Here is a 64,773-nt window from a genome sequence, read left to right on the forward strand (position 1 = left end):
CATGCCTCTTTAAGTTCTTTTTTGTTTTTTGGCTTTAGAACCATTTCTGTAATGGGAAACTCTTGGCCAATGAGTCTGGCTGATTGGGCTAGATCATATGGACCAAAGAGCATTTATATGTACTCTCTGGATGCTATTATGTATTTTTTAATATAAATATATCTATGAAGATTTTATCCAAAAAAAATAAAAGTTGTAGATTGTACACAGCCACACAGGTTTATCTTACAACGAAACTATCCTTCGCAACTACTCGGTTGTTTCCATTCTACTACTATGTTATCCCAAATATCTCTTGCACAATCAACAGAACATAGCCAAACTATATAATGGTGAGAATTGAGAAGTACATAGATAAAAGCTAGCCTTAGACACAGGTGTTTGAAGTGTCATTATGTTAACACACATGGATAGTTCTATTAAACTTGAGGGACTTAGATAACCCTCTTTATTAACTAGCAAAGCCGATAACTTAATATACTAGGTACTACCAACACCCAAACATCACTGAATTTCTTCTTTCTGTGAGACAGTGTCTGGGATGTACTTCCTTAGCATATTTCCTCACTGCAAAAATCCATACAACCAACAAGAATATGAAATAAGTATAATAAACATAACATACAAGATATGAGCTGTGGTGGGTATTGGTGAAAATGTCTAAGCCCAGTATGAACCCTAGCCTAAGACGACATAATTAATCAACACTATTAAACATAATTCGGCAGACATGCATATCAGCAGTACTCACAGCATTATTATTTTGGTGGAAGTGACTAGCATCCATGATGGGAAAATGTAGTCCATTAGATTGTCCAAATTGGCTTCCACCTCCATTCGCTTCTTCCCCCTAAGATGTTGATGAGTGCACATATATATATTTAGTTCAAAGAAGTCGTAGGATTTTATCTAGGAAGATAGCTTAACAACCTTTGCGCAGTGGAAACAAACTTCAATTAGAACTTACAACACCCCAGCTGTGCAAAGTTTGTTACAGTTTTTGCTTCTCAGCGCCATAGTTTTGCGGCTGGGACATTGTACAAAAATTTATCTTGAGAAACTCAAGGTGCCATACTGCCATGTACAGCTTTTGCTCAGCAGTACTTTGCTTAAGGAAAGCCGTGATTTATTTTTTTTTTTTTTTTTTTTTTTTATTATTAATGATATAAGTTGAAACGATTCAAGTATGGAACATAAATCAAAGAAGAGCTATTCTACATTACTCACAAAATAATTATTTTGGTCGAAGTTATTAAGACCCAACAAAGGAAAATGCATCCCAGTAAACTGTTGAGATTGGCCTCCTCCCAAGTTTGCTCCTATCATCTCCTCCTCCTAAGAATTGAATACATATCAATCCAAATAAGAAACGCAAGTTATCGACTTCAAGTTGGAACAATATCGGTGATTGGTTGGTAAAACCTTTGGGTGATGATATCAAAGGTCTGGGATTCGAACCCCGCTACACACTATTGAGTTACTGATCTCTTTAAAAACAGGCTTGCCCACACATTAGCCTTCAAAAAAAAAAAAATCGGTGATTGGGTGCTATAGAGATCCATTGGCCTACAAAAATCAGACTTGTGGAGTTGTAGTCATGAGAGTTTTAAGTCACTGAGATAACCTTCGTATGACCGGGCAAACTTCTATCAATTTTCGACAGACTAGGCATAACTTGATAGAGGTTTGCATCTCAATGCAATAACTATGCATTAAAAGAGTATCGCCACAAGTAGCAATAATCTTTTGCATTACACACAAGCTGGATCTCTAGGTTCTTTTTAGGTGAATTACAAAGATCAAAATATAGAACACCAGGTGTTAGGATAATTTCACTCACATAGTTACAATGTTGGTGCAAGTGATTAAGGCCCACTGCAGGAAAATGCACCCCATTGAACCATAAAGACAGGTCTTCTCCCCTGTTTCCTCCTGTAACCTCTTCACCCTAAGGATTGGATACATGTCAATCTAAGTAAAAATAGTTAATGAGGGAATTCGTCATGAAAACACCTAAATCACCTATGCATTATCAAAGCAGGCATCTAACAAATTTACTTTGCGGACTACAAAACCGATGAAACGTTTCAACAGAATTTTGCTTCTTAATGCTGTCTTTGGTGCTTGGCTTGTGATTCACTGGAAAGATCGTTCCCAGAAATTTTGAGTCTCAGCTCATAGCATCATACATGGATGGTAGGTTTATAAGTAGGAATTACGAAAAATAAAAGATTAACTATTAATTAAACGTCGTCTTTGCATAGGTAAGAGTTATGTCAGCGAATTTTGCAACAAGTAGTGGCACTGTGTGAAGCCTATAGGTTATTAGTAACTTTCCACAGAAGTAGCAAAATCAACTGGTTATTACAGAATGTCGATCATAAATTATCAACCAAAGTATTTGTACTACTCACAGTTTGATAGTTTTGGTGGACCTGATTAGCTCCCATAACTGGAAAATGAATCCCAGTAGCCAGTCTAGGCATGGTTCGTCTTCCATTTCTGCAAGTCACGTCCTCATCCTAAAATATTGAACACATCAATTCAACATGAACACCTAAATTTCCAATTAGTTTGACCACATTATTGTAATGTTAAAGTAACTTACTCCTTCCTCCTTTGGAACAATGTCAAGCAAGAAATCAAGAACCTGTGCGTCACTGATGGCATTGGCAATATCAGCCCTTTGCAGGGTTCGCCTGTTACCATCTTCAGTATGCATCCACGAGCGAAGTGTGAGCTCTAATATGAAAAGCTCACACGCTTTTGAGAACAGTATTGGGGCATCGGCGCTTATCATCTGTTCGTGTATAATTTAAACAGACCAACAAATTAAGAAAGAGAATTCGTTGTTCATTAAATATAATTGGTGAAGAAATCAAACATTGCACTCCAAACTCCAAAGAGCGTAGCAACACTATTCTTCGTCTAAATTTAATGTCCATAGCATTGAGCAAACTTTTTCACCCATAGCCCATAGGCAGATGAATTGAATATTAAAATGATATTCCAGTCCTACTTAGTAGAGGTGATATGTTCGTATCTTGAAACATTAATGCTTCAAAATACAAATTATGAAAAAATAGTACTCACTACACTTGCTTATTTACCTACTAAAAACTTGAGAACAATTTAGGATAAAATTTCATGCATGATTTAAAATTTAAGAATCAAAGTGTAGCAAACCTTAACGTCCTCGTCTGATTTCATTATCTTTTTAATCCTCGCGAGGGGAAGATTGTGTGCTTTATGGTCTGGAAAAGAACAAAAGATATTACAATTCAAGCTCTTACTACAATTAGAAACGATAAGTACAAACCTATTCTTATTAAAGAAATAAAGTGAGCAAATCTAAGGAATGACATAAATGAGAATGGTTATATACAAACTCCTCCTTAAAGTGATTTCAAATGAACTCCACCACCAAAAGTGGATTTATAGAATGGATTGAGAGCTGATCTTTGGTGAAATTTTTTTTTAGGTAACGGAGAAGGACACACAAAAAAGTAGCTCACTTGAATATGTTTTATATTGTCAAAAGTTGTTTTAAATTAAAAAATTAGACTTTTATATAAATTCATAACAATCCGACTTAACTTTGGACTACATCTTCAAATGAGATTATTTTTTTGTGAGGATTGATCTTTTCTATGGGGCGATAATCTCCAAAAAAAAATCAGCCTCCAAATCAATGTTCTTCACAGTGGAGTACGTACAGATAAGTGGTGTACGTTATATATAACACCCATCCCTTCATAAATTCAACCTCACATTTATAATCCATAATATAGCCCGCAAATATAGTTAGGGAGTAACAATAATCTATCAAAAACTATTATGGGCCAAAAAAGAACAAAATTGGCATCCTTAATACCCAAAACGTACAAAGCCATATTTTATCCAATAAGTTGAATTAATAGCTGATATTTTGTAGATATGATCTCTCCACCATGAATAACATGCCCACCAAATTTTTGTTCGTTTAAATATGTCTAACCTAATCAAATGTTATTATGAAATCGGAAAATTTTGGACCAGATAAATGTTCAAAATTGAACACTAGTTTTTATAAGGCATATCCAAATAGGATGAAATTTTGTGGGCATGCTATCCATTGTGAGAATATCATATCTACTAAAAATGGGGTCTTAATTCAATTTGTAAGTCGATGGAGTGACTCGGGATTTGAATTACACATTGCATTAAGACCCGATTTTTTGCGATATGATTTTCTCACAATGGATAGCATGCCCACAAAATTTTATCCTATTTGGATATGTCTAATCTTGTGAAAACTAGTGTTCAATTTTGATTGTTTATCTAATTAACCAAAATTTTCCAATTTCATAATAACATTTGATTATGTTAGACATATTTGAATTAGCCAAAATTTGGTGGGCATGTTATTCATAGTGGGGAGATCATATCTACAAAATATAAGCCTTTAATTCAACTAGTAGGATGAGATATGGTTTTGTACATTTTGAGAATGGCTCGGGATATACTTATTTATTTTAAGTTAAAATAAGTATGTATGTAAAACTTCACATTAAAAATGAATTTAAACTTAATTTTTTGTGGATATGATGTACTCACTCAACTCTTAAAAGGTAAGTTTGATGATTTTTTTTTTTAAGGTTCATATTTCCTAATTTCACTTTCACGTACTTTAAATTTGATCTTAAACAGTTTCTATTTTCCTACGTGATTTTATGTGTTCTTATTTTGTTTTTCCCGTTTTGCAATGTTTCATACGTTGGTTGATCTTTGATTGCAACAAATTGGCTACCCAATTTTTCTCAGCCATGCGATAATTTAATCAATGTCGTCATTCCTTTGTTTGCTTTTCTGTTTTTACTTGTTACCATTTTAGTATTTGGTGCGGCGTCACTGTCTATGGATTTTTTAAACCGCGCGTTTTAGTATTTGTTACTGTAATCGTTGTCTGTGTAGTTGTTATTATTCTATTATTACGAAAACCTGAAGAAGTTGTTTTCTGAATGGTGTATGGTAATATCCTGGATTTTATAGTCCCTTTGTTTATTAGATGTGGAGAAGTATGTAACCACTCTATTCTTTTTTTGTTCAGTGATGTTTGTTCATCATGAGGAGAATAGTGTCCATCATTTTGTTCCATTTCAACCGCTCATGATGTTGCTAGTCTGCTACAGCGGTATATTGTTCTTAACCGATTACTAGCCTCTTTGTACGTGTCTCCGCCACGTTAACAATCTCTCATTTTATTATATTTTTCATTAATTTATGGACATGAAACTACCACTTTATCCTGCAAAAAGACAAAATAAAAAAATAAAACAAAAAATGGCATGAGTTGTAATATTCGTGTTTAGAAAGGGGTAAAATTGGGAAAAAAAAATTAATGACGTGATGAAATTCACTGTTGAAGCCCTCGTTTTCTTTAAAGAAGTTAGATGTATGCTCACACACATGTTTACGGCGTGTAAGCACTTTCTTTACCCAATTACCCGAACTCAAACCGAAACTATTTATAGCAGGTCTGGGTCTTAAAATGTTAGACCCATTTAAAGTGGGTATTCAAAAACCGACCCGATAAAAAACTGAAACTGCTAGAACCGAATAGTAAAAAACCGATGGATATCCGAACCGAAACCGAAACCGATTAGTTTGATTTTGATATATAGAATTTAGTATTATATTACACTAAATAAAAACAAACCCAAACATTATTATTATATATAGTATTATATATAGTCTATATTTGTTAGGTGTAAAATTATACTAAATATATATAACATTTAGCATAATAGTGAATGTGTGTTATTAAATGTATCTTTTATAATATTACATTAAATATGTGTATTATAAATATTAATAATAATGTTTACGTGTCTACGTCTATACGTATAGTCGTATACTATGAATTAACTTATGCACTGTCTATATTAACTAATGCATGAACGTGTACGTGCTTGATATATTACATGTATATATATTAGATAACGAATACGTGTAATACTAACTAACAATTGTGGTGCATGTGGTATTTATTCTATATATGACGCATTACGTATAGTATAATATACATATGTTCGATTTAAAATATACACATACATATAATGTATGAGAATGTATTTAAAATTTTTAAATAATTTTTAAATATTATTATTGAATTTAGGACCATTACTTCTTATGAGAGGACAAAAATATCGATGACAAGTGTTATAGTCGCCGTAAACCAACTTTTATATCGGTTATAGAACTAAAAAAAAATAATTTTAGCAATAAAAATGTATAACTTGATAAGGAACCGAAACCGAAACCGGAACCGACTTAATTAATAGGTATGGGTCTAGGGTTTCAAAATATAAGAAAAAACCCGAAAGAACCGAACCCAATAAGAACCGCTAAAAATAGACCCAGAATCGAAACCGGTAAGAACTGACCCATGAACACCCCTACGTCGGATCTATAGATTTTTTTTTTTTTTTAAATTTATAAACGTTAAAATACTATTTTACCCCTCAAAAAGTTAAAATATTAATAAAAAAAATATAATTACCAAAATGTCCCTATGTCCACACACTTTCACTATTCACTCGACTCCTCGTTTTTCTATATATTAAAGATAAATGAATGAAATGAATGGAATGATGATTGGGCGGAAATCCCTCTTTACAAGTTGTTGATTCCCAGCATATCATAGAGAAGAAAGGGAGGTCTTGCTAGAGGTAGGAAACTTTGAATTAGTTGTTACATTTTTATTTCATATCATTTACTTATGATGTTATTTATTTTTCCTCCCTTTGTTAGTCCAACAGTGACTGTTATACAACGATTTCGATTTATGTCTGCCCATATATTTTTGGTAAAGTGTGTGTGTGTGTGTTTAAATAATGTATATGAATCACGTCACTTTTATACATTTTATATGGAGTTCTTAGGATTGCCAACCAAGGAGCTATCAACTTCTAGAAATTAGTAGCAGCCGACTTCATGGAGAACATCAGTCTTATCTTGGATTCTGACAACTTTTGTGGATTATCATATTTTACTACATGCTCATAGCCAAAACTTTTCATTTTGTATTCATATATAAAGCTGACATCAGGGAGAACATCAATCTTATCTGGGATTCTAACAACTTTTGTAGATTATCACCTTTTACTACATGCACATAGCCAAACTTTTCATTTTGTATTCATATATATAGCAATTCTGCAAGAACCTGATTGGCTTCTTCATTTTAAGGCTGATCAAGAAAATCATTATAGTTTCATTTTAAGGACTCCCGCCAGAACTTGCTTGAGCATACTCGATTTCAATATAATTTTAAATTTTTTTTAGAATTTTTTTAAAGCAACATATTATTTGATTACACTCAAAACTTTTCAGAGCATACTTTATTTTAACTAGCCTCTTTGTACGTGTCTCCGCCACGTTAACAATCTATGATTTTATTTTATTTTTCATTAATTTCTAGATATGAAACTACCATTTTATCCCTGCAAAAGACAAATAAAAAAATAAAACAAAAAAATAGCATGAGTTGTAATATTTGTGTTTGGAAAGGGGTAAAATTGGAAAAAAAATTTAATGGCGTGATGAATTCACTGTTGAAGCCCTCGTTTTCTTTAAAGAAGTTAGATGTAACTGGCCAGATGAGTTAGCAGCAAACATGTTCCAATGTTACTCCCACAATAATTTGGTGCATCTTTTTTTAACAGTCGCTAACCTCCATTGTGATTCTTTAATCCCCTTCTTCCCAAATAAAATTATCTGTCTTTGTAATACGTGCATCGCACATGCCCGTTTACTAATATATATAATATGAAAATATTAATGACGACCTACTTTATTTATGTAGCAATAAAGTCGGATTGAGAGATGTTCTTACAAAATCCTAAAATCCCAATCATCCAATGAGTTAAATAATTTAGAGTTAATTGTGTTTAATTTACTAATTATCATCAATATGTAAAAGAAATAGCTTAGGGATATAACGGTACAATGCAAGAGTAAGTATATACTAGCTTTCGAACCCGTCCTACGAATGGGTGTCCTATTCTAAAAAAAATTAGCAACTATGCATATATGCATAATTAATTAGCTATGCATATATGAGATATGAAAATTATATTAATCACTCATTCAAATTTCTTGCACCACTCTCTATAAAAAGGAAGCATCATACCTTGATAAAATCTATCGACTTCTTTTTGTTGTTAGGTTTAATAATAGAAGTTTCATTGAAGTTTTGTGAGAATGTCAAATGTGGCAAAAATAATATTGAAGCTATTTGAAGAGCAAGACATTCCCAATCATAATAAAAGAATTATGATAAACATTACTTATAATACAAAATTATATTTGTCGAGACATTCCCTCTACATGCAATACAAACATGTTTTAGGGTTATTAGTTCAATACATATGCATCAAGTTTCTTATTTTTCATTAATTATTCTTTACGGTTAGTTCAATGTAGTACGTTCCATCCAGTTTCCATTTTCTCATTAATTATTCTTTGAGGTTAGTTTAATCCAATAATTGCATCAAGTTTTCAATTTCCCGTTAATTATTATTTGAGGTTAGTTCAATGCAATTGCATCCACTTTATGATTTCCCATTTGTTATTTATTAAGGTAAATTCAGTATAGTTGCATCCAGTTTTCGATGTTTCGTTAATTAGTCTTTCAGATTAGTTCATTGCATTTGCATTCAGGTTCTAATCTTCTATTAATTACTCTTTGAGGTTAGTTCAATACATCTGCAACCAATTTCTGATTTCCCGTTAATTATTTTTCTAGGTTAGTTCGATAGTTTACAATTTCTAGTTATTTATACTTTGAGATCAGTGTGATACAGTTACATCCGGCTTCCGATTTCCACTTAACTATTCTTTAATGTTATTTTAATGCATTTGCATTCAATTTCTGATTTCCCGTTAGTTAATCTCTGATTTTAGTTTAATGCAGTTGCATCCAGTTTCTGATTTTCAGTTAATTATTTTTTGAGGTTAGTTCAATACAGTTGCATCCAATTTCCGTTTTTATGTTAATTGTTATTTGAGGTTAGTTCAATGTTTTTGCATCAAGTTTTCGATTTTCTATTAATTATTTTTTAAGGTTAGTTCATTTTTTAAGGTTAGTTCAATGCAGTTATATCAAATTTATAATTTTCCGTTAATTATTCATTTAGGTTAGTTCAGTGCAGTTTCATCCATTTTTCAATGTTTCGTTACTTAGTATTTGAGATTAGTTCATTGCATTTGCATCCAGTTTTTGATTTCCCATTAATAACTCTTTAAGATTAGTTCAATACATCTGCATCTAGTTTATGATTATTTATGTTTTGAGGTTAGTTCGCTGCAATTACATCCAATTATTATTTGAGGTTATTTCAATGCATTTGCATTTAGTTTCTGATTTCCCACCAATTATTCTATGGGGTTAGTTCAATACAGTTGCATTCGATTTTTGATTTTTTGTTAATTATTTTTTTAGTTTAGTTCAATGCATTTGCATCCAGTTTTCCATTAGCTATTATTTGAGATTTGTTTGATGTATTTGCATACTATTTCCAATTTCTCGTTAAATATTTTTCAAGGATTTGCATCCAATTTTTAATTTCCCGTTAGTTATTCTCTAACGTTAATTTAATGCAATTGCATTCAGTTTCCGATTTCTAGTTAATTACTTTTTGAGTTTAGTTTATTGCATTTGCATAAAGTTTTCAATTTACCGTTAATTACTCTTTGAGCTCAGTTATGTATTTGAATCCAGTTTTCGATTTTCTTTTAATTATCCAATGTAGTGTGTAATACCAACTTCTACTGATCCATCTGTAGTGTCATTGCAAACGTGACATAAAAATTAAATTATGCTTGATTTACTATGTGGGATCATCGAAGATTATCCAGTTTCCGATTTCCCGACAATTATTCTTTAAATTATATGCATGACTCACTATGTGGAATCTTCAAAGATTATCTACGAATGGGTGTTATTATATTAATTATTCTGAAAAATATTTGTAAATATACAGAACTATTATATATTAATATTATATTGATCACTCATTCAAATTTCTTATAGTGTGAAAACCCCACTCTCCATTAAAAAAAAACTCGCCTTTGATAAAACCATTCAATTCAACTTCATTTTGTTGTTTAATAATAGAAGTTTTGTGAGATTGTCTAATAAGGCGAAGTTCATATATATTGAAGCTACTTGAATAGCAAGGAGTTCTCAATCATATGGAAAGAGATAAGATAAACACCATTTTAAATGCAAAACTGTACTTATCGAAACATTCCCACAACATATAACCCAACTATGTTTTGAGGTTAGTTTAATGCATTTGCATCCAGTTTCTGATTTTTCGTTATTTATATTTTGAGGCTAGTTCAATGCAATTGCATCCGATTTCCGATTATCGTTATTTAGTTTTTGAGGTTAGTTCAATACAGCTGCATCCAGTTTCCAATTTTCTGTTAATTATTTCTTTGAAGTCAGTTCAGTGCATTTGCATCCAGTTTCTGATTCCCCGTTAATTATTATGTGAGATTAATTTAATGCATTTGCATCTAGTTTTCGATTTTCGATTTTCGATTTTCGTTTATTATTTGATAAGGTTGCATTTACATCTAGTTTTCGATTTTCTGTTAACTATTGTTTAAGGTTAGTTCAATGAATTTGCATCTAGTTTCCGATTTTTCATTAATTATTCTTGAGATTAGTTCAATGTATTTGCATCCAGTTTATTTTTTGAGATTAGTTCAGTGCAGTTGCATCCGGTTTTCGATTTCCCATTAATTATTCTTTAAGATTAGTTCTACGCATTTGCATCATGTTTCCAATTTACAATTAATTTTTCTTTGAGGTTAGTTCAATGCAGTTGCATCTAATTTCCGATTTCCCATTAATTAAATCTTTGAGGGTTAATTCAATGTATTTGCATCTAATTTCTGATTTTCCGACAATTATTTTTTTATGTTAGTTTGATGTATTTGCATCCAAGTTTTGATTTTCCGATAATTCTTTTTTGAGGTTAGTTTAATGCAGTTGTATCCATATTTTAATTTTCTATTAATTATTTTTTAAGATTAGTTTAATGCTTGTATTTGCATCCAGTTTCCGATTTCACGTTAAATATTATTTGAGGTTTAGTTCGATGGATTTGTATCCAATTTTCGGTTCCCCATCAATTGTTTTTTGACGTTATTTTCATTCAGTATTATATATATATTTTAAAATATTTGTCATTATTGTTTTGCCGTTATTTTTTTTCATTTCTATTATATATTTTGTGATGTTATTTTTTGTATAATTTAATTTTCCACACGTAATTTGTTTTGATTTGGTATATAATTTATTTAAATCCAATGTCCACTTTAACTTAATCTCGTTATTCCGCCGAATATATAACATTATAGAGTTGAAAAATTATATTATAGTATTGAAAAATTATAAATTCATAAATTTAATTGGAATATGTTAATTATTGTGGCCAGAATTGTGATTTTTGGAATTCTTAACTATGAATAAATGTCTAAATCCCACAGTGGATGTCGCATCAAATCAAAAGGCTTTTAGAAAAATCATTTTCGGTAGAAACTATTGTTTTTAGCAATTTAATTGTTTGTCTCATATTTTTTTTTTCGTAATTAGCTATATTGTTTACGAAAAATTGGAAACTCTGTGAAACTCTAGATGAGATTTTTTTTTTTTCGTATTTAGCTATAAGTATTTAGGAAAAGTTAGAGACTCTGTGAAACTCTAAATGTGATTGTTTCCTTATTTATATCATTTTTTTTTTTTATATAATTAGTAATAGAGTTAAGAAAAAATTGGAGTCTCTCCGAGTGCTCCAAAAAATAGATTGGTGAGGGTATGGATATAATATATATCTAAGGAATTAGAATATGTCATAATTATTGTGGTCAGAATTGTGATTTTTGGAATCCTTAACTATGAATAAATGTCTAAATCCCACAGTGGATGGCGCATCAAATCAAAAGGGTTTTAGAAAAATCGTATTCGGTGGAAACTATTGTTTTTAGCAATTTAGTTTTTTGTCTCATTTTTTTTTTCTTAATTAGCTATATTGTTTATGAAAAGTTGGAGACTCTGTGAAACTCTAGATGGGGTTGTTTTTTTCGTAATTAGCTAGTGTTTAGGAAAAGTTAGAGACTCTGTGAAACTCTTGGGATTGTTTCCTTATTTATATCCTACTTTTTTATAATTAATAATAGAGTTTAGAAAAAACTAGAGTTTTTGCGAGTGCTCCAAAAAATAGATCAGTGAAGATATAACTATAATATATATCTAAGGATAAAGATAAATATTTGTTTCCTTAGATATATATATATAAAAATATGTATGTAACTCATAGTAATTGAAGATCACCCTAGAAACGCTTCCTCAATTGAAGAGGATAGAGCTATAATATATATATATATAAATATGTATGTAACTCATAGTAATTGAACTAAGAGGTGCAGTAGTAGAATGTTGTAAATTATTGGGGGGTGGGAGTCCCTAATAAAGTTTGGACATTTTTTTAAGCTAACTACTAGTACAATGATGGATTTTTCCCAACTCTTTAATTAAGAGTCCGGTTCCTCTATAACCGGGAACAGAGATCAATCTCTATACCACACACACACACATCTCGAATCTCGACGCACACACACACATCTCGGAGCACACACACAGATATCGAGGCACACACACACATCTCGGATTTGAATCAACAGCGAGATAACACGGTTACAGAGATGATCTCTGTACCCGGTTGTAGAGATCTCGAGTCCTTAATTAAGGGTGCAATCGTACCCACCTGCACGGCTGCACCCCGGTTCCATTCCTAAAACTGTCACATATTAGCGTACTCATCCAGTTAAAATATTGGCGACAAAAGTGTGAAGATTTCATGCATTAAAGTTCCTCCATGAAGCAATTTGTTCTATAATGTGTGACATTTTGTACGACGCTCAATCCCGCCAACATCACTGGTTGTTAATTACTACCTCTCATTCAGTTGGCAGAAATCTCAACTAAACATTCCCACTACACCTCAAATAGAAAGAGAACAAATCGAGGTAGGAGAAGAGACAATGTTACTATGTTATTAGTTATGTTATTAGTTGACTAAGCCAAATTTGTATTCCATCACAATTTCCTATTCTCTTTGTATTTTTAGAAAGGATTGTGTTGAAAAAACATAAATTAAAATAGGCATATGAATGCTTTTTTTCTTAGATTATTAGATAAATAGCCATATAGGTGATATGCGCCTATTTTCAAAAGCCCAAGGCCCGAATTTTGAGCCAGCCCAAATTTAGTCCTTAAGCTACAACAAAGTATGGACTTCAGCCATTTAGGGTTACAAGGTCTAGAACCCGACACAGTATAATTACTATTGGGTGCCCACAACCCACTTATTTGGGCCTTGGTGAGAGGGCCTAAAAATCCTCGGATGTATACACTTGTTTATCATTTTTAACATAAAAAACAATATTGTTTTCACACATATACACGCGTCAACAATATTGTTTTCAAACATATACACGAGTCGTTTTAATAACATAATGGAAATGATTTGATTATAAAGTATGAATTAATTGTCCGATTTAGACGTATTAGGTTGGATTTGGTAAGTTGTTTTATCTATCCACGGGGAAGGCGAAATTCAGTTAATTTTGGACACGATATATGTGATTATTCTGTTTCATTTACTTTTTCATGTTGTATATATTTAATCTATTCCTATCAAAGGAAAAGAAGAAACTTGTCTTTATCGAATTTATTTGTGTCAGATTTATGTTCGTTCGATTTTTTATTTTAATTTTTTAATGAAATTTGTCACTTTTGACATCCCGCGCTTTTTTGAAAATAGTATTGAAAAAAAAAACAGAACAAAAAAAAAAAAAAAAAAATCTATTTGTGATTACAAAGGAACAAGACAATAATTTATTTATTGGATCTAGATGAGATCACCTCCGTTATATTTTTAGTTTTAATGTAGTATTCTCTGTCAATTTTTATGCCGAAACTTACATAGTTAATTGGATGTACTTATTAATTAATCCATGGAGCCATGGAGGCATTGCCAATAAGGGGAGAAATGAGGTTTCACTAGTTAAGCAGCTTTGGTACCTAATGAGATGCATACTGGCAGGTTATATTTCCATTCTTGGAAACATCATGCCCGAAAAATGTGAGGGTTTTGGTTTTGATGCTCAAACAATTCTAAAAAATTAATAAGAAAATAAAATAAAAGTCATACCTTTATCATTTTGTTTTCCATTATATATTTACTTTTTCTTCTTTTAATTTTTTAATGGGATTAGGGAGTGAAGTCATTTCGGAACTAGTTTTTGCAAAACAGGTTCACAAAATTTTAATTGTTCAATCCTAATTGAGATGAAAATTTTAAATGTTGCATATTTGGACACTCCTTCAGTGAGCCCATTGTTGTACACTACATACCACCGGCAAAATTAGGAAAGAAGAAAAAAAAAATTGGATTTTTAGTCTTGAACATGCACCATACAACATTGGATCTAAATAGAGAACAAAAATTGGCTGTGGCTAACCAGTCATTTGATCCATTTCCACAATCCTTTCACGCCAGAAAAGCTCTAGATTTTGGTTTTGAAGCTGCATAAAGCATGACTGTTGTACGCTTCCTTGTCCTACCTATAAGAAGCATATGGAACACGTACTAACATTTTAACCAAAACATATTAAAAGCAAAATTTAGGCAAATGTATGATTAATTAATTGGCATGCGCTTCACCTCAAAAGTTGGCTGCACTTGGTTATGAATCGTGGTGGGTGCGGGTACTTGCATGAAATTATGAAGACGAGATGATGAAGAAGAAGATTTGAATGTCATAGACTCATTCAAATCCATGGATGATCTTCTTGTGAAGATTGTGAAGTGAGTTCAATGCCTAAAAGGTTGTCCATATATAAAGAGAAAAAAAACAGGATGGCACAAAGAAAAGCCAAATGCATTTAATTGCATGTAATGACGTGGGGTTTAAAATGGGAAATGTCATTATTAATAAAAAGGTAATCTTGTTTAGATTTTAGTGGTGAAACTCCATATATGGTAAAACTAGATCATCTACCGGGCGTTGGGTCGGAATCTGACGCCCTCTACAATTTCAACAATGACGGGTGTTTTTTCATTAATTTCACTCGGGCAAATTAAATGAAAGCCATTCATGTTTAGTTTGCATATATGTTGGGTCTGAATCACCAAGGGGATGGGTTTTGGTAGCAGTGTTAGACAATATTTTCATTTATTTATGTGTGTTTTTTTGATCATATACTAAACATTAGATCCATGGGCAAATCTTTAGTTTATCGTTATGCAGATTCTTAGGGAGGATTGTTTTGGGCGTGGAGGCTTGCCTCAACCTCAAAAGTTATATGGAGCACTCTTTAAGAAAATGAAAGATAGTGGTGAGTAATCGAGGAGAAACTTAGGAGAGTTAAGATCTCAAGTCAGCCAATATGACACACCGACTGTACTAGATAGTTGGGTGTACCAGGTTCCTTGCCAACATAAGACGCCTGAGTAGAACCCGGGACAACAACAGCGACGAACAGAAAATGCATCATACAGCGGTGAAATAGGACTATTGGAGCACTGTGTTATTGGATGTAATTTTTTTTTTCTCCATTGACCAATTTTTTAAAGATAGATAAACTTTAAAATATTTTTATTTCGAAATAATCACCCTTCAAATTTCCAAAACACATCACGAGTTTATATCTATCATCTATGATGAAACAAGTTTTGAAACCAAATTTTCAAGTCTAAGGAAAAAAGACGAGCATTGAAAAGAGAATATACCGAAGAGTTGACTGAAAGAGTAAACAGAGGAATATGCCAGTTTGGGGGTATGACTTTTGAAAGAGCAATTAATGGGGATTGTTTGGGCGTCAATAAAATGTGAGTAAAATCTCAACAGATTCTGATTCTTTAAGACCGACTCCACCACTTTGTTTTGGTTTAGAGTTTTTTTCTTGACTCTTGTTTGTTTCTTACTTTCTGCATTTTTCTGCCGACGGTTACACTTGCAGCTCTTACATCGAATCTCTGAACTTGTATGCACGTTCTTTTGTTATTTTGCACCGTCAACGAGCAACCGCATGTATGGATAATGTGGTGCAATCAGCTTAGTAGCATGTACACCGATTCAAGCCCAACTAAACGTCTTGCGGCAAATAGAAAGCCTAACCCAAAAGGTTTTGGACTAATATACAAAACTAGAAGCCCTGCAAAGAGTAAGGTGGAGAACTATTAATCAGGATAGCATGAAAAACCACTCTGATTGGAAAAAAAAAAAAAACACTCGTGTCACCTGTATACAATATGGTCGATCTGCAAACGAGATTGTGATGGAAATCACATCCTTTATGGTGCATTTGTGATTTTATACAATGTTTGTATCTCCTGTGTGGCTGTACAATGTACATCATGTATCAACAAAAATTCTATTTAGCTCCCTAGGGACTCCATATCTTAGGTGGCATCCAGATTATATTTCTCTTTCCAAAAATCAAAAAACAAAAATAGAAATGAATAAATAGCTAATAACTTTTCCAATTAATTAGCTAAAACTCAATATAATAACAAATAAATAACAAAAAACTTACATATATTTCATAAAAAAAAAAAGAAAAAAAAAAATCAAAGCCCAAAAAAACCCAACACCAATTCACCTTACTCATTATCAATCCCCCCTCTCTCTCTTTCTTGTTACAAAGTTCTATTTTTTATCACTTTAGTTTATATTAGTTTTGAATAGAGAAAAATAATTTGTACGTTCTCTATCTATTGACTTGAACAAACGTATAAAAAAAGATGATGGAAGATGAATGTTTTGAATATGAAAATGGTGTAACTGAAGATGAAGATGGACTAGAAAAGAAAATTAATTAACCTTATTCAAGTTTTTTTTTACGTTAAGTAAGATTGGTTATTTCTTTATTTCTTGTTTGTGAAAACAAAAAATCTATTTAGACTCCATTAATAACTACATAGGGACTTCATATCTTATGTGGCATCCAAATTATATTTTTCTTTCCAATAATAAAAAAACAAAAATAGAAACAAAAAAATAACTAATAATTTATCCAATTAAATAACTAACACCCGAAATAGTAACAAATAAATAACAAAAATCTTGCCTATATTTCCACAAAAAAATTAAACAAAAAAAATGAAAGAAGATAAAGAAAAATAAAAAATAAATAAAACCCAATGCCCTAAAAAAAAGTTGGGTGCCTAAAAAATTCACCTTCGTCATTCTCAATCCCCTCACTCTCTTTCTTATCACAAAATTCTATTTTTTTAACACTTTAATTACATTAATTTTGAATAGAGAAACAAAATTCATATGATTATCTATCTATTGACTTAAACAAATGTTTAGATGATTATGTCAAAAATATGATGATTTGTTTCACAAGTGCACCCAATTCATCTTTTTTTTTTTGGAAGTTAAGATTTATTTTTCTTTATTTTCTTTCTTTCTTTGGTTGAGTTGTTTGTGGAAATATACACAAGTTTTTATTTATTTATTTGTTATTTTGGTTTTAGTCATTTAATTATGTATGTTATTTGGTATTAATTTATTTCTATGTTTGCTTTTTAAATTTTGGAAAGAGAATAGAATTTTGATGCCGCATAGACAAGTTTTTATTTATTTATTTGTTATTGAAAAAATCTATTTAGACCACCTTCATAACTCCCTAGCGACTCCCTATCTTACGTGGCACCCAAATTATATTTATATTTCCAAAAATCAAAAACAAAAAAAAAACAAATAAATAAGTAATAATTTACCCAATTAAATAAGTAAACCCAAAATAGTAAGAAATAAACAACAAAAACTTATCTATATTGTATGTAGAAATAAATAAAAAAAAAAAAAACAACAACAACAACAACGCCAAAAAAAGTTTCACTCTCTCTCTTTCTTTGTCAAAACCAACGCCCAACGCAAAAAAAATAAAAATCAAACACACCGTATTCCTCTTGAATGGAGGATAAAAAATCATACGGTTCTATTGACTTAAACAAATGTATAAATGAACTAGACATGAAAGATAATGAATGGTTTGAATATCAAAATAGTGTGATTGAGAATGAAGATGGTAAAATATGATGATTTGTTTGCCACACCCAATTCAACTTTTTGATTTTTTTTCTTTATTTATTTTTTTTCTTTTTTTGTTTGTGAAAATATAAGTAAATTTGTTGATTTATTTATTACTATTTTTAGTATTAGTATTTAATTAGGTATGTTATTTGTTATTATTTTGTTTCTATGTTTGATTTTTTATTTTTGGAAAGAGAAAGTGGGATTTGGATGTCACTTAGGAAATTGAGTCCCAATGGAGTTATAGAGGGAGTCTGAGTAGAAACGCTCTTTGTTATTTTGGTTTTTGTCATTTAATTAGGTATGTTATTTGGTATTAATTTATTTCTATGTTTGCTTTTCAAATTTTGGAAAGATAATAGAATTTTGATGCTGCATAGAACTACTCTTGTAAAAATATTGGTAAGTTTTTTATTTATTTGTTACTATTTATGGTTTTAGTTATTTAATTAGGTAAGTTATTAGTCATTATTTTGTTTGTATGTTTGTTTTTTTTATTTTTTGAAAGAGAAAATAAGACTTGCACATAAGAAATGGAGTCCCAAGAGAGTTATAGAAGGAGTCTGATTAGAACCGCTCCTACATCAATATTATATTGCACAACATTTTTGTTCTTTGACAAGCTCTTATTGTTTCCATATATGTGGTGGTTCAGCACTTCCGCTCAGTAGAATGTAACACAGGCTCAAGTCCATATAAGTTTCTTGGAGACCCTACTGGGCTTGGACAAAGACACTAAAAGTCTAAACTCAAAGTCCAACAGACGTTAAGATAGAAACTGTAGAAATCCATATCACATCCTCCATTTGATTTGTGCAAAGACTAATGGAAAAGCTAATTGCACCTTAAATTTTTGCATAAACACTTGCCAAATCTGAAAGCCAGCTCAAGTTTGGGTAAAAGATGCAATGGTTATTTGAACATCCGCGGTCCGGCTACGTAAAACAGTTGATCATGATTAACGGTGTGGGTTTTAAGTTATTTCCACCAAACATTTCTAATAGATTTGATAGAAGAGCTATAAAGTTGTTAGTTAAAGTTGTGATAATGAAGCAACTATACAAAAACATGATGTTTTTTTTTTCTAAGTTCGTAACTTAAAGCGGGGTCTTAATCAACCTTCTCGTGACAACCAAACTACAAATCCTTTACCACCATCCAATCTTCCAAGCCAAGCAATCATCATCAATCATTTGCCTTTGTAGTAACAATTCTGCATGCCACACGTCTCTCTCTGTTTAACAACCAACTTAAATTGGGTCGATGTTGCTTAGATTCCTATTTTAACTGTATTATGATACCCCAATTGTACGTGTTACATCTTACATCCCCATCATATAAACCTTGTAGGTTTCCGTTTGTGCATGGGTTCTTGGATCCAGATCGCATTATACTATTTACAGTTTCAAAGTGAATTTGAAAATGAAATTCCAGCTTACATAGGAAAACAATATAATAGCAACAACACTGTGAGTTTGTGCATATCTTAATAATTAGATGGTGTGAAAGGTTAGTATTTTGAAACCAGGATAACCCCATGATGGGGCGTGTTGAGAATTTGAGAAAAATACATGGTGACTACTGCATCTACTGACCTGGGATTCAGGAAATGCTAAAGTGATGAATTTTTATATACAGTGTAAGTGTAGCTTAAAAAGAATGACATTCCAAGTTGATATTGTTCTTCTGGAGAAAATACTAATTAAGGCCGAGTCCAATAGCTTCCTATCCCATAAAAATGGACAAAAAGTGAGTAAAATGACTGTATGCCGGCGGTTCCTTATCCCTACACTCCTCAACGCCGTTTTTTGTAATTTTTAAATTTCAATTGGGGGATAATTAAACTTCTCCCTTCTCAAATTAGAGAAAATTGGGACAGGAGAACTTGTCCCGCCATTCATATAATCTAAATTTGATAAAGATCACGTGATGCTGCAAATAAAGTTCATTTTCTAGTAACGTTTCTAGGTGAACCTCCATTGTTCCCATCACTTTTGAACACTCACAACTCTCTCCTTTCTCAACAAAATTCCAAACCGTTTGAAGCTAGCCATGAACTTAGTACGTCGAACATGACGTAAGAGGACTATTATACGCGGGTCGGGGAGCTCAAATTCTGAAGAAAACGGTAGCAAACTTGCCCCGACCACGACTTCAGTTTTCAACAAATTCTTCCAGTTGGAAAGTACGTGGTTTATGTTAACGTCTAACCCACAACGACACGTCTCAGCTTTGCATAACAATGAAGATGTAAGTTGGTTATACATTTGGATTTATTTCACTTGTGTTTTAATTTTATTTCGTTAAAAACTTAAATATAGTAATTGTTTGAATAAATTCCTCAATGTGTAGAAACTTGCTAGCACGAGATTTCGACGCGCAATATGCCTAGCGTTCATAGTTGGTTGAAGATTTTGGAAGAGTATAGGGAGGATCTAGAGCATGTTCGTGCTACGAATTTGGCCACACAGTATGGTTCACTTATATCATGTGCGCACATCTGGATCACGATGTTATCTATGCACTGATAGATCGACCGGTGGTGGCACACAACGCATTCAAATGCATCTATAACTAGATTTGTCCCAATATGTCCTCTAAGTAAGTGCAAGGAAGCAATGGATTTTTGTCGCAGGTGTGCTTTGTGCGGTAGAGAAGCAATCAAGCAAGTACCTCTGAGAATAACAATATGTGAAATGTAGCCCACGAATGCGTATGATCTATATATATGTTAAAACCATATATTATACCTAGTCTAACGAAAAAAAAAAATTATATGTACTCATGGAAGGAACTGGATACAAATTAAAGCTTAATAATTTCCTATCATATCTCCAAGAATTTCCAAACAACTTGTGAACAAATTCTTCTCCCTTCATATCTCGAAAAACATTCATCTGCTTGCTACATTTTTTTTGTCCTTCTTCATTTTCCATAGTTCTAGAAGCTTCAAGGCCTCCCACTAATTCAAAGTACTTCAATTCCCACATTTCTGCAAATATGCACAAAATGATTATAAATATAATGGACTTCACAGGTTATGTATGCTCCATTCCGTTTGTTCAAATATGGCGAAAGTTCTCCCCAAAATCAAGTCCAAGCTCGACACAAAATTTCATCATCTTATTGAGTATAAACTTTCACTCGGTTAGCGAGAGGATTGTGTTCCATGTTTTGCTAGTAGAGAGGAATGTGAAAGATGAAGGAATTTGGGTGGGATGAACAAATAACATATCTCTTATCCATATGGACTAAAAGACATAGTTCAAGATTTTAGAATTCCACCCCTCATTTGGGACACAACTTTCTGGAAGGATAAACCCTCAATCTCTATAAAACCTTCTATGAAAAAAATTTTTGTAAGGGAAAACCAAAATTGGGTGGGATGAACAAATAAACGGGAAGACATAGTTCAAGATTTTAGAATTGCCGATTCGACAACTCTAGAAATCGGAATTCAGAAAAAATTTCAAAATTTGCATTTCTCGACCTAGTATTTCGATTTCTTTAAAAACTGAAATATTCTACAAAATTATATTCGAAATCATGAACTATAGATGAAGGATGAAATATACGTAGGAATGAGCCCAGTAGATAGAAATAGATCCGTTGGAAAATCCCAACAAATAATAGATATAGATCTATTGAATGTTTGACTAGATTTCAACGTATTTCAACTCGGGATTAAGGTAATTGCTACATCATATAAATTGCTAAAAATCACACATACATATGGTTTTTGGTAATGCGTTGATAATGCTCTAATATATGCAATTACAGATTCACATTCAAAAAAAAAATAAACAAAAATAAAAAAAACTTGAATTTGAATCCAAAACATTTTTTTACTTATTTTTGGGTAAAAAAATGATGATAAAATGAAGATGGGACATTCAATAAAATTTGTTTTGGGAAAGCATGGCCCAAAATATTGAATTTGAATTTCTAATATTTTCCCAATGTTCAAATATCGATATTGAACTCATAAGTTTGTATTTATATCTTTCAAAAATTTTACAAAAGTTAAAAGAAAATTGGTACACCGATATCGATATTTCCGATGGGTTGGGTTTATATCCACTCCATAGCCGAATATTGAACATTTTTTTTTTGGGTGGTGGTGAAAAGATACCCGGATCGACGGTTTTTTTCTAGCTACATCATATAAATTTAAATATCACCATAATATAATCGATAATTTAATATATAATTCGATTCACATTATATTTTACCTTTTGGGTTGACTTTTTTTTTGACCATTTTTAAATATAAATACACCGATATTTCTGATATATATCCAATATTGTCCGAGATATATTTCGATGAAATTTTAAATATCGATATTTTATAATCGATATATTGGTTGAAAACCATTTTAAATAAACCGATATAATATATCGATTATATCCGATATATCTCGGTTTTTTAATACACCGATATATTAACCGATATCGAAATTTTAGGCCTTGTGGGAAAGAACCCGGGTGACATTCTAAACTGTTGAATTTAATACAGTTTTTACCATTCAAAATAAGTAAAACCTAATAATTAACCTTTAGGTTGACAACTAACAACTTGACAATGCCACATTTTGTCCCAGCAGAAAATGGTGACACTGAAACAAATGGTTGATCACTTTATTAGACATGCAAACCTACAATGGCACAGATAGTGACTGTACTTGGACGGGAGATATGTAAATTGGGGTGCTGTACTGTCAACTGTGTGGCTTGCGTAGAATTAGCGGCCCACCAATGGAATAAATTCCATGATTGGTAAATGTGAAAAATTGTATGCGGAGAAAGTTGGTTATTCTGATTGCGAATGATGTTTTGAGGTACTTCCATATTGGCATGCTTTAATGAAGTACACCGCGTCACCCAACTTTTTTTTTTTGCACTGCGTCACCAACTCATTTTAATCAGAAGTTGTATCTCATTACTTTCAATTTATCATTTTCCCTTGTAGTCTATAAGACTACAGAGTATAGACTATAATTTTTTCGATTGATACAACTATAATGACTATAATGATGAAACAAAATATTATTAAAAAAAAAAAATACCAAAATATCGCCAATTTCATGACATTCACCCATTTTCATCAAAATGCCAAAAGATATATTTACCAGAGGTTTAAAATTACCAGAGGTTGAAAATGATGAAATTACTCGGGGAAGATTAGAAACGTGGCAGTCTTTTATTGGCCTTCTCCTCAATTCTGTTACACTTTTCTTCTAACAAACCCGGTTCCCTAAAACCCCAACATGTTTTTCCACTATAAATACCCCTCTCCCACTCTCACTTCTCCCTCCTTCATTTATTACACCTCCTCATTTTTTTCCTCATTTTTTCTCCATCCTCGTTTCTTCTTCTCCTCCAATAAAGGTGAACAAAACATCAATCGATCTAATGTTATGGAATCTCATCTTCGTTTATTGTTAATTTAAGAAGATTTCAATTGTTTTTTTACTACTTTTTCATGAATCTGAATATTTGATTGTTGTTGCAGAGGAAGAAAAAAAATGCAGAGAGAAAGTTATTATGGAGATGGGAGAACATTTACAAGTCCGATTTCATCACTTGAACAAAAAACAAATCGAAGCAGTTTCAATAATTTCACTTCTTCTCTTGATTCATCGTCTCTTTCTTTCACTCCATCACCTTGTTCATGTACAGATGAAAGCAGTAACAATGTTTCAGCAACAGAAAATAGACTCCACCTTGCACGACTCACATTAGACTATGAACAACTCGTTAATCGTTATGGACTCTGTCTGAATCATCTTCAAGAAGCAGTGAAAGAAGCAGAAAACCTTAGTCAAGAGAATTCAAACCTTCGAAATGCAAACAAAGATCTAATGAAACGATTAACTGTTTTAGCACAAGTTTCGTTTCGGAACCGGTATTTGTCTTCTGGTGTTGGTTTTCCGTCACTGTCTATTGTTAACGATTTTCGTAATCTGTGTATTGGTGGTAGTGGAGATAACGGAGGACGTTATAACGGTGGAAATCATGTTATTGGTGTGGATGTTGTTAGTAGTCCAACGAGTGTTATAATTGATGATGAGAAGAAGATTCGGTTTGATGAGAAGAAGAGTAGTGGTAGTAATGTGGGTGAAGGAGGTGAGCGTGTTGCTTTGCCAAAGAGTATATCGATTCGGTCGAGTGGTTATTTGAAGATGAATCAACAACTTAATAATAATAAAGAAGAAGAAGCAGCTGGTATTGAGCGTGCTGGTGGGACCAGTAGCAGCATTACTGCATCAGCAATCCGTACTCCTGCACCTGCTGTTCCAAGTCCAGTCACCAATCTCACGGTATAACCGCTTTTATTTTTCCTTTTTTATCTATTTAGTAGTTTGATCTATTTGTGTTCATAATTATGGTGGATTACATTTTACCCAATGTAAAATGAATTTCAATATCATAATCTGGTATAAAACATGGGCTTTTTGTGTAATTTCACATTTGATTTAGTTATATTATAAAAAAAAATTGGGAAAAAGTTATGCTGCTGTTGGGTTTGATGTGATTTTGAAGAAAAGTGTGTTGAATGGATATACTTTTTTCTGTGAGATATGCTACTCAAAATGATGAATCAATATATGGAATAATTTGGACTGAGAATTTTGGTGTTTGGGATGAACATATTAAGCTGCTTTGTAATGAGATAGTTAGCATATGATCTAAATTTTATATTTAACGTATGTAAATTGTCAGTCCTAATTGATAATTCATAATAACTGTTCTTTGCATGTTGTGCTGGTTGCTTGTTTAAAATGGTGCAAACTTTTGCTTATTAAAGCTATAGGAATTGAGACAGTACAAGTATGGCATATATATGCTATATATTGTTTGATAAAATTACTCAAACTGTATGCAATGCCAAACATAGCATTTGTCAACGTTATAATACCAACTTTATAAATGTCAAAGGAGTAGCATTTACATTTCATCTGAGTGAATTTAATAGCATATCATTTTGAGATTCAACAAATTCGTATGTTGTGCTTCTATGTTCTACCTTCCAAGGACTTATTTGACTGGCTTTGTTAATGTATCTGTTTGAGAATGAAACAGCAGCGTGTATTTGTGCCGGGAGGAAGCAAAGATCAGGAAGCACTGGAGTTTGATGTGTTCAATCAGGGAATGCTCAAGACTGAGCTCTGCAACAAATGGCAAGAGACTGGAGACTGCCCTTACGGAAACAACTGCCAGTTTGCTCACGGCATCAATGAACTGCGACCTGTGATTCGTCACCCACGCTACAAGACTGAGGTTTGCAGGATGGTTCTAGCTGGAGAAAATTGCCCCTATGGTCACCGTTGTCACTTTCGACATGCCCTCACTGAGCAGGAGAGGCTCACAGGTGTTTCTTAAATATAAGTATCTGGAACGTACTATCTGCTATTTTTGAAGAGGGAGGAGGGAGAACAGAAGTTGAGTATTTGTATATAAGAAGAATCAAGAAACTGGGAGAGTAAAACTACTTATAATCGTATGTTAAAACTACACATAAATATGCAAAAGAGAAAACACAAGTATAATAATTTTGGAAACTAGAAGAGGTTGGGAAGTTAATGTTAATCTTTGCTATGGTGTTAAAAACCTGTTCTGTTTCAGTATATGATATTATTGGCACCGTATCTGTAATTTCACTAAGATTGTTGAAGGCAAGGTGGGGCTTGTGTAAAATTTCTGCCATCTTATTGTTGGGAACATGATACATTTTTGGTTTTGAGTAACCAACCAACTTCTTTGTAATGATGATACTTCTTCACTTTTCTTCTCTTTCAGTTAGTTTGTCCGATGATTATATGCCACAGCAGTTCGGAAAACAATATCTTATTGCACTGCCCATCTTCGAGTCCAATTGTTTGAGGCTCAAACTTTGAGCCAGGACCTATAATATCGAAATCTTGTAATATAGGACTATAGGAGAACCTGATTATCTGATATATACCGCCAAGATATTCATCTCAAGGAGACGATGGAAAATTGGTGGATATGTACTGATGCACATCAGATTGGTTTTTAAGTATCAAACTAAGCCAAGACCTACTGATGTCTAGAAGTATTATACTACAGCGATCAATATGGTGCGCCCAATAGGAATGACTGGGATAGGGTACTCTGCAATTTACACATTGGGAGTCGCAGCCCATTGCATCTGTTTTCTGCAACTAAGTGAAACCACAACCAACCTCAGACCACACTCAACGCACATCTCCAGAGCAGCTCTTGCTTCTTCAGAACTTCTAAAGAGCTCGCTCGGAATAGTGCCTCCCTATTTCCACTCCTGAATCCCTTTAGCATTCAAAGGATTTACATTCAAAACATACCGTTTTTCATAGAAAAAATGACTAAAAAGAATATGAAACTTTACACGTTTTGACAATATGGGGACCAAACTTATTTTCTTGACAGTTTGGGGATCAAACTATTTGATTTTTGCAATGTAGGAACTTTCGTCAAATTTATCTAACACCATTTATAATTTGTATTAATTTTCATTTTATAAATTAATACAAATGAAAATTAATTTGTAATGTTGAAAAAAAATTAATATAAATTAATTTGTAATGTTGAAAAAAATTAATATAAATTTTCTAATTTGCAATGTTGAAAAAATAAAAAAATAATAATACAAATTCGAAACGGTGTTAGGGAAATTCCTAAATTTCAAAAATCAAATAAGGAAAAAAAATTTGGTCCCCATATTGTCAAAAATTGTAAAATTTGATACCTTTTTTAGTCGTTTTTTGTTTTTATAAATTGGGCTGTAAGTCTGCAACTTCTAAAGGTGAAAATCTAGTTTATGGTAGTGGGTGGCGAATCAAAATATTGATAATAACATAGATGGTGGTCAGTGAATATATACTTGGCCTTAATCAGTCCAGTGAATCTCAATACCGATCAAGATGTGGGATCATCAAACCGAAACCTACATTTAGATTGGCAATTTGAAGATGACCCTTAAGCCAACCGAAGGTCAAGCCTTCTGCCCTTCTGCTTTTACAATAACGTCCATGCCGATAGAACTAATGACATATGAACTGGTTCCCTGAACTTCCAGTAAAACAACATCATCATATGTCATGCAAAAACACGCCAAAAAATCAACCTTCTTAACTGATCCCAAAAACAACTTGGACAATATTCTTCACATAAGATTAAATAAAGCGATCTGCCAATCTACTTTTGCAAAGCTGGACTTCCAATCATCAACTTCCCACTAGGTGGTATTTCAGATTGAAATTTTTTTTACCAAAAACAAAGTATTAATTACAATTACCAACCCTCCCCCACACAAAAATTGACACGGGAACTCAAATTCATATACACACCCTCAAAAATGAAGCAAAAAAGAAAAGAAAACTGAGCTAATGACATAATTGCACAATATTTCAATTTCTACCCAAGTTACTTAGACTTGGTACGCACTTCAATTATGTCTTCGTCCTCCATATCCAGTGCACCAGGAGATGCTGTGGCACTAACTTTATCTCCATCAAAACTGAAGACTAAACTTCCTACATCACACTTAACTTTCTCAGCATACATTTTGAAGAGTCTTTCAAACTTTTCATCCTACAATCAAGAAAAATAAGATTTGTAATTAGTCCCCAAGTTAGAATGACCAATTAAAAGATGCATAATCTAGTTGATATATGACAACAATCATGCATTCAATGAAATTTTGCAGACGATATTTCAAAGAGAAACTAAACTATGATATAGCCTTGATGACATCAGAGACAAGCCATACATTCAAAATACAAGTAATCCACCCTTCCCCTGCAAACACCTGGTTTTCTTTAACCAAATAAGCAGTTTTATGTAAAGAGGAAATTATATTGAAAATAGGACAAAAGGATCCAAGTGTCGCCAGAGCAGACAAGAGCAAAATCACTTGTTGAATCGCGTGAATGATGCCACTCATATAGGAAATATAGTTGGTAAATCAGTGCAAGTGAATATAGAGCTTAATTAAATAAAACAAAAAATTCGCAAGCCATTGGAAGGTGTACCTTATATATGCGAAATTGCTTTTGTCCGTCCTTGTCCTGGATAGAGATAACAATTTTGACCCTGTCATCAGGAGGTTTTGATAACTTTTCTGCTTCAGTTCCTGAAGAAGGTTGTAAAGAACTCACAAGCTGTTTCCGCGCAGACTCCTCAACAGCTCGCAATACATCTTCAGCTGATTGAGCAAATAATGCCAATTCTTGCTTTTTTAACCTGTGTGGAAAGAAATTGTTTTATATGTGGTTAGTAGTAACGATATGATAAAACAACCAATTAGTAAAAAAGAAAAGAAAAGGCAAGAAAGGTTAGGAAGTAAATAAATAAGCACATAATGTAAACAATTCCGCATTGAAGTGAGTAGACAATTACAAATTTTCTTACAGTATAATGGTGGAATCCAAATGAAGACCAAGTCAAAACTTCGAACTCCAAGTTTTCCATACCTTGGGAACCATCATTACAAAGTCATTTTTTTACCAGTCTTAACTACCTGACAAACTTAAATTGAAGAAAAACAAAATTCCCTTTCTGGGGAAAAAAAGGAAAAGAAAAAAACAACAATCACGTTCCTAGCTGACAAAGTTCAACTATTAATGTATATACACTAGGTTGAAATTTCAACTTTACACTTGTAGTTCTCAACAGAAATTGCTCTTTTAGACACATGCAATAGTTCTTTGTTTAAGAATATCGCCATTCCTATTCCCTCACTACTTCCCTTCATTTGGCCATCTATGGAGAAACCTTCAGCAGCATCAATAATGAAAACAAGATGTCATTATTAATCTCTAGAAGCTACTTCTTTAAATAGTGGCCACACCGTTATTTTCCATATTCCTTCCTCTCACTTTAGAACCCTCACCCTGTCTCCTCTATTCTCTTGGGGTTGATAATCAATATACCTCCTTACATAAAGCTCCAATTAGTATAACCATGAAAGCCAAAAGTTTAAGGAGGCCTTTTTAACAATTGTGTGTACATATTTTAACAAATAGATATGGGACACGTGACAACATCTTCTTAAGGCTCGGATGTGGCCTTTGTGTGAGTAGAAAGTACCAAAACACATTTTAAGTCCAAATCCTGACTAACTCATTTCCTAGGTTCGGAAGTGAAATAAAAAGAGGAGGTTCGGAATTGGTTGGAGTAGTAGGCTCGGAGAACTGGAGGTTCGGAACTAGTTGGAATAGTAGGCTCGGCTGGAGGTTTGGAACTGGTTGGAGTTGTAGGCTCGGAGAACCAACTCTTGACTAGGAACACCAAATCCGAAACTACTAAGTTCAGAACTCCAACTCCCAATCCGAACCTGAATATGTTTCCTTGTTGTTCAAGTCAATAAATAAGACTTATTGACTTGGGAAACATGAGCTTCTAGAAGAGTCTGGATAAGACTTAACAAGATATTGTTTCCTAGTTAAACACTAATTACTTAATTCACAAGTAATTATGAAAACTTAATCTATTTTATAAATAGGATAGTTGAACTACGCTTTGAGTTGGATTCCCCTTCACAAGATACGTAAACAGCCATTAAAGAAGATGGTTCAACTCATCATCTTCTAGATCTCTTCTTCTTCTTGATCTAATACCTCTCATTGTTCTTTGACCATCAACAAAATATTTGTGTTTCTAGATTAGGAAAAAATCATCACACAACAATGATCTAGTAAAGAGTAACAACTTTTACAAGGAATGAAACAAGAGAAGCTAAACTAGAACATACACTAGCATACTTAGAGGTAGACCATAACTCTTCCTCACTTAGTCATTTTATAGTTTGTGAAAGCTAATATACTGACTTTAAGATCACACGATTTGAAGAAATTCCTGCTAAGGATTAGGGGTTCAACAAAGCTCATTCATCTAAATGAAGTTCTTACCTCCTCCATCATGTGACGTTAAAAATCAAACTCTACGGATCTATCAATTCGTGAATTTTAACTTCCCCAGTTAATTAAAGATATATCAAGTTCCCAACAAAAGTTGATGGGAACAGAAGCCTATAAACTAGTATTTACAAAATTTTCACTACTGTAAAAAGCAGATAAGATCCAATCTCATAACAGATAAATAGGGAAATCAGCTCACAAACCTTAGCTCCTTTAACGTAGAATCTTCCATCTTCCGCTCATCATTAGAATCCTTAGGTGGCGGCGGCAACCAATCATCTTCCTCGTCGCAAACAATCTCATTAACCACATTGCAGCTCTAATCAAACAAAAAAAATATATCAAAACTCAAATTTCACAAACCAATCAAACATTGAAAAAAAAACAAACCCCACTTACCTCTGTCGCCACCGGTGCCTTCTTCAAACGTTTTACCAATGGTTTTTCCGAATCAGAATCATCTACAATCAACAATAAATAAAATAATGACAAATTATTATAAAGAAATATAAAGATAATATTATGAAAATTTTACCGTCGAGTGTAACGAAACTAATGGGTTGAACTCGTCTGTAATCGAAAAGATCTTCAAACTCAATTTCATCTTCTTTTGATTTTTCCTGTTATAACCCTAACAAAAATTAGAAAAGCCCTAGAAAAGTTGCACGTGTACAGAGAGAGAGACAGAAAGATTACCATTAGAAAAAGGGTTGTTTGGTCTTCAACACTGTACTCGAGGCAATTGTGTAACGTTTTTTTATTGAAATTTGAGGATGTGTTTGATTTGAGGATTTTCAAAGTTTCGAACAATTTATGTGTCCCGCTAAAATTTGGTGTACCCAAACAAGGTAACGAGAAACTTATCTGCGTACGTGGATAGTTGGATCATTTATCATGATGAAGCCCAAGCCCACCCAGGCCCATCTATCTAACAAAACAGAACGGTGTGGGGCCGAAGGACCCCATCCAGCGGTTATAAATCTTCCTAAAAAATTATAACATAGCAAATCCAAGTGATTTAGAGATTTGTACAATTTTGTTAAACCAAATCAGTATTCATGAGATCTATCCAAAAATCACTCAAAAGTTACCAATTGCGGCTGGGCTTATAAACAATAGGCTAGCCCATAAACTGTTGAGCCTCCAAATTTGACATAGTAGGCTTATAGATAATGGACAATTGGGCTTAGGGGTTGAACTCGGGTGGGTTGGGTCGGGTTGAGGCATAACTCGAGCCCAACCTGAGTTTCAAATGCTTCAACCCGAGCCTGGGACCCTAGTCGGTCCTTAAATTTTCAGCCCAAACCTTAGCCCGACCAATTCGGATTTGGTTGGGTTACACGGGTTGGTCAAACTTTTCGGGGTTTTTTTGGAATTATGAAGTAAAAAACACCGAAATTGAAATATTCTAATGAAATCAAAGAGATTTGATTGTTTGAAAGATAAACTAAAATTTGTTGATTACATTATTCTCTCTAAAATAAACATTCTCAACCTTATTCGGTACCATACTTGTGTGCTTTAGACATTGTTTCCAAAGCCTCTTCTGCGGGTGATAGCAGAGCATTCATTTCCCCCTCTTTTTCCTTTGAATTCAAATTTCAAAACTCTATCTAATCTCCTCTTCTGAATAGCTCAGAGGAAGTATTACTAGTCTTATCATTCTTTATTTTTAACCTTGTATCTGTCTAACGCTCCAACTCAAAAAATACACAGCCATCCACCTTTCTGTAACCACCCCCCCCAAATCACAACTCATAACCACTCTCCTTCCAACTGGTTTCATCCAGTAACTGGGGTTCTGGAGTTTAAAGGTTCTCTATACTAGATTAACTATGTCTGTTAAGGAGATAACTGTTGGGGAATCATCTTCGGGGTCGAGACAAAACAGAGCAAGATTGATCAACTCCAACATGATATGCAACGGATGTTCTTTACTAGAAAAAATGCGGTAGTTGATATAGATTGCATAAATATCGAGGAACCGGTTGATGATTCCCTTACAGCAGTAGGTAAGATATATGGAGGGCACACTATCAATCTGGACGGATTGGGAGAGGATTTGCATAGAACTTGGCAAACAAAGGGTAGGATTACCTTTGAACTCATTGACAGAGAACATGTAAAAATTGTGTTTGCTGAAGGAAATGAACCCCACCATGTTCTAAAGAATGGGCCCTGGGTCCTGTATGGGTACATATTCTCAGTCAAAGAGTGGGATAGGATGAACAAGCTGAACGAGTATCACTTCGATTTTGTCCAGTTATGGGTACAGATATGGGAGTTACCCAAAGTTAAATTCAATAAAGCCAATATATGGAAAATAGGTGCTGATCTGGGCAAGGTCCTTGAGGTGGACTTGTCATGCCCACCGGAGTTTGGAAAACTAGTAGCAAGAGTTAGGGTGGAGCTGGATACCAAGGAAAGATTAGCTAAGGACCAAAAAGTTAGATTGGAGACGGGCAAAACGATGGTGGTCAGGTTCAAATATGAAAAACTGGAGGTATTCTGTTTCTTCTGTGGTGTTATTGGGCATGACCAATACACATGTAGAATTCGGGCACAACATAGATATGATCTGGTAAAATGTGGAGGATCACCAAAGGATATCAGACTAATCTTTACTAGTCAACTACGTGCTAACAAGTTTTATAATGGTATTGCTTACACAGGAAAGCAGATTATTTCAATTTCAGGCACACCGGAAAAACTTCGTCTTGATGAAATACCGGCCACCGGAGGTGAAGCCCAAGAATATGGGGGTCGGAATAGTACTGGTAGAGCTAGATAGGACAGGTGGCAAGTGTCTACATCACCATCTACTAGGGAGAGTCGTGACAAGGCCAGAAGTACAAATGCTAGTACCACTGATGGGTCCACTGGCTCAGACCCAACGGATCTATTAACGGATAAAAACACCAACAGACATATAACGGTCCTTTTAAGTCAACAAGGCAGTAGTCCACAGAGCAGAAATGGTGGGTCAAGTTTGTTGGGCCCTGGTCCAGAACAACCAAATGGGCTAACAAATGTGGAATTGGGCCTTGGTTCAGAAAGAAGTAAGTGCAACACGCCAAGTACCTTGGTAGTCTCTGATCAAGGTAAGCTGGCCCATTCAAGTTCTCTGGTGAGTCAACAAGCAAGTACACCTAATGGGTCAGGTCTAAACCATCAGCTGGATTTGAACACTCTAGGTCAAGATAGCAACACAACTAGGAAGGAGAATAAGGAGATAGGGTTTATAGATCTCTTAAATCCTTCGATTTCCAAGAAAATTATCTTCCTAACTGATAAGGCAGATGTATCAAAAGGAGCTATTACAAACACGCTTGCCCAAGAACACGTTTTTCAATTCAACAATCGGCCTACACTTGGTAGGGGTTTTAAAATCATGGCTTCAAAAAAGGAGTAGAAGGGAGATCTCATAAAAGGAGTGGGAAGTCTGGAGTAGGTGGAAGAGTGGTGGTGCTGCAGAGAAGTATACATATTGGAAGTAAGAGGAAATTAACTGGTTGGCAAGAGAAAGAGGAAATGGTGAGAAATAGAGATGGGAAGTGGGCCAGAAGGAGTGTGCGTCTGATAGAGGGGAGATCAAAGAGTGCAAAAAGGCATGTTGATGATCTAAGAAGAAGAAGGCTAGTGCACAAACTGATCCCTGAGGAGGCAGATATTGTTACTATTTCAAGTGGTTCAAATGAATCTCAGGTTCAGTTTGATTGGGATAGCCCAGTAACCTCATCTGAACCATCCCCACCCAATTAGGATGAAATGGAAGACCCTTTCTTTTCTTCTACTGATTGGGAGGGGTCTGTTATTGCTGAGGTAGTAGATGATATGGAAAACATCCACAACCTTCCTCTGACGGTGTCCAAGGCTGGTGGCCAAGCTAGAGGAATATAAAACCAACAGAGGGAGATAACAATTTATGAATCACAAGACATGGTGGGATATGAAACATATATAGAGAGCTATGCTGAGCAACCACAACCACTAGCCATGGATGATTCATCAGTTGGGCATAGACTTCAGTATCCTAGTGACCATGATAGATACCTTGAGAACAATGGTTTACAAAGAGGAGAAACCTCGGGTATTGGAGGTGCTGGAATGTATGAAGCCTTTAATGGTATGGAAAGCAGTGGAGGTCTGTCCAAGTCTCCTCCTGGGTTCGCGGCGACTGTCCCTAAACAGTCGCCTTCACCTAAATGACAATCTACGCCTGGAATTGCTGGGGTATGAGTTCCACCATGGCGATTCAACATCTAAATGACCAAATTGGGGTTCTGGAAGTAGATATTGTGTGTTTATCAGAAACAAAAGTGGACAGTAGACGGATTAGTACAGTTAGTAAGATGTTAAAGTTTGGGGGTTGCTTTTCTGTTCCTGCGGAAGGCCTCAGTGGGGGACTTGCAGTTTTGTGGAAGGAAGATGTGGACCTGGAAATACTTGGGGCTACAAAGAACCAAGTGACAGGTAAAATCTCAAATTACTTGAATAATTCAACTTTCTTTTTTTTCTTTGTTTATGGTGATCTTGTTCCTTGTCATAGAGGTAGGGTCTGGACTAAGCTTAGGGATATCGCTCCCTTGGTCCCTGGCCCATGGTGCCTCTTTGGAAACTTCAATGCCATTTCTTCTCTAGATGAAAAAGTGAGGGGGTAGTAGACTTACTAAATATATGAATGATTTTAACAGTTTGATAAATTACCTGGGGTTAGTGGATTTAGGGTTCAAGGGACCCAAGTACACCTGGAATAACAACAGAAATTTTGGTGACCATATTTTGGAAATGCTTGATAGAGCCTTGGCCACCCCTAAATGGTTAACTGTGTTCCCTAATGCTCATGTTAGGACTATGGCTAATGCATCATCTGATCATCTTTCCTTGCATATTACTCTGAATAATCCTGATGAGATGTGTCCTAAACCTTTTAGATTTTACAGCATGTGGTTGTCTGATATATCCTGTAAACCTTGTATTGATAATGCTTGGAAGTCTGCTATGCATGATGGGTCTGATTTAATTATTATTCATAGAATGCATGCTACAAAAGATGACCTTTCTGCTTGGAATAAGAATATTTTTGGAAACATCTTTCAAAATATTAAAAGAACTAAAAAAAAGCTGAAAATGGTCCTGTCTAAGCCCTTTAACCAGGCTAATCTTAGTAAAGCTAAAGATCTGAAAGCGACCCTTCTAGAATGGTATTTGAAAGAGGAATCTTATTGGAAACAAAAATCCACGAATCATTGGATAAAGGAAGGGGAAAGAATACCAGATTCTTCCATATTTCAACTATCTACAGAAGGAGGAAAAATAAAATTGAAAAAATAACAGATAGTGATGGTAACTGGAGATCTGGAAGAGGAGAAGTTGGTGCTGCTATTAATGAGTATTTTAATGACATTTTCTCTTCTGATTGCCCTGATATTAACACAAGTATTTTGGATCTTTTTCATCCTGTCATTACTGATAGAGAAAATGATATGCTTACTGATGTTCCCTCTTGTGATGATATGATATTTGGCTTGTGGTAAAAAAATTTGGAAGTCTTAAGGCCCCTGGGCCTGATGGCTTCCAAGGTGTGTTTTACCATAACTGTTGGGACATCATAGGGAGAGCATCATTGCTTTTGTTCAGGACTTCTTCAGATCTGGGATTCTCAATCCTATCTTTAATGAGACTTATATTGCTTTGATTCCCAAAATTTCCAACCCTAATAATATGGCTAAGTTTAGGCCTATTAGTCTTTGCAATTTTAGCTATAAAATCATATCTAAGATTCTTGCTAATAGGCTTAAATGCCATATTAATAAGATCATATCCCCTTTTCAAGAAATGTTTATAAAAGGGAGGAGTATAGGGGATAATATTGGTTTGGCTTGCGAAGCTTTTCATAGTATGAAAATATGAAAACAAAAAAAGATGGTTGGATAGCCCTGAAGATGGATATGGGAAAAGCTTATGATAGGGTCGAGTTGTCTTTTCTTGATGGTATCTTTGAAAAACTTGGGTTTAACTCTAAGTGGAGAAACCTGATTTTGCAGTGTCTCATTACTGTGACTTTCAAAGTTCTTTTGAATGGATCCCCTTTGGACAAGATTGTCCCTGAAAGAGGGCTTAGGCAGGGAGATCCTCTATCTCCCTATCTCTTTATCTTGGTTGCAGAGGCTATGTCAAGGATGCTTACAAAGGCTGAGAGTAGGGGAGACATTCATGGTATTAAAATCAAAAGGAACTCCCCTGCTATAACTCACCTGTTGTATGCAGATGACTTGACCATTTTCTCCAAAGCTAATCTTGAGGATAGTGCACAGCTGAAGGCTATCTTGCAACAATACTGTGAGGCCTCTGGCCAGCTCATAAACTTTGAGAAATCTAGTATTTTCTTTAGTAGAAATGTGAAGTTTAGGGTAAAGTTTAAACAACAAAGATTCTGGAGAATGAAGTTGTTTGATCCTAAAGATAAATACCTGGGTGTGTGCCCATCATGTTATCTAGGAAAAAAAACTGAAGACTTTGATTATTTGGTTGATAGTATTCACAACAAGATTAAGGGATGGAAGGCCAAGGTCCTCTCCCAAGCTGGGAGAGCCACCCTTATTCAATCTGTGGCTCAAGCTGCCCCTATATATGCTATGTCTACATATTTATTACATGTCTCTACTTGTGATAAAATGGACAAGGCTTGCAGGGATTTCTTTTGGTATGGGTCTTATAACTCAAATAGTGTTCACACCATTGGGTGAGATCACCTATGTAAACCTAAGCAAGGTGGGAGGCTTAAGGTTTCAAAAGGCTAGGGATATGAACATTGCTATGTTAGCAAAACTCCCTGGAAAGCTGCAACTGATTTGGAATCCTTGTGGACAAAAACCTTTACTAGCATTTATAACAAAAACTGGATTGGGGATGTCAAAGTACCACCTGACAAAGCATCCTACTTCTGGAAAGGAGTTCACAAGGTTTTCAATATCATTAGTGGGGGTCTCATCTGGGCCATTGGAAAGGGAGATACAACATCTGTCCTACATGACCCTTGGCTATACAAGGAGGGTATCCCTATCACAATCCAAGAACTGGGAGTTGACAACCCGAGACTTGATACCCTTCATGTAGCTGACCTCTTCTTGACCAATGGTTCGGATGGGACACATCTAAATTGAATTCTATCTTCCATCCCCTTATTAGTCAAAAAATACAAGAGGTGGTGGGTAGACCAAAAGGTGCTCAGAAAGACAAAATGAAGTGGAGTGACGAGAGTAAGAGGAGGCTCACTGTTAAGTTTGTCTATACTTTCCTAAACAAGAGTGCTGGGAAGGACAGTCTTCCACCTTTAATCATAAGACCATATCTAGGATATGGCAAGTAAAATTGCTTGCCCACATTTAACTGTTCATATGGAAACTATACATGAAAGCTCTGCCTACAGGGGATCTCTTAATGGAAAGGAATATGCATGGGGACTTTGCCTGCCCCTTTTGTTTAAGAGATGTGGAAACAGCTGAACATCTCTTCTTTGGGTGTGATTGGTCCAGAAATGCCTGGTTTGCATCCACTCTAGGGCTGAGAATGTTAAACCTAACTGGTGACATTGTCAGAGTTTGGCTGGACAAGTTCCTAATATGGTGCTCAACTAAAGAGGAGCATACCATTCAGGCGGGAATTTTTTGCTGTGTTATGCTGTATTCCCTGTGGGAAGTAAGGAATGAAGTAAAGTTTGAGCACAAACCACTTCACAGGGCTAAATTGCTCAGAAAATGCTCTACCATGGCTGACAAATGCTTTTTAGCATTCAGAGAAGAAATCTCTAACCCTCCTGAGTATTTGCAGCACCAAAGATAGATTCTATTTTCCATATTATCCCAAATGATAGCATAATCATTTATTTTGATGCTGCCTTCTACAGGGAAACTGGATGGGCTAGTGCTGGCTGTTTGGCATGGAATGGTGTAGGAGAGTTGGCGGGAGCAGCTTGTATACTGGCATGATACTTAAGAAGCTACAGTTTTGTGTCTAAGGGTGACTGTGTGGAAGTCATCAAAGTTTTCAATGGGGGTGTTTGTAGTTGGACTTTGACTGCTTTGTACACTTCTGTAACAAACCTTTTTAGTAACCTAGAGTCTGTGTCTTTTGAGTGGCTAAGCAGAACTTCTAATGGGGATGCACATAGTCTAGCCACCTGGGCCATCAGGCAGTTACCTATGTCGGATCTTCCAATTTGTATGCTTGAAAACCAATATGTCCCTTTGATGCTTTAAGCACTAATATAATTAAGATGTTTATCGGAAAAAAAAACCTTATTCGGTTTTTTGATATTCTAACCCGAGCCCAACCCAAAACCGAGTCGGGTTTTGATTTTACAAAATCAAGCCCGGACTACAGATATGACATGTTAGCCCAGGACCAACAAAAGTCAGGTTTTAGTCCATCGGGCTCGGGCTAACCCGATCCAAATTCCACCCCTAAATTTGGGCTGGCCTTGATTTGGTTTTGGGACGAGTTGTTCAGTGCCATACAACACGGGCAAACCCTAGTTTTAAATAAAAACCGCCGAGATCGAATTATCAATACCAGGAATTATGTTATAAATTATTATAGACCATTCCTAAATAGTGTTCCTCTACAAATTGCAATCTACTAATGAGATCATAATTGCTTGAAAATGCATTATTAGACAATAGATTGGTTTAGGTATCTATGTTGGTTATGGGACCTTTAAACCAGTGCCGAGCACTTAAGATCCACCATGAAACAATGATGATAAAGAGGCCGCAAACAACAACTGGGGTGTAGTTGAGATTGTCCTTTGTTACAGGGTAGGCCACAGGAAGAGAAAATAAAACTGTAATGGTTGCCACCCAAAGAACTGCAACCGAACCCACGAGAATACTATAACGTCCCAAGTTGAAAGGTCCTGGTATGAAGGACTTCCGGGCCAGTGTCACACGGAAGAATATGGGCAGTACATAAGCAATGTTGATAGCTTAATAGTTGCTAATGAAATGCCACCGGGCTTCCTAGACACCATAGCTGAGAAAAGATATGTAACATCGGATAGAGATTTGGTGAGGACTAGTTAACAGGGCATTGTAGTTAGGGTTAACTAGTATTACCCCACTAGATGAGCCAATTGGGATTTCCCCACTAGAAAAGGTCTCCCCCCTAAATACACACAAAAAAAAAAAATCAGATAGAATTTTTTGTGTGTATTTAGAGGGGAGACCCTAATTTTATCAGGGGAATCCTAATTGGCTCATCTAGTGGGGGGTAATACTAGTTAACCCTTGTAGTTATGCAACACAAATACTCAACATTTGGTTAAGCTTGACTTTTAAATCTTTTTTAACATGGATCAAATGAAGAATTAAATCAGAAGATACGAACCGGCAATGCCATGCAAAATGATATAATAGAAGAAAACCAGACTGCATTCATTGGGACCTCATGCCTATTAACTTTACGCCAATACGATGAAAAGGGTATAGCTCCATCTCTTGAGAATGCATATGACATCCTGAAATTTAAGCAAAAAACTCCCTAAGTAGCTAGCATAGAAATGATTTGAAACAAACAAAAGAACAATTTGTACATGAATTAGGAGATTACCTGGAGTTGCTCGTCACTGTACCCATACCGCAGAAAAATATGGCAACAGCAACCACACCTAAACAAATAATTCCTCCAACTCCATTACTATACCTACTCATGAAGGCATCATAAAACACCTCTGCTATGGCATAACCACCAGAGTCGTTGTCACTGCTCAAAAGGTGTGGTACATTGGTTACTGCAAACGTGATACCGACAAGGTAACCCCACCCAACGATGATAGATATCCCAATGGCATTTATTATTCCTTTTGGTCCACTCCGATCTGCATTCTTGGTTTCCTCTGTCTTATAGAAGAGGTCCAAGAATAAATGGAAACCATTAGCTATTGTCTAACTTGAGGCAAACAAGTAACCCCCCCAAAACTCATTCCTGGCTCCGTCAATTAAAATCAAGACACATGGCTGAATTTTTTGACTAAAAAAAATAAATTTGTAATGCATATAGTAAAAGTTAATTATTGACAGTGAATTACATGAAGTGTTCCAGCTTCTATATGTTTGATTAATGGAATAGACATGGAGGTATGAAACATAACTTACCATATGTGCAGATGCATCATACCCCGTAAACGTATATTGGCTCATTAAGAGGCCAAGAATAAATATGTAAAAATTACTGTGGATTCCACCCCCATTATCCGTGTTGAAGCGAGTAAAAACAAAATCGGCAGTGGCCTTCTCAGTAGCTACGGTAGGAATTAGTACCATAAGCACAAGAACACCTAGAAATGCCAACAAAGGTAAAGGTCAGAGAGAAAGTATGCCTCAAACACCAATTCCTGAAATGATATTGATTCAAGAAAACAGGATAAAGAAGTCTACCTACAACATTCCATAAAGCAGCAAGCTGTCCGAAAAAGGCTAACCAGGCGATGGGAAGACTGTTTATCAGGGCATGTAAAAACAAGAGTCCTCCATGTAAGCAAATAACAACATATTTTGAAGCTACATATCCACCGCCATTGTTTCCACCAGTGCTAAGCAGAATCATAACTTGAATTAGTTGTGCAAGAGAGAAATCTACACTTGTTGTACCAGCCCACTGCAAACAAAAAAGTCTTGAATGAATTTGGTGTATCAACTAGAAGAATCAGCATTGCTTTCCACTTTTCCAGAAATCAAAAGCACTGGTCTTTTATAATTTAATACCATGCCAACAATATTGAACCTGCATGAGAAATTTGAATTAAAAGATTTAAAGCCAGAGTTTGCAAAGATCATACTCACAAGCAAACTTGCAGCTCATTGAAAATGCAAAAATATACAAAGTTTAGGCTTAATTCACAATATTTAAGTTGAAGTTTTATGGAACTGTTCCATGAACTGTAATGGTTGAGTATATATAGTTTCTACTGAATACTGATTGATGATCATGATTCAGTTGAATGACCAAACCATTAAGTAAAAGCTCAAGGATATTTACCAGCCTGTCAACCAGGAAGCAAAGGGTGCCCATGTGGAACCAGCAAGCTCGGCACTCCAGTAATACAGACCGCCAGATGTTGGGTAAGCAGAGCAAATCTCAGCCATGGAACAACCAATAAACAAGGTGAAAAGTCCAGCAATAAACCATCCATACACCATACTAACGGGACCCCCAAATTTCAGTCCAGTGTTGTAAAGGGTGGTTATCCCTGTTAACACAGATATGATCGAAAATGAAAAGGCGAAATTTGACACCACCCTGCAATTCCAAAAAAGACTCATAAACCAAGTCATATATAAAAAATGAACTTTACCCCAAAACTCCATAGTTTATATATATACATACGAAAGATCACGCTTCAGTTCTTGCTTATAACCGAGCTGTTGAAGACGAGACTGTCCGGAATCCATTGAAGCAACGCCATTTTGAACTTCAGTTGACACTACTACTTCACGTTTCCAAACCATATCTTTCAAGTTAAAAAAAAGAAGAAGAAATGAGAAGTGATGATCAAACTTCCTTTCGCACTAACTTTCTTTTCCTTACACTGGGTATGTCATTGAAATGCCCTGTTTATCATCTATACAAAGTCTCCGTCTCATTTATATGAAAGCTGTTTGATGGATTTTAGTCAAAGCAAAAGGACAAACGGAAGTAGACAGTTACTGCGGCAATGAATATGACTTGGCCTATTTTCTATTAGGATTTACAAATAACTCTAGTTTAAAATATGGCATAGTTTTTGGATTCTTTTCTCAGAAATTTATAATAAAAAAACCAGAATCCTTGACCTTTATTGCTTGAATATTTATTATAACTTATGTGTGGAACAGTCATCAGTGAATCTGGGATTGATTCATGAGGGCTATGGGAAATTGGGAAAGATACCATTGGTTTAGTCTAGATTGACTGGAGTTGCACAAGTATACTCCGTAAGGAAGCTTTATATCTGCATAATCATTCAGTCCATTTGATCATGCACACACATCAAGTTTCAGCTAAACTAATAGCAGGAAAATGTTATGGCCGGTATTCATCGATTTTCCTCTAAACTAAGTAGAAACGGGACTATAAAATATCTGTCCAAGTAAGTTGTTTGAGAAGATATCAGTGCAATTACTCTTCGTCATCAAAACATGTCAAAGCACATATATAAGAGCCTTTGCAATGTTTGCATTATGGATTTCACATACCAATCTATGGCAATCATACTTTCATTGAAATTTCTAGCTAATCTACATTTCAGAGTAATGCTTAACAACAAATCTCAGTGGATGCAGCTTCCAAGCTAGAAATATATTCACAATTTCCAGATAGTTTATACTTTCCTCTATGATGAATGTGATCCTAATTAAAGACAAGAATACAATATCATCTGGAAAAATTCAAAGTTCTTTTTCTCATTGTCCACAGTTCATAATTCTTTATTGGGTTAACCAATATTACCCCCCACAAGATGAGTCAATTAGGATTTCCACCCCCACTAGATGGAAAATTAGGGTCTTCCACCTAAATACACACAAAAAAAAGTCAAATTGGGTTGACCAAATTTTTTTTGTGTGTATTTGGGGAGACCCTAATTTCCCATCTAGTGTGGGGGGAAATCCTTCTTTATTACGTGAATCCTGACCCATACTTGTGTTTGGTTTGAACTTGTCCGGAAAGTTCTTCGTCTAATGAAGAGAGAGGACCAGTATTGGACCCCTTACAAAACTTTTGTGCTGTGCTTTCGTTCTTTCATGGACCATGGATACTTCTTGTTATGCTCTTAGAAACAATCCTTAATTGGGCAGTTTGTCAACATGATAGTACTCTTATAATTGACTGACATTAGGGAATAGATGTACTCTTCGATGCTAATTACTGTGGAAGACATACTGAAACAAGAAAGAAGTGGGCATAATTTTGTTTAAATTAAAAGGAAACTATCAACAGTTATTACATTTGATTCAAATATCTAAGTTGGTTATGGGACCTCTAAACCAGTGCCGCGCGCTTAATATCCATGATCCAACAGTGAGGATGAGGAGACCACCAACTGCAACAGGAGTATAGTTGAGAGTGTCCTTTGTAACAGGGTAGGACACGGGAAGAGAAAACAGAACCGTAATCGTTGCTACCCAAAGAACTGCTATCCAACCCACAAGTACACCAAAGCGTCCCAAGTTGAAAGGTCCTGGAACAAAGTACTTACGGGCCAGTGTCACACGGAAGAATATGGGTAGTGCATAAGAAATATAGATTCCAATTGTTGCTATCGATACCATAGCCTGAAAGGCCACAAGGCTCCAGAGAGACTGCAAACAGGTGCAGAAAAGAATTTACAGTCAACACGAAATGATTGAGAGGCATAGAGAGAACTGGTGGTTAATTGCAAACAAAGATATAGTAACTCTAGTCAGCTCAGAGTTTTGCCCAAGACAGCCCAGAAACCCCAAGTGGTTCAGCTCATCTTTGTATGATACGGAAAGCATGGCCAATACAAAATGAAAATTCTAATTGTTGATATAATTATTGATAAAAATGAAAACCAGAGATATACGAACCGTTAATGCCATGCAGAATGATATAAAGGCAGAGAACCAGACTGCGTTAATTGGGACCTCATGCTTATTCACTTTATGCCAAGACGATGAGAAGGGCATAGCTCCATCTCTTGAGAAAGCATAAGACATCCTGAAAGTTAAATAGAAAGAACATAAGCAGATAATATAAATCAAAAGGATTCAAAATTACCAAAAGTATACACGTTTAGAGATGCCAGTGAAGAATTGATCACCTGGAGTTGCTTGTAACTGAACTCATTCCGCAGAAAAATATAGCAACAGCAACCACTCCTAAACAAAGAATTCCCCAACTCCACTACCATATCTACTCATAAAGGCTTGATAAAACACCTGGGCAATGGCATAACCACCAGCATCGTTGTCACTGCTCAACAGGTGTGGTACATCAGTCACTGCAAACGTTATACCGAGAATGTAGCCCCATCCAACAATGATAGATATGCCAATTGCACTTATTATTCCTTTCGGTCCATTCGTATCTGCGTTCTTCGTTTCCTCTGTCTGATAGAAGTTCAAGAAACAGGCACATTCATCCAGTAAACAATTATTACACATAAAAAGCTTCCTAAAATGCATAACAAAATGAAGGTTGAGTCTTGACAAACAAAAAATATGCAAGCTGATATGCACAGTTGTCAAAGTTTTCTAGCTTCTATGGGAGTAATTTGATTAAAGCAGTAGACATACAATTTAACTTACCATATGAGCAGATGCATCATATCCTGTTAGTGTATACTGGCTCATTAAGAGGCCAAGAACAAATATGTAAAATTTATTCTGGATTCCATCCCCGTTATCCGTGTTAAAGTGAGTGAAAACAAATTTGGCACTGGCCCTCTCAGTAGAAACAAGGGGAATTAATATCATAAGCACAAAAACACCTGGAAACAATGTCAACAAAAATTCAGGTTAAAGAGAGAGCATCTACCTTGGAATAAAATGTCATACAAGAAAGCGGAAATGTTTTTATACCTACAACATTCCATAAAGCAGAAAGTTGTCCGAAAAAGGATAACAATGTTATGGGAAGACTATTGATTAGGGCATGTATAAACAAAATCCCCGCATGAAAGCAAATAACCACATATTTTGAGGCTTCATATCCACCGCCATTGTTCCCGCCGGTACTAAGTAGAATGATAACTTGAAGTAGCTGTGCAAGAGAAAAATCTATACTTGTCGTAACAGCCCACTGCAATCATAAAAGCCTTTAAATGATCAGAGCGTTGAATGAAATGGTGATGGCCAATAAGATAGACCGACTAAACATGGCTTTCCAGAAGATATTGAAGATTTCAATCTTCAAAGTTCAGTGCATTCTAGGAGTACCTGACCAACAATGTTGAACCTGCATGAAACATTTGCATTTGTTGAGCATTAGAAAATTTGAAGCAAAGTAATCAATTTCCGTACGTACTAGGTGCAAGCAAACTTGTTTGAAGAAAAGGTATTACAGTTTACATAGTTTGCTTATGAGCCGAATAAATAAAATTGATGAACTCTGGTTTTAAGTTTATGGGCATGATAGATTAGTAAGTATGCAGAGTTCAAGAAAAGCCAAAGGTGCAACAATGCATTCACAGTTCAAATATTTTCTCAGAGTATATGTAGTAGGATGATTAGTTTTACAAGAACAAATAAAAAATCCTAGGAAGTATGTTTGCAGGATAAACTATCTTGAATAGCATGAAAATATAGACAGCAAACACATAAAAAGGGAAAACAATTTTTATAATAGGTGAAAAACAATCTCTCTACTTGGAAATTATGCTGCCTCACTTGTAAAAAACTAAAAACATTCCATGATCTCTCTGTTTTTGTGATTGAGAAGTATCGTAACTGTCTAATACATCTTAATATTAAAACCTAACCTCTCGGGTTTCTGAGTTTCATTTACACAGTGGTTACCCTCCAGTACTAATAGCCTGTGTACATTTTTCCTATATGGGTTACTAGAGGGATATTCTCATTGCACTTTTTGGTTTTATGTTTTTATTATTATTATTATTCTTACAACTAGGGTAGACGGCCATCATCATCGACCTGAAAGGGTACCTGAACAAGGAGCCAATATTGTCTCAAGCATCAGGGTCATTGTCACCTAAACATCCAGATCATCTCCAAGATATCCATCTCCAGTGTAGGGGAGTGATATTCTCTATCCAGCACGCGCTTAACATGGTGGAACTAATACACCGACCTATGGTTTCAGGTCGCATCCATGAGCCAACATCGCGCCACAGGACAGATCGCAACATCATGCGAACTACGCCAGGCAGTGACACAGACCCCCTATCCATAAGCAATCATGAGTGAAGGTGTACTTGCACTCATCCGGTCGACCAGTCCATCGGTCACGGCCGCAAGCTACTTGCCCAGAGTGCCACTCCTCATCATCACAGCAGACCTATGTAGATATTTCTCACGAGCTCCCATGATCCACACCCCACGTTGGTGACATTCTTTACACGTGGAGGGTTAGGATACACTTTCAATCTCTATAAATACCTCTCCTATGAACTACGCCAGACCTGATTCTACTCTGACCCCAAGAACCCAGAGTAAGATCGTGAGGCGATTAAGCTCTCAAAGCCGAACTCGGTCTCACCCATCCATCCATACCAGTCCCCCAGAGACTGTTTGTAAGGGAATATCACATCACACCTTTACATCCAGGATTTGATGATGTGTTTGATTTGAGGATTTTCAAAGTTTCGAACAATTTATGTGTCCCGCTAAAATTTGGTGTACCCAAACAAGGTAAAGAGAAACTTATCTACGTACGTGGATAGTTGGATCATTTACCATGATGAAGCCTAAGCCCACCCAGGCCCATTTTAAATAAAAACCGCCGAGATCGAATTATCAATACCAGATATTATGTTATATTATTACTCTATTATTATTAACCGTGTTATGCATCGAGATTTTTTTTCCCCTAAAGTCTTGAAACCTGTCATTCGAGATCGATAATTAACATGGTTTTTTTGGATTCTAATAACAATTACATAGGGGAGACACATCTAATTTAATATAAAGGATAATTATATTATTTAAGTGATATTAGGGAGTTTTTTTCTAAATTATTAATAAAAGAGGGCTTATTTTAAATTCAGGGAGAAAAATGAAAAATAATTGTATAATTTAAGTTACATTAGAGGGGTTCTTCTAAATTATTAATAAATGGGGGTTTCAAATTTTTGTGAGGGAGGTGTTTATAAATTGAGCAAATAGGGAGATTTCAATTTGCCTACTCGATAGTGGAGAGTGGGTTCCTTGTAAAGGTGTGTTTTGGTATTTTCTTTACATATAAGGGGGAGAGAGGGAGAACGGATTGGAATATGGTTAAGACCGAAGTTCGTGAAGAAAAACGCCGCCTCATTATCTTCTCTTGATTCTGGGGGGAGAGAAGAATCAGGTCTAGTGTAGTTCATATGGAAAATATTTATAGGTGATCCAAGTGAATCCTCACCCACCACGTATAAAGAACAACACAAATGTAGGGTCAAGATTGTGGAGGCGTGTGAGAACTGTGTTTATAGGGCTGCTGTAATGATGAGGATTAGTAGCCTGGCTTAGTAGCTTGCGGCAGTGGTCAGTAGCTGGCGGCAATAATTTGCGTACGTGTAGATTCCTTCATGATTTCTTCTAGAAGGTAAGATAAGTCACGCTATAGATCGGTCTATATGCTGCTACGACCTGTTATGGAGCGATCTCGTAGCGTGTTAATGCGAGCTGGTGACATAGGTGGGTGAAGTGTATCAGAGATCGGCGGTATTTCCACCATGCTGAACACGTGCCTGATATTCCTGAAGGCGAATATCACTCCCTCACACAACCCCCTCTCAGTAGGTCACGCTACTCGTTGAAGCGAGTTGCTGAGAGAACGCATTAGCGCGTGTGGAGCATGGCGAAAGATAGAAACTGGTGGAAGTGAGAATATCCAGCGAACTGTGGGGGTCGCTCCGTGCTATTTGGTGATCTGATGGGTGAAACATCTAACACATGGACAACACGTGAGCGGATCTGAGCAGTTGTAGAGAAAACATGCCGCCCCATTTTTTCGGGATTTGAAAAGACAAGACAGCTTGTTAGAAGCCGTGTGCGGCTAAGGCTAGGGTGCCATCATAATGCCTTGGGAACTGGAGGGGCGGTTATACAAAAACTACGCTGGCTCTCTAAAACACCATTTTGTTGCTTCGTTTTGCCGAAAACCTCACTACACCCAGTGTTTTTTCAGGTTAGTTGTGATAGGTACACCCCACCGAACTATGGGGTTATAATCTGTGAGGGCAACTGAGGGCGTACATGATGATACCGTTCTCTAAGCTGGTTTGTGAGTTCTTGAACTATTGTGGTCAAAGCGCCTGTTCAGTTTGTGGGTAACATGTGGCGGTTGTTCAAGGTGTTTGACCTGTTGAACGCCAGCGGTGAATACCGGATAGAGGTCTCTGATATTATTAAGCATTTCTCATTAAAGCGATCTCGGGCACTTAACTTTAGCTTGCAAACTCGAGCTAAGCTGTCGAGCGTTCTGGATGGTGTGAGTAATGAGTCTTGGGATAAAATACCATTGCTGCTTGTTGGAAACTATTGTGCGAGGGGGTTTAGTGTGGAAAATAAAATATGCGACTTTATTGGTGGGTACCAGTACACTATCTGAAAAATTCTGATCTTGCGTTGGTTGATTTTGTACTGATATTACTATTTCGTTGTCTGTGTAGATATCGCTCTAGAAAAAGAGACGAGCCGAGAGGTGATCGAGAAGTTCGCTAGGTTGACGCGAGCTAAGAAACAGGTGAAGCTTCTGGAAGTTGCGCATTTCTTTAAGGAATGGGGAGGACCCGCGATTAGAGAGAAAGGGAAGTTCAAAAGAAAAGGGCACGAGATAAGGTGAGTGGGAAAGCATCAAGGAAGCCTGTGATGGAAAAGCGTAAGAGTGATTTGGTGACGAGGGAAGATAAGAACCGAGGCCATGCTAGGGTGAAGCGACCCGCTGGAGGTGTTGGTGCGTCTGGGTCTGGGGTTGGGAAAAGTCAGGAGGACGCTCCGTTCGACTTGGATGACGTCCTCTTTGAAATCCCTGAGCGAAGTCACTTGCCAACGAGGAAGGGTAGCGATTCAGAGTCTCGACCTGCCAAGGTCGCGAGGGTAGTTTAGACCGCGTTGGGGGGGTGGTGCTGGAGCTGGTGGTAAAGGGCGAACCGGGGGGAGGGCGGCTCGTAGCTCGAGGGTGAGGTCGATGCCCGACTTCAGTGTGCTGGGTGAGGAGACCATGGACGTTGCTCCGACCAAGGTCGTTGGGAATACTTCCAGAAAGATGAAGGGGAAGGTTGTTATGAAGGAGACTGGTAAAGGTCACTCCAGTGGCGAGAAAGACGAGCTGGAGCGCAATCGATGTATGTGGATGACGTGTCTAGCAAAAAACGCTATGTGAAGAGATCGGACTGTAGCTACAAATCCGCACCTATCGTTGCTTGTTTACTGGAGGGAATGACACTGGACGGTGATAGGAAAGACTTGGATTCGAAGGAGCTGGAGTCGAATCTGAGGGGGATGGATAAGGCGTTGTGCCTGGTGAGTAGTTCTTGTGCCATGAATTGTCTGCTTTATTGTGCTTTATGTTATTACTTGATGTTAATGTGGTATACTGTGCGAGTTGTCGCAGTTGATTGCTGGGTACCAGAAATTGAAGACGGCTGCCCAGTTCGCCGAGCTAGAAAAGACTGAGGTTGAGTCGTTAAGGGGCGAGCTCACAACCCTTCGAGAAGTGGAGCAGTCTAAGAAGAAAGAGCTGGATTCTTTGAGGACAAAACTGACGACGCTGACGCTGGAGAAGACATTAACTGTCAATGAGTCGGTCGGGCTGAGGCATGAAGTGGATGACCTGAAGCACAAGGTAGCTATAACGAATGCTTATGCTGAAAGGTGCAAAACTACCGCGACTGCAGGCGAAGGATGCCTATCTTGCAATCCGTGTTGAGATAGAGGAGCTGGAGAAAAAGTATTATGATTTGCAAGAGGAACAGGAACATGGGGCTCTTGGCGATCGTGGGGGCGAGCCACTCGAAGATGTTAACACTATTCCCGAAGTCGTGCTTCCTTCATCTATTGGTGCGGTGGTTGAGCAGCCTCCGGTTTCGAGCGACCTGGACAGGACCGTGACTGATGTAGCGGTAGCGACTTTGGTGACCCGAGCTCTGCTGAAGTTTTGGATGTTATGCTCACTGAAAGCTTTGACCACGTTGTTTAAAGATGGTCGTTTAAATTTGTGTTTGTATGTGGCCTTTGGCCTTGAAACAATAGAGCTGGTTTCCCGGGGTAACCTGGGCAGTTCGTCTTTCTTTATGTTTGTAACAATGATGAACTACTTGGCCTCTGTGAATGTATTGGGGGGGGTCCAAGTAGTGATAACTGGTGGTTAACTGAGCTGGATTTTCTGAGTAGACTCAGCAGCTCGGTTAGTCGGCGAACTGCAGCTTTTGTATTCATCGGTTCGCTCATTTGCTTGTATGGAAAGTGTGCTGCTTACTTTGTTTAATTAGTTTTGTGTATTGTATGTCTGATTGCATTTTGTAAGAATGTGATTGTTGTTGCGAGAGTGATATAGTCTAAATGATCCTGTGAACATGTTAACCTGTCTTGCTTGTTATTTGATTTAAGTGTTGTAGGTTGCACATATCTTGAGGACGCTTGGAGCGTTCTACATTCCGAAGTTACTTGGGCTATAGTACGTGCATGGCATGTGAAAGAATATGAGCGGTTGGAAAATATGAAATGATGGCTGCCAGGTGGCCTACTGTTTGGCGTCTCGATGCCATTATAACTTGCCTTAGAAAGAGACATTTCTTGGGCATAAATAGAACTGTTTCGAGAATCTAAAGAGTATTTGCACGTCTCTTTCTTCACTTTGCTCTGCTTTCTTAGACATTGTTGGTCTTCTTGCCGCTACTGATCATCTCAGGTACGTGTTTATGTTGCTTGGCTCTTTGTTTGTCCTAGTAACCTTTGTTTGTGTAGCAACTCGCTGATGATTGGTTGTGTTTGTAGATTTTAAATTGGCTAGATGTTGTGAAAAGACTGGTGGTGGTAGTGAGGGGGCGAGGGAAACTTCTCCCCTAGCGATGGAGGAGATGGAGTTCCGACCCCATCCTCTAGGGAACCATGGTAAGCGTAAGGCTGATGATTCTGATGTTAGGAAAGGCAAGCGTGCGAAGGTGGAGGGAAGTAGGCGACCTGGAAGGGTTGTGTTGTGTTTAGGTCTCCGAGTCGTTGGGGGGACGACAGGGCGAGCTCGCGGTGATGCGGCTAGTAGGTCGTCTTCTGGTTCGGGCGATGTGGGAAGTGACTTCTACTACGTTGGGCGTACGGGAAAAAAGCATGGTGAAGCGTTCTGATTGCAGCTTCCACTCGGCCTCTATAGCGAGCTGCCTCCTGGAAGGGATAGTGCTCGATGGTGATAAAGCCGAGCTGGAGAGTAAAAGTTTGGAGACGACCCTGAAGACCACCGACGCGGCTTGTTGTTTGGTGAGTTTTCTATTTGTATCTTTGATTGTAATGTGAATGAGGACTTTTAACAGTATCATTCTTCGTGCAGTTTTTGGCGGGGTACGATAGGTTGAAGCGAACTGTTCAGCGTCCTGGTGGTAGCAATGGTGGCGTGGCTGAGCTAGCTAGGATGCGTGCTGCTTGGGAAGTCGATAAGAAGAAGATGACATCCCTAAGGAACAAGCATCATGAGACACTTAAGGAGAAGATCGTCTTGGTGAACTCAATGATGGACCTGCAGAAGCAGCTGGCATCCATGACTGAATATGCCAAGCAGTGTCAAGAGGTGGCTCGCAAAGCGCAAAAGGAGTATGATCGAACTTGTGAAGATCATGCCGTGCTGGCGGAATTGTATGTGGAGCTATTGGAGAAGCAGGACCAGGGAGCTGAAGAAACCGCCGCCCTTGTTGTTGCCTGTGATGCGAGTTATCTTCCCTCCACAGTGCCGCTCCACGGGATAAGTATGTTGTTGTTGATGCAGGACGATGATTTTCTGGACTTCTCTCTGTAAGCGTTGAAGGGGATTTTTTGTTGTTTGATTGTGTTAGTTTTTTTTGCCTCTCTGTAAGAGAGTTTAATAGTAGAGTTGGTTTCGGGCTTGCTCGAAAGGCGCCTTTTAGTTCATTTAAGAACTACCGATTTGATGTTTTTCTGGATAATCCCGATTTGGATTTCTGGGTAATGAATTTGTGAACTGGTTTCCAGGCTTTGGGCCGGCAGTTCTATTGATGAATATGTATGGAATGCATTTTTCTACTTATGCTTGATTGCGTGTGGCTAGTGTTTTGTTTATGATGCTTGTGGTGTATAGTGACTATGGAGCCTAAGATTTAGTTAAGGAAAACGTTTTGCTCATTAAGTATTGCTCAAGAGAGCGATCTCACTAAGTTGATCCTAGAATTATAGGTCCTCAACTAGTGAGAATTAGAGAGGCTATGAAGCTTGTTAGCTCAAGAGAGCGTCTTGCACGCGGAGAGCGTTTTTAGCCTATGTATGGTTCCCTGAGTGTGGTTTTAGCCTATGAGGTCACTAAGAGCGATTTAGTCTCGGCGCATCGCTTTCGGCCGAGAGCATTTTGCTCGCGGAGAGCGTATCTAGCCTCCTCGAAGGTGCGCATCGCTTCGCGGGAGAATTTATGTAGCCTCTGAATGCCATCGCTATCGAGAGCATTCTCACTGAGTTGATCCTATAAGTATAGGTCCTCAACTTAGTGAGAATTGGAGAGGCTGTGAGCTGTAAGCTCATGAGAGCGTGCTGCTTGCGGAGAGCGTATTTAGCCTCTGAAGGCATACTGCTCACTGAGAGCATTCTCACTGAGTTGATCCTAGAAGTATAGGTCCTCAACTTAGTGAGAATTGGAGAGGCTTTGAGCCTGTAAGCTCATGAGAGCGTGCTGCTCGTAGAGAGCGTATTTAGCCTCTGAAGGTGTACTGCTCATTGAGAGCGTTGGATCCTGTGGGGAGTGCTGGAGGTGCGCCTGAGCTGGTGGTGCACTTGGTGCACATGCGGTTTTGTCATTGATGCGATTGAATAGAGTGGTTAACAATACAAACATAATTAGACTACCTTAATTGAAAAGAAAAAACATGAATTGTACAAGGCTGCTTTTTATTGATAAAATCTCTTTAACAAATAAGTGTTCCAGGGGCGTGGTAGTGGTTTCCCTTCTTGCGTCTTGATCTAGTACGCCCGTTACCAACAACTCGGTCAACGATGTATGGGCCTTCCCATGTTGGTGCTAGTTTGGAGTCATCTTGAGTCTTTTTCCGAACTAGATCGCCTGGCTGAAAAGATCGAGGATATACTCATTTGTTGTAGGACATCTTTAGAATCTGTTGGTACGACACCACTCGATCTAATGGCTGCTAGGTCGCGGTGCTCTTCCAACAGACCGACCTCACGAGCTAGGACGGAGTCATTTTGTCCCGATTCGACGAGTTATGATTAAGTTGTAGTGATTGTCAGCTCGGTGGGAATGACGACTTCTATGCCATAACATAGGGAGAATGGTGACTCGCCAGTGCTGGAGCGAGTTGTGGTGCGATGAGCCCACAGAATGTTCTCTAGCTGGTTTGGCCATTGGCTCTTGCTCTTTTCAATCTTTTTCTTCAAGTTTTCTAAGATTGCTTTGTTGCTGGCATCTGCTTGGCCATTGCTCTGAGCGTATTGGGGAGTGGAGAATGCATGAACTATCTTCCACTTGGCTAGGAAATCTTTAACTGTTTTACCCTTGAACTGGGAACCATTGTCCATCACCAGGGTGTGTGGCAAACCAAATCTGGTGATAATGTGAGTCCAGATGAAGTTTCTGACATGCGACTCTTTGACATGTGCTAACGGAATTGCTTAGTGAAATAATCGGTTGCAGCTAAGACGAAGCGGAAACCGGTGCTTTTCTATGGGATGAATGGTCCCATGATGTCCATGCCCCACATGTGAAATGGCCAAGGGCTCGCAATGCTAATCAACTCGCGAGGTGGTTGGATGATGTTATGGTCGAAGGTCTAGCATTTGATGCACTTAAGGACATATGTTTTGGCGTCGATCTGCATGCGAGACCAAAAGTATCCTTGGGAGATCGCTTTGTGGGCCAAAGAGCGCCCTCCAGCATGGTTGCCACACTCTCCTTCATGAATCTCTGCAAAAATTAACTGACCTTGTTCTAGGCTTATGCACCTCAAAAGAGGTCCGCCAGTGGATTTGCGGAATAACTTGTTATTAACCAGGCAATAACGACAAGCCAGATATGGGAGTTGTCTGGCTTTGGCACGTTCTTCAAGAAGTGTACCGTGCTGGATGTACTCTATGATGGGATACATCCACGTTTGACTCATCTGAGCCTCCGAGAGTGGGAATAGGTCACTGATTTCTAAAACGTAGTCCATTTGGTAAGCAGGTCAGTTAACTACCTCAATCAGTAGTTGTCTCGGGGAACAGTTCGGTGTTTGAGTAGCCAAGTAAACTAAACTGTCTGCGTGACGGTTTTCATCACGCAAAAAGTGGTGTATGGTCTCTCTTAAAAGACGGAAGTAACTGATTAACAATTTGAAGGTATTTAGAGAGGTTACCTTCATGGGTAGTGTACTCTTTAGCAATCGGTGAACAAACCGGTTCGCGAGTCACTAAAGACACCGCAAATCTTGTACAATCGAAATGGCGCTATTTTGAGTCCCATGATTAATGTCTCGTACTCCCCCTCATTGTTGGAGGTCGCAAAGTTGATGCGAACTGATTTCTCCACCATTGCTCCATCGGGCGACACTAAGACAATTCCTATTCCACTCCCTACAGGGTTGCTAGAGCCATCGGGCAACCATGCTGTCTTGTCATTTTTCTTTGAGGGTAATATGTCGGCTTCAGGTTCCCAATGTAGGTCATCGACAGGAAAGTTGGCAAGGAAATCGGTGATGACATGTCCTTTCTATGAGGGTGCGGGACGAACTTCGATGTGGTGTTCTCCAAGTTCTTCAGCCCATACTGCCATGCGAGTTGTCTTGTTCTCCTTATGAAGGATTTTCTTCAACGGGAGGTCGGTGAATACTTTGATTGGGTGCGCTTGGAAATAAGGCACAAATTTCTTTGCATAGTATAATAATGCGAGTACTGCTCTTTCGATGTAAGAGTAGTTCTTCTCGGCTAGAGTTAGCGTCTTGCTTGTGAAATAGATTGGTTTCTCGGAGTTATTATCCTCTTTGAAGAGAACCGAACTGATCGCAAAGTCCGATATTGCGAGATATAGCCCCAGCATTTCTCCATCTATTGGTTTAGCTAGGACAGGAGGTGTTGTGAGATACTCTTTGAGGGTGGAGAACGCTTGGTGATATTGATCGTTCCATGAGAATTGCTCGCCTTTTTTAAGAAGTTGTAGGAACGGTCGACACTTGTCTGATGCTCTAGATATGAATCAGTTGAGTGTAGCAACCATGCCTGACAACTTCTGTATCTGCTTCTTTGTCTGAGGGTCGGGCATATCCAAGAAGCTGACGATTTGGTGCAGGTTAACCCGATTCCATATTTGTGAGACTTGATTGCCCAGAAATTTCCCGGAGGATGCTCCAAAAAGGCATTTTTCTGGATTAAGCTTCATTCGAGTGCGACGTAACCTAGAGAACGCTTGTTCAAGGTGAGTGAGATGGTCACCTGTTTTCTTGCTCTTGATGACCATGTCATAAATATAGACTTCTATGGTATCCCCTAACATGTCCTGGAACATGTCAGTTACCAGTCGTTGATATGTCGCTCCGGCATTTTTGAGGCCGAACGGGAGGACGTTGTAGCAATAAATGCCCTGCTCTGTAATGAAGGACATTTTTCTTGATCTTTCGCAAGTGGTATTTGGTTGTGGTTGATGCATCCATAAAGGAGAGTAGCTCGCGGGTCGCTTGTCCGGGTCCACAAGTCCGTCGATATGATTCTGGGTAAAGGGAACTTGTCTTTGGGTGTTTCTTGGTTGACGTTGGTGAAGTCAACGCAAAAGCGAACCGTGCCATTTTTATTTGGAACTGCCACTATGTTAGCGATCCAATCTGGGTAGTCGGCCTTTCGAATGAAACCGACTTGTTTGAGTTTGTCGACCTCGTCATTGATTGCTTTTTGAAAACGTAATGATAGTCTCCTAGGTCGCTGTCGAACTGGTCGAGCATTAGGATTGACATTTAATCTATGGCATGCAACGCTAGGATATATACCTGACACATCAATATACGACCAAGCAAAAACATCTTTATTCATAGATAAAAAGTTTACAAGCTGGGCTTTGAGTATGGGGTCGAGGTTTGCCCTACATAGACGAACTTAGGATCATCGTCTATTCCTAAGTTCACCTTCTACCTTTCTTCTGCTTGGACTGTGGCATGTGGTGGGTGAACGTCCTGTGGGGGATTGCTCTCGGTAGTTGCTTTGTCGGTCTGATGAGTAATGGGAGTTGCTGCAGGAACTGGAGCGTCTTCTGTGGTTACGACAACAGGGTCGGAGATGACCTCTGTGGTTATAACAACAGGGGCTGGAGTACTAGTCTGAAGCTGTATTGGTTGTATGTGATCTAGAGTTGTATGTGATCTAGAACAGGTGGAGTGCTGACTGCGGGAGCGACCTCTGGGGTCCTGATGATTGAATCAATAACTGCTGTAGCGACCTTCGGGGTCTGGACAGATGGATAGATCTTCTTGCTGGAGCCCCCAACGTTCTGAGTTGGTGTGTTGCCTTTGACCTCAGGGACCAAGTCTTTGGCCATCGTGTAGCTGGTAGGTTCGTTCCTTATGCTGACCGGGGACTCAGTAGTCTTATTTGCTAAGAGGATTTGATTATAATGATAGGTCTCGAGTTGGTTGTTTTGAAGCTCCATCATGCCCCTAGGGCCTGGAAAACGCAGGACTTGATGCAGTGTTGATGGTACAACCTGCATTTGATGAATCAAACGTTGTCCTAAGATGGCGTTGTAAGACAACTTGATATCTAAGACACTGAACCGTGCGTATTGAAGCTGACTTTATCCTCTCGTGATCCCACTAAAACTGGGAGTATAATATCACAATCGGGTCGGCTCTGGAGCCATTGAACCCGTAAAGAGGGGCGATCGGATCTATGAAGACTGACTTGGGGAAGTTTATCTCATGTACTGTGTGGTAGAACAAAATGTCGCATGAGCTACCAGGGTCGATCCGAACATGCTTGACTGTCCAGTCGCTGATTTTGACATGGACTACAAGCGCGTCGTTGTGCAGGAGACAAACTTTCTTTGAGGTAAATTTCTTTGAAAGTGATGTCTCCGGTCTTTGCGACTGAACTTTGGCGGGCGGTGCTACTTGTGAGGAGAAATGGTAAACTTCTTGAAGGGCACCCACACACCTTCTTTTCTCTCTGGACGAACTAACCGAGTCGTCAGGGAAAGTGATCATTTGAATAGTTCTTTCATTGTCGCGATCTGATGAGTGTAGGCGTTGCTCGTGGCGGGAACGGTCTTTGGGACGTCCTCTGCTGCGAGATCGAGTTTGATCGTTGTGGCGATCAAGGCGGGGTGGAGTTCGGCTGCGCAGCCTGCGAGCCATCAGTTTATGGCGCAGATCGCCGTCAGCTATATTGGTGTACTACTTGATGTGTCCATCTTCAATGAGGTCTTGAAGGTAATGTTTTAGCCCCTAGCATACATCGGTCTCATGACATTTTGCTCGGTGAAAGGTGCGAAGGTTTGTCGCCGACCGGTTGTCGCATTACATCGTCGGTAATATGCGCTTTCGCTTGATCTTTTCCAAAGATGTGGCGGGGAATCGAGTGAGAGGAGAGCTTAACTTCGCGATCATTGTTCATCCAGTTTCCTGACTTCCGCTCTTGTTGTTGTGGCTGTTGTCGGGGTCGCTTTTTTGAAGCTGAAGGGTTATCGGAAATTGCTGCAACTTCTTCTTCTTCCGGTAGGCCCTGGCGCCTTAGTACTTCTTGGAGCTTAATGTACTTGTCTACACGAGTGTATAGCTCGGATAGCGTCTTGGGCGTTCCTTCTTCAACGATCTGGCGAGTGATGTGTTGCGCACGCGACAAGCGTTGTAGAATGCCAAGGTGGCAAATGATTCTTTCAGGCCAGCTTCCATGCATAGTAGTTTTGCTTTGAATCGGCCTAAAACTCCCGAATGGTTTCATCTTCACCCATTGAGAGTTGGAACAGCGAATCGAGATCAGCTTTCTTACGTCGGTTGTGGACGTATTGACTAGCGAACAAGTCGGTGAGTTGCTCAAAGGTCTTTATTGAGTCAGACTCAAGTGAAAAGAACCAATCGAGTGCGCCATCTTTGAGACTGGCGGAAAACAGACGACAGTAAAGATGGTCAAACTCAGGTGTGATGTAGAGTGCCAAGTTTTGAATGTATCGGGCTACGTGTTGCCCAGGACATGCGTTGCCATCATACATGGGAAAACGTGGTTGTACAAAATCTGGAGGAGAAGCTCTGTTTAGTACTTCAGCAGTAAACGAAGACGTACGGTATGTCTTCAACATTTTTTGGACGATCTGGGTGGCGTCTTTCTTGACAGTGCTTTGATCGATTCGTTATGACAATTCGTTAGTCTATTGATTAACCTCATTGATGCCGTCTTCTGCTAGGAGAGGAGGTGGAGTCTGAGTGTCGACTTGCGTGCATAGTAACATGTTCTCCTGCCTGAGCAGGGTGATTTGTTCATTCATCGTTCCTAGCTGACCAGCTAAACTCTGGATTTGAGCTTCGTGGGCTTGAAAATTTTGGTTTCTGGTTTGAGGATTTGTTAGGTGGTTTCTCAAAAAATCGAGACCACAAACGGCACCAATGTAAAAGTGTGTTTTGGTATTTCCTTTACATACAAGGGGGAGAGAGGGAGAACGGATTGGAATATGGTTAAGACCGAGTTCATCGAAGAGCGAACTGCCTACGTATCTTCTCTTGATTCTGGGGGGAGAGAAGAATCAGGTGTGGCGTAGTTCATATGGAAAGTATTTATAGGTGATCCAAGTGAATCCTCACCCACCACGTGTAAAAACAACACAAATGTAGGGTCAAGATTGCGGAGGCGTGTGAGAACTGTGTTTATAGAGCTGCTGTAATGATGGGAATTAGTAGTCTGGCTTAGTAGCTTGCGGCAGTGGTCAGTAGCTGGCGGCAATGATTTGCGTACGTGTAGATTCCTTCATGATTGCTTTTAGAAGGTAAGATAAGTCACGCTATAGATCGGTCTGTATGGTGCTATGACTTGTTATGGAGCGATCTCGTAGCGTGTTGATCTTGGTGGTGACACAATTGTGGGCTGAAGTGTATCGTGAGATCGGGTGCAATATTTCCACCATGCTGAACACGTGCCTGATATTCCTGAAGGCGAATATCACTCCTTCACATTCCTCAAAACTCGGCTATCATATAGTGTAGAGATTATAGACATTCCTAAATAGTGTTCATGTACAAATTGCAATCTACTAATGAGATCATAATTGCTTGAAAATACATTATTAGACAACAGTTTGATTTTGGTTTAGGTATCTATGTTGGTTATGGGACCTTTAAACCAGTACCGAGCACTTAAGATCCACCATGAAACAATGATGATAAAGAGGCCGCAAACAACAACTGGAGTGTAGTTGAGATTGGCCTTTGTTACAGGGTAGGCCACAGGAAGAGAAAATAAAACTGTAATGGTTGCCACCCAAAGAACTGCAACCCAACCCACGAGAATACTATAACGTCCCAAGTTGAAAGGTCCTGGTATGAAGGACTTCCGGGCCAGTGTCACACGGAAGAATATCGGCAGTACATAAGCAATGTTGACTGCAATAGTTGCTATAGACACCATAGCCTGAAATGCCACCAGGGTTCCTAGAGACTGTAGTAGATGCACAGAAAAGATATGTACCATCAGATAGAGATTTAGTGAGGACTAGTTACTAACAGGGCATTGCCGCATTGTAGTTATGCAACACAAATACTCAACATTAACATTTGGTTAAGCTTGACTTTTAAATATTTTTTAACATGGATCAAATGAAGAATTAAATCAGAAGATACGAACCGGTAATGCCATGCAAAATGATATAATAGAAGAAAACCAGACTGCATTTATTGGGACGTCATGCCTATTAACTTTACGCCAATACGATGAAAAGGGTATAGCTCCATCTCTTGAGAATGCATATGACATCCTGAAATTTAAGCAAAAAAACTCCTTAAGTAGCTAACATAGAAATGATTTGAAACAAACAAAAGAACAATTTGTACATGAATTAGGAGATTACCTGGAGTTGCTCGTCACTGTACCCATACCGCAGAAAAATATGGCAACAGCAACCACACCTAAACAAATAATTCCTCCAACTCCATTACCATACCTACTCATGAAGGCATCATAAAACACCTCCGCTATGGCATAACCACCAGAATCGTTGTCACTGCTCAAAAGGTGTGGTACATTGGTTACTGCAAACGTGATACCGACAAGGTAACCCCACCCAAGGATGATAGATATCCCAATGGCATTTATTATTCCTTTTGGTCCACTCCGATCTGCATTCTTGGTTTCCTCTGTCTTATAGAAAGGTCCAAGAATAAATGGAAACCATTAGCTATTGTCTAACTTGAGGCAAACAAGTAACCAGACCAGTCAAATGAAAATGTTAGTACTACGGAAAAAACTCCTATGCTATGCTATATATTTGTGTGTAGTTGCATATACACTCGTCCCCCAAACTCATTCCTGGCTCCGTCAATTAAAATCAACACACATGGCTGAATTTTTTGACTAAAAAAAATAACTTTCTAATGCATATAGTAAAAGTTAATTATTGACAGTGACCGTTTACATGAAGTGTTCCAGCTTCTATATGTTTGATTAATGGAATAGACATGGAGGTATGAAACATAACTTACCATATGTGCAGATGCATCATACCCCGTAAGCGTATATTGGCTCATTAAGAGGCCAAGAATAAATATGTAAAAACTACTGTGGATTCCACCCCCATTATCCGTGTTGAAGCGAGTAAAAACAAAATCGGCAGTGGCCTTCTCAGTAGCTACGGTAGGAATTAGTACCATAAGCACAAGAACACCTAGAAATGCCAACAAAGGTAAAGGTCAGAGAGAAAGTATGCCTCGAACACCAATTCCTGGAATGATATTGATTCAAGAAAACAGGATAAAGAAGTCTACCTACAACATTCCATAAAGCAGCAACCTGTCCGAAAAAGGCTAACCAGGCGACGGGAAGACTGTTTATCAGGGCATGTAAAAACAAGAGTCCTCCATGTAAGCAAATAACAACATATTTTGAAGCTACATATCCACCGCCATTGTTTCCACCAGTGCTAAGCAGAATCATAACTTGAATTAGTTGTGCAAGAGAAAAATCTATGCTTGTTGTACCAGCCCACTGCAAACAAAAAAGTCTTGAATGAATTTGGTGTATCAACTAGAAGAAGCAGCATTGCTTTCCACTTTTCCAGAAATCAAAAGCACTGGTCTTTTATAATTTAATACCATGCCAACAATATTGAACCTGCATGAGAAATTTGAAATAGAAGATTTAAAGCCAGAGTTTGCAAAGATCATACTCACAAGCAAACTTGCAGCTCATTGGAAATGCAAAAATATACAAAGTTTAGGCTTAATTCACAATATTTAAGTTGAAGCTTTATGGAACTGTTCCATGAACTGTAATTGTTGAGTATATATAGTTTCTACTGTATACTGATCGATGATCATGATTCAGTTGAATGACCAAACCATTAAGTAAAAGCTCAAGGATATTTACCAGCCTGTCAACCAGGAAGCAAAGGGTGCCCATTTGGCACCAGCAAGCTCGGCACTCCAGTAATACAGACCGCCAGATGTTGGGTAAGCAGAGCAAATCTCAGCCATGGAACAACCAATAAACAAGGTGAAAAGTCCAGCAATAAACCATCCATACACCATACTAACGGGACCCCCAAATTTCAGTCCAGTGTTGTAAAGGGTGGTTATCCCTGTTAACACAGATAGGATCGAAAATGAAAAGGCGAAATTTGACACCACCCTGCAATTCCAAAAAAGACTCATAAACCAAGTCATATATAAAAAATGAACTTTACCACAAAACTCCATAGTTTATATATATACATACGAAAGATCACGCTTCAGTTCTTGCTTATAACCGAGCTGTTGAAGACGAGACTGTCCGGAATCCATTGACGCAACGCCATTTTGAACTTCAGTTGACACTACGACTTCACGTTTCCAAGCCATATCTTTCAAGTTAAAAAAAAAGAAGAAGAAATGAGAAGTGATGATCAAACTTCCTTTCGCACTAACTTTCTTTTCCTTACACTGGGTATGTCATTGAAATGCCCTGTTTATCATCTATACAAAGTCTCCGTCTCATTTATATGAAAGCTGCTTGATGGATTTTAGTCAAAGCAAAAGGACAAACGGAAGTCGACAGTTACTGCGGCAAAGAATATGACTTGGCCTATTTTCTATTACGATTTACTTGTTCTTGGTTTAAAAATGATAACTGACAAATAACTCTGGTTTAAAATATGGCATAACGTGTGGAACAGTCATCAGTGAATCTGGGATTGATTCATGAGGGCTATGGGAAAGATACCATTGGTTTAGTCTAGATTGACTGGAGTTGCACAAGTATACTCTGTAAGGAAGCTTTATATCTGTATAATCATTCAGTATTTCAGTCCATTTGATCATGCACACACATCAAGTTTCAGCTAAACTAATAGCAGGAAAACGTTACGGCCAGTATTCATCGATTTTCCTCTACTAACTGTAAAAGGGGTTCTGAACTCATGAAGGTAGTTGATGTAAGTAGAAACGGGACTATAAAATATCTGTCCAAGTAAGTCGTTTGAGAAGATATCAGTGCAATTACTCTTCGTCATCAAAACATGTCAAAGCACAGATATAAGAGCCTTTGCATTATGGATTTCACATACCAATCTATGGCAATCATACTGTAGAGAAAAAGACGTTTTCTCTCGCTGGTGTTAAGGGCGCGCCCGCGCTCTAAGTATGTCTGGACAAGGCGTGCGGCGCGCTCATGCCTTTGGCGACCTCCAGGTCCTTAAGCGCGACCCGCGCTCAACTTTGCTTAGCCGATCTGCGCTCCACCGTATTTCAGTAAGATACGACTGTTTCGGAAGTTTTTTTTGAAATAGTATAAATATAGGTTTTTTCTGTAAAAACCTAACCTAACCAAAATCAAGAAAGAGAGAGATTAGAAGAGAGCAATTCTTAGTGAGTTGAGTATTCATTCTTTGTGAATGAATTGAGAGATCTTGTAATCTGTTACTCTGGACATCAAAGAAAACTTGGAACAAATTGCCGAACTACCATATATTTTTGTCTTGTGGTTTGTTCTCCTTTACATTAATTGTTACTTTATATGCTTGTTATTTGATATTGAGAAGTGTTGGGATATTGCTTGGAGGGTATTGAAGTCTTGTCTAGTGAGAAAGATCGATCTTTGTGTAGAATTGATCAATTTGTTGTGGATAACGTTGTTTATGCATTGTCCTATTCACAACACATATTTTAATTGTGATTTCTAGCTAATCTACATTTCAAAGAGTAATGCTTACCAACAAATCTCAGTGGATACAGCTTCCAAGCTAGAAATATATTCACAATTTCCAGTTTTTCAATATAGTGTATAGTGTATACTTTCCTCTATGATGAATGTGATCCTAATTAAAGACAAGAATATAATATCATCTGGAAAAATTCAGAGTTCTTTTTCTCATCGTCCACAGTTTATAATTCTTTATTACGTGAATCCTGACCTATACTTGTGTTTGGTTTGAACTTGTCCGCAAAGTTCTTCGTCTAATGAAGAGAGAGGGCCAGTATTGGACCCCTTACAAAACTTTTGTGCTGTGCTTTCGTTCTGTCATGTATCATGGATACTTCTTGTTATGCTCTTAGAAACAATCCTTAATTGGGCAGTTTGTCAACATGATAGTACTCTTATAATTGACTGGCATTAGGGAATAGATGTACTCTTCGATGCTAATTACTTTGAAAGACATACTGAAACAAGAAAGAAGTGGGCCATAATTTTGTTTAAATTAAGGCAAGGGCTACCACGAGAATATCCTGATAGGGATGCGGGTTTCAAGACAAAAATCAAAAATAAAAAAGAAGAGAGAGAATGTGAGTTTGTTTTTTTATTTTCAGACCGTTAGATCACACATTCAACGGTCTTAGATCTCGTCTATATGAAGATATCCTCGGGGTATATGAACTCTTAAATTAAAAGGAAACTATCAACAGTTATTACATTTAATTCAAATCTCTAAGTTGGTTATAGGACATCAAGGAAAGTTTGGAACTCGCAGTGTGGACGTAGGCAAATTGACGAACCACGATATATCTTTGTCTTGTGGTTTGTTCTCATTTACATTAATTATTTTACTTTATAAGCTTGTTATTTGATATTGAGAAGTGTTGGGATATTGTTTGGAAGGTGTTGAAGTCTTGTCTAGTGAGAAAGATCGATATTTGTATATGATTGATTTATTTATTATGGGTAACGTTATTTATCCTATTCACAACAATTGGTATCGGAGCGTAGGTTTACGACCTAGGATTTTGAGTTTGGTAGAGAACCATAGTGCTCAAAATTTGTATAGACAAGGTGTTCGATTAAATTCCGAAGTGAAATTGTTTTTTGGGTTATTGTGTGTGACTTGAAAAATGGCTCTCAAAATGTCAAACGCAAGGTTTGAAGTAAAGAAGTTTAATAGGAAGAATAACTTTGGGATTTGGCAAGTCCAAGTAAAGGACATCTTCATCCAACAAGGTTTGCACAAGGCTTTAAAGGGGATTAAATCTAAGGCAGCGAGTATGAGTGATGATGATTGGGAAGAGTTCGATCTACATGTTTGTTCATTAATCCGGTTGTGTCTTGCTAATGAGGTCATGTATAGTGTGATGGGAGAAAATACTACTGTCGGTATTTGGCTCAAGTTAGAATCTATGTATATGACCAAGAGCATGACGAACAAAATGTACCTTAAGAAGTGTCTTTATCGGT

The 64,773-nt window shown here is 37.3% G+C and overlaps 5 protein-coding genes, 1 long non-coding RNA gene and 1 pseudogene across 13 annotated transcripts; 2 read left to right on the forward strand and 5 right to left on the reverse strand.

The window, feature by feature from the left end:
• Nucleotides 1-302: 302 nt before the first annotated feature.
• LOC147479315 (nuclear transcription factor Y subunit C-6-like) lies at nt 303-14,908 on the reverse strand. Of its 6 annotated transcripts, XM_086580273.1 has the most exons (9): nt 14,784-14,908; nt 14,581-14,683; nt 3,187-3,254; nt 2,609-2,800; nt 2,415-2,522; nt 1,841-1,948; nt 1,228-1,335; nt 752-850; nt 303-567 (listed from the first exon to the last, which is right to left on the reverse strand). In XM_086580273.1, the coding sequence occupies exons 1-9, from the start codon at nt 14,898-14,900 to the stop codon at nt 565-567; spliced, it is 906 nt and encodes a 301-aa protein (XP_086436399.1). In that variant the 5' UTR covers nt 14,901-14,908; the 3' UTR covers nt 303-564. The 6 variants fall into 6 exon arrangements, with proteins under 6 accessions (XP_086436399.1, XP_086436402.1, XP_086436401.1 ...); XM_086580276.1 differs by lacking the exon at nt 1,841-1,948; XM_086580275.1 differs by lacking the exon at nt 1,228-1,335.
• Nucleotides 14,909-19,975: 5,067 nt separating this feature from the next.
• LOC147479316 (uncharacterized) lies at nt 19,976-20,994 on the forward strand. Its single transcript, XR_015205424.1, has 2 exons — nt 19,976-20,415; nt 20,518-20,994. It is a non-coding gene; the product is annotated as an uncharacterized LOC147479316 (long non-coding RNA).
• A 2,449-nt stretch (nt 20,995-23,443) lies between these two features.
• Nucleotides 23,444-26,005, forward strand: LOC147479317 (zinc finger CCCH domain-containing protein 14-like). Its single transcript, XM_086577395.1, has 3 exons — nt 23,444-23,552; nt 23,677-24,484; nt 25,248-26,005. The coding sequence occupies exons 2-3, from the start codon at nt 23,690-23,692 to the stop codon at nt 25,545-25,547; spliced, it is 1,095 nt and encodes a 364-aa protein (XP_086433521.1). The 5' UTR covers nt 23,444-23,552; nt 23,677-23,689; the 3' UTR covers nt 25,548-26,005.
• A 1,377-nt stretch (nt 26,006-27,382) lies between these two features.
• Nucleotides 27,383-30,913, reverse strand: LOC147479318 (Ubiquitin-like superfamily protein). The gene is made up of 6 exons (XM_086581125.1): nt 30,782-30,913; nt 30,621-30,705; nt 30,485-30,546; nt 30,289-30,404; nt 28,199-28,409; nt 27,383-27,758 (listed from the first exon to the last, which is right to left on the reverse strand). The coding sequence occupies exons 1-6, from the start codon at nt 30,782-30,784 to the stop codon at nt 27,591-27,593; spliced, it is 645 nt and encodes a 214-aa protein (XP_086437251.1). The 5' UTR covers nt 30,785-30,913; the 3' UTR covers nt 27,383-27,590.
• An 8,468-nt stretch (nt 30,914-39,381) lies between these two features.
• Nucleotides 39,382-41,775, reverse strand: LOC147479319 (amino-acid permease BAT1 homolog). 2 transcript variants are annotated; one of them, XM_086575491.1, is made up of 7 exons: nt 41,471-41,775; nt 41,123-41,383; nt 40,849-40,867; nt 40,522-40,741; nt 40,240-40,421; nt 39,695-39,984; nt 39,382-39,602 (listed from the first exon to the last, which is right to left on the reverse strand). In XM_086575491.1, the coding sequence occupies exons 1-7, from the start codon at nt 41,590-41,592 to the stop codon at nt 39,458-39,460; spliced, it is 1,239 nt and encodes a 412-aa protein (XP_086431617.1). In that variant the 5' UTR covers nt 41,593-41,775; the 3' UTR covers nt 39,382-39,457. The 2 variants fall into 2 exon arrangements, with proteins under 2 accessions (XP_086431617.1, XP_086431618.1); XM_086575492.1 differs by having other exon boundaries at nt 41,123-41,333; nt 41,439-41,551.
• A 1,244-nt stretch (nt 41,776-43,019) lies between these two features.
• LOC147479320 (amino-acid permease BAT1 homolog) lies at nt 43,020-59,890 on the reverse strand (annotated as a pseudogene). Its single transcript, XR_015203535.1, has 7 exons — nt 59,764-59,890; nt 45,022-45,040; nt 44,665-44,884; nt 44,392-44,573; nt 43,905-44,193; nt 43,672-43,801; nt 43,020-43,422 (listed from the first exon to the last, which is right to left on the reverse strand). The product of XR_015203535.1 is annotated as an amino-acid permease BAT1 homolog (transcript).
• LOC147479321 (amino-acid permease BAT1 homolog) lies at nt 59,114-62,163 on the reverse strand. The gene is made up of 8 exons (XM_086575490.1): nt 61,849-62,163; nt 61,501-61,761; nt 61,227-61,245; nt 60,900-61,119; nt 60,618-60,799; nt 59,987-60,276; nt 59,764-59,893; nt 59,114-59,577 (listed from the first exon to the last, which is right to left on the reverse strand). Exons 1-8 carry the CDS (start codon nt 61,968-61,970, stop codon nt 59,230-59,232), a joined length of 1,572 nt encoding a protein of 523 aa, XP_086431616.1. The 5' UTR covers nt 61,971-62,163; the 3' UTR covers nt 59,114-59,229.
• Nucleotides 62,164-64,773: the final 2,610 nt, after the last annotated feature.

The sequence above is a fragment of the Coptis chinensis genome, chromosome 8 (assembly GCF_015680905.1).
Source record: "Coptis chinensis isolate HL-2020 chromosome 8, ASM1568090v1, whole genome shotgun sequence".
In the NCBI taxonomy this organism is placed as follows: Eukaryota; Viridiplantae; Streptophyta; class Magnoliopsida; order Ranunculales; family Ranunculaceae; genus Coptis; species Coptis chinensis.

What these genes read in the sequence shown, in the direction of transcription:
- LOC147479315 (XM_086580273.1), bottom strand. Translation starts at nt 14,900, where the DNA reads ATGGATTTGAATGAGTCTATGACATTCAAATCTTCTTCTTCATCATCT. An exon ending in TTGTTCCAAAGGAGGAAGGA is followed by an intron (nt 2,523 to 2,608) that starts GTAAGTTACTTT and finishes TCAATATTTTAG; the next exon opens with GATGAGGACGTGACTTGCAG. An exon ending in TCCACCAAAACTATCAAACT is followed by an intron (nt 1,949 to 2,414) that starts GTGAGTAGTACA and finishes TCCAATCCTTAG; the next exon opens with GGTGAAGAGGTTACAGGAGG.
- LOC147479317 (XM_086577395.1), top strand. Translation starts at nt 23,690, where the DNA reads ATGCAGAGAGAAAGTTATTATGGAGATGGGAGAACATTTACAAGTCCG. An exon ending in GTCCAGTCACCAATCTCACG is followed by an intron (nt 24,485 to 25,247) that starts GTATAACCGCTT and finishes AGAATGAAACAG; the next exon opens with CAGCGTGTATTTGTGCCGGG.
- LOC147479318 (XM_086581125.1), bottom strand. An exon ending in TAGTTTCGTTACACTCGACG is followed by an intron (nt 30,547 to 30,620) that starts GTAAAATTTTCA and finishes TGTTGATTGTAG; the next exon opens with ATGATTCTGATTCGGAAAAA. An exon ending in AGCAATTTCGCATATATAAG is followed by an intron (nt 27,759 to 28,198) that starts GTACACCTTCCA and finishes TCTTGATTGTAG; the next exon opens with GATGAAAAGTTTGAAAGACT.
- LOC147479319 (XM_086575491.1), bottom strand. Translation starts at nt 41,592, where the DNA reads ATGGTTTGGAAACGTGAAGTAGTAGTGTCAACTGAAGTTCAAAATGGC. An exon ending in ATGATGCATCTGCACATATG is followed by an intron (nt 39,985 to 40,239) that starts GTAAGTTATGTT and finishes CTCTTCTATAAG; the next exon opens with ACAGAGGAAACCAAGAATGC. An exon ending in ACAGTGACGAGCAACTCCAG is followed by an intron (nt 39,603 to 39,694) that starts GTAATCTCCTAA and finishes CTTAAATTTCAG; the next exon opens with GATGTCATATGCATTCTCAA.
- LOC147479321 (XM_086575490.1), bottom strand. Translation starts at nt 61,970, where the DNA reads ATGGCTTGGAAACGTGAAGTCGTAGTGTCAACTGAAGTTCAAAATGGC. An exon ending in ACAGTGACGAGCAACTCCAG is followed by an intron (nt 59,894 to 59,986) that starts GTAATCTCCTAA and finishes CTTAAATTTCAG; the next exon opens with GATGTCATATGCATTCTCAA. An exon ending in CATTTTGCATGGCATTACCG is followed by an intron (nt 59,578 to 59,763) that starts GTTCGTATCTTC and finishes CATCTACTACAG; the next exon opens with TCTCTAGGAACCCTGGTGGC.